The 72089-nt window shown below is 44.8% G+C and overlaps 2 protein-coding genes across 4 annotated transcripts in view; both read right to left on the bottom strand.

The window, feature by feature from the left end:
• The window catches only part of LOC139582480 (basic leucine zipper transcriptional factor ATF-like), a 10827-nt gene extending 3302 nt beyond the window's left edge, over positions 1-7525 (bottom strand). For both annotated transcript variants that reach the window (XR_011676369.1, XM_071412524.1), the window contains exons 1-2: positions 7194-7525; positions 6188-6292 (exon numbers count right to left, since the gene is read on the bottom strand). Coding sequence is in view for 1 of the 2 variants with exons in the window: in XM_071412524.1 (XP_071268625.1) it covers positions 6188-6292; positions 7194-7262 (174 nt within the window). In the remaining variant the exon portion in view is untranslated. The remainder of the gene's footprint in view (positions 1-6187; positions 6293-7193) is intronic.
• Positions 7526-21491: 13966 nt separating this feature from the next.
• On the bottom strand, positions 21492-59542 carry LOC139582479 (jun dimerization protein 2-like). 2 transcript variants are annotated; one of them, XM_071412523.1, is made up of 5 exons: positions 59373-59542; positions 56809-56861; positions 24894-25121; positions 24345-24449; positions 21492-22420 (listed from the first exon to the last, which is right to left on the bottom strand). In XM_071412523.1, exons 3-5 carry the CDS (start codon positions 25110-25112, stop codon positions 22217-22219), a joined length of 528 nt encoding a protein of 175 aa, XP_071268624.1. In that variant the 5' UTR covers positions 25113-25121; positions 56809-56861; positions 59373-59542; the 3' UTR covers positions 21492-22216. The 2 variants fall into 2 exon arrangements, with proteins under 2 accessions (XP_071268624.1, XP_071268623.1); XM_071412522.1 differs by having other exon boundaries at positions 56813-56861; positions 59373-59540.
• Between the last annotated feature and the right edge of the window lie 12547 nt (positions 59543-72089).

Here is a 72089-nt window from a genome sequence, read left to right as displayed (position 1 = left end):
AGCCCTGGGGGTTTACCCAGGCCTGTCTCTGACAGGAAGGCCACACTGCGCAACACTCTCTATCTTCCCTCCTCTAACCCTGGCCCTGTCTCGACCTTTAGAGGAACACAGTGGAACCTTTTCTGTCTAACTTGTTTTGTTTCCCACATCTCTGGGAGTAAAAGGCCATCATCGTCCCACGAACATGCAGAGCTCGTGTCTGACAGGCCTGATCATCTGGCCCTGTGCAGGCCCACACTGTAATGGAGCATTTACAAACGTACAATGTTGAATTGTTGTAGATTAACAAAATTGTCTTTCTAAACCAACTGAAAAAAAATTCTGAAGAGTTTAAGATGTTTTCTAGCAGCTCTAAATACATTGGTTTTCATTTTGACACCATAGACCTTATGAAGAAAGCATCCTCAGCAGAACTGCATGGTGTCCCATTGATAAACTCGACTCTCTTCAGAACTGCATGGTGTCCCATTGATAAACTCTACTCTCTTCAGAACTGCATGGTGTCCCATTGATAAACTCTACTCTCTTCAGAACTGCATGGTATCCCATTGATAAACTCTACTCTCTTCAGAACTGCATGGTATCCCATTGATAAACTCTACTCTCTTCAGCAACACTAACCGCTAAGACTAAATGTATTTGTAGCTTCTACAAACGGAAATAGGTGTTCTTTACTAGACTCTGCCAAGCGACAGAAGTGAAAGTCAATGACTAAAAGCTAGCCAGTCAATGAACAGAAAGAGACGTTGAAATGAAAGTGATTGTGTGCTTTTCACTTTGACTATTACCTGAAATATCTTCAGTCACGTGCTGTATTACTGCTGTATTACTGCTGTATTACTGCTGTATTACTGCTGTATAACCTGCTGTATTACTGCTGTATTACTGCTGTATAACCTGCTGTATTACTGCTGTATAACCTGCTGTATAACCTGCTGTATAACCTGCTGTATTACTGCTGTATAACCTGCTGTATAACCTGCTGTATTACTGCTGTATTACTGCTGTATAACCTGCTGTATAACCTGCTGTATAACCTGCTGTATAACCTGCTGTATAACCTGCTGTATTACTGCTGTATTACTGCTGTATAACCTGCTGTATAATCTGCTGTATTACTGCTGTATAACCTGCTGTATAACCTGCTGTATTACTGCTGTATAACCTGCTGTATTACTGCTGTATTACTGCTGTATAACCTGCTGTATAACCTGCTGTATAACCTGCTGTATAACCTGCTGTATAACCTGCTGTATAACCTGCTGTATTACTGCTGTATAACCTGCTGTATTACTGCTGTATAACCTGCTGTATAACCTGCTGTATAACCTGCTGTATTACTGCTGTATAACCTGCTGTATAACCTGCTGTATTACTGCTGTATTACTGCTGTATAACTGCTGTATAACCTGCTGTATAACCTGCTGTATAACCTGCTGTATTACTGCTGTATAACCTGCTGTATTACTGCTGTATAACTGCTGTATTACTGCTGTATAACCTGCTGTATAACCTGCTGTATAACTGCTGTATTACTGCTGTATAACCTGCTGTATAACCTGCTGTATTACTGCTGTATAACCTGCTGTATAACCTGCTGTATAACTGCTGTATAACCTGCTGTATTACTGCTGTATAACCTGCTGTATTACTGCTGTATAACCTGCTGTATAATCTGCTGTATTACTGCTGTATAACCTGCTGTATTACTGCTGTATTACTGCTGTATTACTGCTGTATAACCTGCTGTATAACCTGCTGTATTACTGCTGTATTACTGCTGTATAACCTGCTGTATAACCTGCTGTATAACCTGCTGTATTACTGCTGTATAACCTGCTGTATTACTGCTGTATTACTGCTGTATTACTGCTGCTAATGTGCATCCTAAATTACACAGTATTCCTCTATGAAGTGCACTACTTTTGACCAGTACCCTGGTCAAAAGTAGTGCACTACATAGGGAATAGGGTGCCATTTAATACCAACTGATATTAACATTCAGTGTAATAATCATTAGTGCTGGTCAGTGGGTTTCTGACGCCCACGTGTGATAATGAATACTCAGTACCAACACCGACCAACACAGACCAACACCAACCAACACAGACCAACACAGACCAACATCAACCAACACAGCTTTGCAAACACACACAGACACAGATATGGCCACGTTTGTATCCCAAATGCACCCTATTCTCTATTTAGTGCACCAGGGCTGATAGGTATCACAATCAGAAGTAGTGCACTATATAGGGAATATGGTGCCATTTGGGATGAGCCCTAAGTGATGAGCCCAACAGAAGCCATGATGACACATCACCACATGGTCCATCAGCGCTTTGTCGATACCATCTTATACAGACCAACACAGATCAACACAGATCAACACAGACCAACACAGATCAACACTGACCAACACAGACCAACACAGACCAACACAGATCAACACTGACCAACACAGATCAACACTGACCAGCACAGACCAGCACAGACCAACACTGATCAACACAGATCAACACTGACCAACACTGACCAACACAGACCAACACAGATCAACACTGACCAGCACAGATCAACACTGACCAGCACAGACCAACACAGACCAACACAGACCAACACAGACCAACACTGACCAACACTGACCAACACAGACCAACACAGACCAACACAGATCAACACAGATCAACACAGACCAACACAGACCAACACAGATCAACACTGACCAACACTGACCAACACAGACCAACACAGACCAACACAGATCAACACAGATCAACACAGACCAACACAGATCAACACAGACCAACACAGACCAACACTGACCAACACTGACCAACACTGACCAACACAGACCAACACAGACCAACACTGACCAGCACAGACCAGCACCGACCAACACCGACCAACACAGACCAACACTGACCAACACTGACCAACACAGACCAACACAGACCAACACTGACCAACACAGACCAACACAGACCAACACTGACCAACATAGACCAACACAGATCAACACAGACCAACACAGATCAACACTGACCAACACTGACCAACACTGACCAGCACTGACCAGCACTGACCAACACAGACCAACACTGACCAGCACTGACCAACACAGACCAACACAGACCAACACTGACCAGCACTGACCAGCACAGACCAACACAGACCAACACTGACCAACATAGACCAACACAGATCAACACAGACCAACACAGACCAACACAGACCAACACAGACCAACACTGACCAACACAGACCAACACTGGCCAACACAGACCAACACAGATCAACACAGACCAACACAGATCAACACAGACCAACACTGACCAACACTGACCAACACTGACCAGCACTGACCAGCACTGACCAGCACTGACCAACACAGACCAACACAGACCAACACTGACCAGCACTGACCAACACAGACCAACACAGACCAACACTGACCAGCACTGACCAGCACTGACCAGCACTGACCAGCACTGACCAACACCAACCAACACAGACCAACACTGACCAACACAGACCAACACAGACCAACACTGACCAGCACTGACCAACACAGACCAACACAGACCAACACTGACCAGCACTGACCAGCACTGACCAGCACTGACCAACACCAACCAACACCAACCAACACAGAACAACACTGACCAACACCAACCAACACAGACCAACACAGACCAACACTGACCAACACTGATCAACACCAACCAACACAGACCAACATCAACCAACACCAACCAACACCAACCAACATAGACCAACACAGACCAAAACAAACCAACACAGACCAACACAGACCAACACAGACCAACACCAACCAACACTGACCAACACAGACCAACACAGACCAACACAGACCAACACTGACCAACACCAACCAACACCAACCAACACAGACCAACACAGACCAACACAGACCAACACCAACCAACACAGACCAACACAGACCAACACAGACCAACACAGATTTCCAACAACACAGCTTTTTCTTTACAACCTTATCATAGTGGTTCACTGGAGAAATGGTCCCTGTGATTTGAAGGACTTGAACATAAAGCTTTGCTGAGTTCCCCCGGCCTAATAAATCAATAATCAGTCTGGGTGTCTGATTGGTTATGTAGTAGTCTGTTACTGACTTGTGGTAGCCTGAGTGCCAGTCTGTTTGTGCTATCATGCCCGTAGTAGCCTGAGTGCCAGTCTGTTTGTGCTATCACGCCCACTCCATGCTTGGCTTGACAATGAGCAACAGATCTGGGACCAGTCTATAGAAGGAGACAACAGATCTGGGACCAGGCTATTGAAGGAGACAACAGATCTGGGACCAGTCTATAGAAGGAGACAACAGATCTGGGACAAGGCTATAGAAGGAGACAACAGATCTGGGACCAGGCTATAGAAGGAGACAACAGATCTGGGACCAGGCTATAGAAGGAGACAACAGATCTGGGAACAGGCTATAGGAGGAGACAACAGATCTGGGACCAGGCTATAGGAGGAGACAACAGATCTGGGACCAGGCTATAGGAGGAGACAACAGATCTGGGACCAGGCTATAGGAGGAGACAACAGATCTGGGACCAGGCTATAGGAGGAGACAACAGATCTGGGACCAGTCTATAGAAGGAGACAACAGATCTGGGACCAGGCTATAGAAGGAGACAACAGATCTGGGACCAGGCTATAGAAGTAGACAACAGATCTGGGACCAGGCTATAGAAGGAGACAACAGATCTGGGACCAGGCTATAGAAGGAGACAACAGATCTGGGACCAGGCTATAGGAGGAGACAACAGATCTGGGACCAGTCTATAGAAGGAGACAACAGATCTGGGACCAGGCTATTGAAGGAGACAACAGATCTGGGACCAGTCTATAGAAGGAGACAACAGATCTAGGACCAGTCTATAGGAGACAACAGATCTGGGACCAGGCTATTGAAGGAGTCAACAGATCTAGGACCAGACTATAGAAGGAGACAACAGATCTGGGACCAGGCTATAGAAGGAGACACCAGATCTGGGACCAGGCTATAGAAGGAGACAACAGATCTGGGACCAGGCTATAGAAGGAGGAGACAACAGATCTGGGACCAGGCTATAGAAGGAGACAACAGATCTGGGACCAGGCTATAGAAGGAGACAACAGATCTGGGACCAGGCTATAGAAGGAGGAGACAACAGATCTGGGACCAGACTATAGAAGGAGACAACAGATCTGGGACCAGGCTACAGAAGGAGACAACAGATCTGGGACCAGGCTATAGAAGGAGACAACAGATCTGGGACCAGTCTATAGAAGGAGACAACAGATTTGGGACCAGACTATAGAAGGAGACAACAGATCTGGGACCAGGCTATAGAAGGAGACAACAGATCTGGGACCAGGCTATAGAAGGAGGAGACAACAGATCTGGGACCAGGCTATAGAAGGAGGAGGCAACAGATCTGGGACCAGGCTATAGGAGGAGACAACAGATCTGGGACCAGGCTATAGAAGGAGGAGACAACAGATCTGGGACAAGGCTATAGAAGGAGACAACAGATCTGGGACCAGGCTATAGAAGGAGGAGACAACAGATCTGGGACCAGGCTATAGAAGGAGACAACAGATCTGGGACCAGGCTATAGAAGGAGACTACAGATCTGGGACCAGGCTATTGAAGGAGACAACAGATCTAGGACCAGGCTATAGAAGGATACAACAGATCTAGGACCAGGCTATAGAAGGATACACCAGATCTGGGACCAGGCTATAGAAGGAGACAACAGATCTGGGACCAGGCTATAGAAGGAGACAACAGATCTAGGACCAGTCTATAGAAGGAGACAACAGATCTAGGACCAGTCTATAGAAGGAGACAACAGATCTGGGACCAGGCTACAGAAGGAGACAACTGGTCTGGGACCAGGCTAGACTTTTAGAGGTTATAAATCGGCTTTTGGGGTGACCCTGACAAAGTTTGCAACTTCACCATGCAGATTTTGGGAACACTGCATGTGTGGACTGTGTATTTATTTTATTCAGGCCACAACCGACTCACTGCTAGTTTGACAAGTCCAGTCGTACTTGGATACGGTGCCACACATTTGGCCTGGTGGATAGTCATCCTAACTCATAGCCAGACATGGTGCACGCCTCGGTGTGTTGCATTGTGGGTAGTCATCCTCACCAGGTGTAGACTGTCTGCCTTCTGGGTCTGTCTCATCCTGCTCTTCTGGGCAGCGATACGGTTCTTCTCTCTTCTCATTACCTTCTTGACGTTGTCTGAGGAGCCCTGGGGAGAGATACGAGGCAGTCATCTTCCTGTCAGGACGCTAACTGTCGCTCACCCTAACTAACTTACACTAATGGGTGGAGTATTAGGGTTCAGTCTAGTATACAGTAGATATTGTAGATTGAAAATGTATAACCATGCAGAACAATGTTTAGACAGTTATAGGATTGAGACTCTTTGGTGCATGACTTGACCCTGATGCAGCATTTCTACATAGCTGAGTTATTCTGATACCATGAGAACTGAAGTATTCAGGACATGAAACAAGGCGTGATCTGAGACCAACCCAACCCACCCCGACCCAACCCACCCCGACCCAACCCGACCCACCCCGACTCAACCCTTCCCCCGCTGGTGCAATATTGCAATGTTAAGTCTATCAGCTCATTCCTTCATCGAACGGCCTTGATGCCCAGAACACACCTGAATTTACAAACAACTGTCGTCAAGGAAACTCCTCATTGTTGTCATGTATGATTCTACATTTGTACATGATTCTAAATTTCTGCGTAATTCTACATTGCTACGTGATTCTACATTTCTGCGTAATTCTACATTGCTACGTGATTCTACATTTCTGCGTAATTCTACATTGCTACGTGATTCTACATTTCAATCTAAAGCTGATGTCCAGTCATAAAAGAACCTCCAGACCCGCCAAAGCCTGTCATTTAACAAGCCATTGAGAGACGAGAGTTGAAAGTGACCCGATTTAAAGACAAGAAGAGGGATAACCCCATACAGAGAGTATATGATAGAGTACGATTGTGATGACTACTCCCCGACAACATGTAACTGAAAACGTGATTACAATGCCCCACATCCCAACGATTGCACTTCATCACTAAATAAATGCGACAAAGAGAGAGAAGGTAATAAATAGAGAACCGGTTGTCCTTACCCGCCTGCTGCCCGTTGGCGAAGGAGACTTAGTGTAACTGGAGTCATTGCTGTCAGAGCTGTGAGCCATAGCCAACCACGTTGCGCCAAACCCTGTGCCTCTCTCCACTTCTGCTTTTTATTTGTGTTTGTGTGTGTGTGTGTGTGTGTGTGTGTCGCTGTGTGTGTGTTCGGCAGAGTGTGCTAAGCTGTCGCTGTGTGTGTGTTCAGCAGAGTGTGCTAAGCTGAACTTGGTTGGTCGCTTAATGAGAAAGAACTTCTCTCTCTACCTCTCTCTCTCTCTCTCTACCTCTCTCTCTCCCTACCTCTCTATCTCTCTACCTCTCTCTCTCCCTACCTCTCTCTCTATATACCTCTCTCTCTATATATATATATATATATATACACCTCTCTCTCTCTCTCTTCCTTCCTTCCTCTCTCTCTCTCTCTCTCTCTAACTCTCTCTTGACCTCTCTCTCTCCCGCCTGCCCTCCCTCCTTCCTTCCTTCCTTCCTCTCTCTCTATTTCACACACACAAACACACACACACACACACACACACACACACACACACACACACACACACACACACACACACACTGTGTCTGCCTAATTATCAGTCAGCGTCTGTGGTGGTTTCTGGTTAAAAAAAATAAAAAAATACAAACTGGGTTAGTGACACCAGACTGGAAGTCACATGACCCTTGGAAAGTTTGCACCTATAGGGGCATATCTACTACCAACCAAACCCCCACAGGAAGTCCATTCTTCTGTTTACAAGGGGAATACATAATATTATCAGTAAATGGACTGATAATAGCCTGTCTGGAATATTAGAAGGTAGAATGCTAGAATGAGACACTTACCAGTGGAGGCTGCTGAGGGGAGGACGGCTCATAATAATGGCTGGAACGGAGTGCATGGAATGGCATCAAACACCTGGAAACCATGGAAACCCTGTGTTTGATACCATTCCACTGATTCCACTCCAGCCATTACCACGAGCCCGTCCTCCCCCAAGTATTGGTGCCACCAACCTCCTGTGACTTTTAAACACAGTTTCATAGATAGGGATGGTGATTTATGAAATGAGAATACAGCAATTAAATGGACCAGGAATTGAAGAAATCTAATTGTAGCCATATTAGATATAAATACTTATCCTGGTCCCAGATCTGTTTTGTTGCTCTTGCACACTCCACTGTGGTCGTTGTCAAGCCAAACAAGCAGAGATCTGACAGCGGCCTAACGCATACTGGCTATAAGAAGAAGAAGGATGAGCATTCCTTCACCTACTAACAGAGCATCGACCATAGTGTAGTTTAGACTCCTCATGGATGACTGGGTCCTCACACATTTGCACATAGCTTTGGGGTTTCCGCCAGCCTACTCGACTCCTAGCTCAGCAGCCACTTCACCAGCTGTAGGGGAATAGTCACAAGGTGGTGAACATTGTGGGGTTTCCACCGGCCTACACAACTCCTATCTCAGCAGACACTCAACCAGCTGTAGGGGGATAGTCACAAGGGGGTGAGACCTAGCACGCATTCCAAACGACACCCTATTTCCATTTATAGTGCCCACTACGTTTGACCAGGGTCCTATGGACCCTATGAACCTGGGTCAAAAGTAGTGGCACTATAAAGGGAATAGGGTGCACTATAAAGGGAATAGGGTGCACTATAAAGGGAATAGGGTGCACTATAAAGGGAATAGGGTGCCAGTTTTGGAGATGAGACCCAGCCAACCATCCAGGTATGTATGAGGAGAACTAGTGGGGCTTCCCACATCCCCCCCAAAAAACTTACTGTAATTGGCGATGTGTAAGGTAACTGGAAGCCATCAATAAGAAACTCCTCTCTGCTTTACTGTAATGGGCGATGTGTAAGGTAACCAACAGGAAGCCATCAATAAGAAACTCCTCTCTGCTTTACTGTAATGGGCGATGTGTAAGGTAACCAACAGGAAGCTATGTAGATACTTAAGTGAGGAATTTTTGGGGCAAATTTCAGATATTTTTTATTTCAAAATGTACCGTTTCTATGATCAGAGTACAGACTACATTGGTAAATACTGGAATGTGTGTGTGTGTGTGTGTGTGTGTGTGTTTCATCATCTTTTTTGAGCTTGCTGTTACTGTGTATTTCATCAGAAAGCTACACCATGAAATACTGTATTTTCTACTGTCCTTTAGTCTAGTACACATGTCAACATGTAACCTGCACTTCATAATGTGTGTAACGGCTTTCCTCCTCCTCTTCATCAGAAGAGGAGGAGCAGGGATCGAACCAAAATGCAGCTGAGTTTGTAGACATGATTTATTAAAGAAAAACACGAATACACGAACTTGACTAAATAAACTAACAAAACAAATAAACGGTGTAGACAGATCTGAACGACGGACTCACATAAACCACGAGAACGCAACGAACAGGGAAAAAGCCTACACATAAAAAACAAACCGAAACCAGTCCCGTGTGGCGTAACGACATACACAAACACAGGAGACAATCACCCACAACGAACACTGTGACAACGCCTACCTAAATATGACTCTTAATTAGAGGAACGCCAAACACCTGCCTCTAATTAAGAGCCATACCAGGCAACCCTAAACCAACATAGAAACAGATAACATAGAATGCCCACCCAAACTCACGTCCTGACCAACTAACACACAAAACTAAACAGAAAACAGGTCAGGAACGTGACATAACCCCCCCCTCAAGATGCGTACTCCGAACGCATCACCAAAAAGTCCAGGGGAGGGTCTGGGTGGGCATCTGACCACGGTGGTGGCTTAGGCTCCGGGCGTGGTTCCCACCCCACCATAATCAATCCCCGCTTCCCTATCCTCCCCACAATGACCACCCTCCAAATAACCCCACCTAAATTTAGGGGCAACACCAGAATCAAGGACAGCTCTGGGACAAGGTAGCTCAGGACATAGGGATAGCTCAGGACAGAGGGATAGCTTAGGAGAGAGAGGTAGCTCAGGATAAAGAGGTAGCTCAGGATAGAGGGGCAACTCCGGACTGAAGGGCAGCTCCGGACAGAGAGACAGCTCTGGACTGAGGGGCAGTTCTGAATTACTAGCCGCTTCTGGCTGAGGGACAGCTCATGGCTGACTGACGGCTCTGGACGCTCATGGCAGGCTGACGGCTCTGGACGCTCATGGCAGGCTGACGGCTCTGGACGCTCATGGCAGGCTGACGGCTCTGGACGCTCATGGCAGGCTGACGGCTCTGGACGCTCATGGCAGGCTGACGGCTCTGGACGCTCATGGCTGGCTGACGGCTCTGGACGCTCATGGCTGGCTGACGGCTCTGGCTGCTCATGGCTCTCTGACGGCTCTGGCTGCTCATGGCTCTCTGACGGCTCTGGCTGCTCATGGCTCTCTGACGGCTCTGGCTGCTCATGGCTCGCTGACGGCTCTGGCAGATCCTGTCTGGCTGGCGGCTCTGGCAGATCCTGTCTGATTGGCGGCTCTGGCAGATCCTGTCTGATTGGCGGCTCTGGCAGATCCTGTCTGATTGGCGGCTCTGGCAGATCCTGTCTGGTTGGCGGCTCTGGCAGATCCTGTCTGACGGGCGGCTCTAGCGGCTCCTGTCTGGCGGACGGCTCTAGCGGCTCCTGTCTGGCGGACGGCTCTAGCGGCTCCTGTCTGGCGGACGGCTCTAGCGGCTCCTGTCTGGCGGACGGCTCTGTAGGCTCATGGCAGACGGGCGGCTCTGCAGGCTCATGGCAGACGGGCGGCTCTGCAGGCTCATGGCAGACGGATGGCTCAGACGGCGCTGGGGAGACGGATGGCTCAGACGGCGCTGGGGAGACGGATGGCTCAGATGGCGCTGGGGAGACGGATGGCTCAGATGGCGCTGGGGAGACGGATGGCTCAGATGGCGCTGGGGAGACGGATGGCTCAGACGGCGCTCGGGAGACGGATGGCTCAGATGGCGCTGGGGAGACGGATGGCTCAGATAGCGCTGGGGAGACGGATGGCTCTGGCCGGATAAGGCGCACTGTAGACCTGGTGCGTGGTGCCGGAACTGGAGGCACCGGGCTAAGGACACGCACCTTCATACTAGTGCGGGGAGCAGGGACAGGGCACACTGGACTCTCAAAGCCCACTCTATACCTGGTGCGAGGTACCGGCACTGGTGACACCGGGCTGAGGGCAAGCACATCAGGATTAGTAGGGGGAGAAGAAACAGTGTGTACAGGGCTCTGGAGATGCACAGGAGGCTTAGTGCGTGGTGCCGGAACTGGAGGCACCGAACTGGATACACGCACTACAGGGAGAGTGCGTGGAGGAGGAACAGGGCTCAGGAGACGCACTGGTAGCCTAGTGCGTAGTGTAGGCACTGTAGGTACTAGGCTGGGGCGGGGAGGTGGCACCGGAAATACCGGACCGTGCAGGCGTACTGGCTCTCTTGAGCATTGAGCCTGCCCAACCTTACCTGGTTGAATGCTCCCGGTCGCCCGCCCAGTGCGGGGAGGTGGAATAACCCGCACCGGGCTGTGTAGGCGAACCGGGGAAACCATGCGTAAGGCAGGTGCCATGTATGCCGGCCCGAGGAGACGCACTGGAGACCAGACGCGTTGAGCCGGCCTCATGACACCTGGCTCAATGCCCAATCTAGCCCTACCAGTGCGGGGAGGTGGAATAACCCGCACCGGGCTATGCACACGTACAGGAGACACCGTGCGCTCTACTGCGTAACACGGTGTCTGCCCGTACTCCCGCTCTCCACGGTTAGCCTGGGAAGTGGGCGCAGGTCTCCTACCTGCCCTTGGCCCACAACCCCTTAGCCCCCCCCCCAAGAAATTTTTGGGAGTTACTCACGGGCTTTTCGGGCTTCCGTGCAAGACGCGTCCCCTCATAACGCCTGTTCCCTTCTCCGGTTGCCTCTGTTCTCCTCAGTGCCTCCACCTGTTCCCATGGGAGGCGATCCCTTCCAGCCAGGATCTCCTCCCATGTGTAGCAACCTTTACCGTCCAATACATCGTCCCAAGTCCATTCCTCCTTCTTGCGCTGTCCCTTACTCCGTTTACACCGCTGCTTGGCTCTGGATTGGTGGGTGATTCTGTAACGGCTTTCCTCCTCCTCTTCATCAGAAGAGGAGGAGCAGGGATCGAACCAAAATGCAGCTGAGTTTGTAGACATGATTTATTAAAGAAAAACACGAATACACGAACTTGACTAAATAAACTAACAAAACAAATAAACGGTGTAGACAGATCTGAACGACGGACTCACATAAACCACGAGAACGCAACGAACAGGGAAAAAGCCTACACATAAAAAACACTGAACAAACAAACCGAAACCAGTCCCGTGTGGCGTAACGACATACGCAAACACAGGAGACAATCACCCACAACGAACACTGTGACAACGCCTACCTAAATATGACTCTTAATTAGAGGAACGCCAAACACCTGCCTCTAATTAAGAGCCATACCAGGCAACCCTAAACCAACATAGAAACAGATAACATAGAATGCCCACCCAAACTCACGTCCTGACCAACTAACACACAAAACTAAACAGAAAACAGGTCAGGAACGTGACAATGTGTCCACCATTTTGAAGTTATTGCATGCTGTTGTTTTGGGTTGTTGTTGTTTCACACGGTGGCATTTGATGTCATGAAAAGAGAAACATGGAAGAGTCCCAAAGAAACATGGAAGAGTCCACCCCAGAGAAACATGGAAGAGTCCAACCCAGAGAAACATGGAAGAGTCCACCCCAGAGAAACATGGAAGAGTCCACCCCAGAGAAACATGGAAGAGTCCACCCCAGAGAAACATGGAAGAGTCCACCCCAGAGAAACATGGAAGAGTCCACCCCAGAGAAACATGGAAGAGTCCACCCCAGAGAAACATGGAAGAGTCCACCCCAGAGAAACATGGAAGAGTCCACCCCAGAGAAACATGGAAGAGTCCACCCCAGAGAAACATGGAAGAGTCCACCCCAGAGAAACATGGAAGAGTCCACCACAGAGAAACATGGAAGAGTCCACCACAGAGAAACATGGAAGAGTCCACCCCAGAGAAACATGGAAGAGTCCACCCCAGAGAAACATGGAAGAGTACACCCCAGAGAAACATGGAAGAGTCCACCCCAGAGAAACATGGAAGAGTCCACCCCCAGAGAAACATGGAAGAGTCCACCCCAGAGAAACATGGAAGAGTCCACCCCAGAGAAACATGGAAGAGTCCACCCCAGAGAAACATGGAAGAGTCCACCCCCAGAGAAACATGGAAGAGTCCACCCCCAGAGAAACATGGAAGAGTCCACCCCAGAGAAACATAGAAGAGTCCACCCCAGAGAAACATGGAAGAGTCCACCCCAGAGAAACATGGAAGAGTCCACCCCAGAGAAACATGGAAGAGTCCACCCCAAAGAAACATGGAAGAGTCCACCCCAGAGAAACATGGAAGAGTCCACCCCAGAGAAACATGGAAGAGTCCCTCCCAGAGAAACATGGAAGAGTCCACCCCAGAGAAACATAGAAGAGTCCCTCCCAGAGAAACATAGAAGAGTCCACCCCAGAGAAACATGGAAGAGTCCACCCCAGAGAAACATGGAAGAGTCCACCCCAGAGAAACATGGAAGAGTCCAGAGAAACATGGAAGACCCCAGAGAAACATAGAAGACCCCAGAGAAACATGGAAGACCCCAGAGAAACATGGAAGACCCCAGAGAAACATGGAAGAGTCCACCCCAGAGAAACATGTAAGAGTCCACCCCAGAGAAACATGGAAGAGTCCACCCCAGAGAAACATGGAAGAGTCCACCCCAGAGAAACATGGAAGAGTCCACCCCAGAGAAACATGGAAGAGTCCACCCCAGAGAAACATGGAAGAGTACACCCCAGAGAAACATGGAAGAGTCCACCCCCAGAGAAACATGGAAGAGTCCACCCCAGAGAAACATGGAATAGTCCACCCCAGAGAAACACGGAAGAGTCCACCCCAGAGAAACATGGAAGAGTACACCCCAGAGAAACATGGAAGAGTCCACCCCAGAGAAACATGGAAGAGTCCACCCCCAGAGAAACATGGAAGAGTCCACCCCAGAGAAACATGGAAGAGTCCACCCCAGAGAAACATGGAAGAGTCCACCCCCAAAGAAACATGGAATGGTCCACCCCAGAGAAACATGGAAGGGTCCACCCCAGAGAAACATGGAAGAGTCCACCCCAGAGAAACATGGAAGAGTCCACCCCAGAGAAACATGGAAGAGTCCACCCCAGAGAAACATGGAAGAGTCCACCCCAGAGAAACATGGAATAGTCCACCCCAGAGAAACATGGAAGAGTCCACCCCAGAGAAACATGGAAGAGTCCACCCCAGAGAAACATGGAAGAGTCCACCCCAGAGAAACATGGAAGAGTCCACCCCAGAGAAACATGGAAGAGTCCACCCCAGAGAAACATGGAATAGTCCACCCCAGAGAAACATGGAAGAGTCCACCCCAGAGAAACATGGAAGAGTCCACCCCCAGAGAAACATGGAAGAGTCCACCCCAGAGAAACATGGAAGAGTCCACCCCCAGAGAAACATAGAAGAGTCCACCCCAGAGAAACATGGAAGAGTCCACCCCAGAGAAACATGGAAGAGTCTACCCCAGAGAAACATGGAAGAGTCCACCCCAGAGAAACATGGAAGAGTCCACCCCAGAGAAACATGGAAGAGTCCACCCCAGAGAAACATAGAAGAGTCCACCCCAGAGAAACATAGAAGAGTCCACCCCAGAGAAACATGGAAGAGTCCACCCCAGAGAAACATGGAAGAGTCCACCCCAGAGAAACATGGAAGAGTCCACCCCAGAGAAACATGGAAGACCCCAGAGAAACATGGAAGAGTCCACCCCAGAGAAACATGGAAGAGTCCACCCCAGAGAAACATGGAAGAGTCCACCCCAGAGAAACATGTTCTGGAATTCAGAAGAGCTTAATGGACAAGACCAGAATCTATCCCAGAAGGCAGGCGTTTTTAATGCCCTACTGACCAGGGCCCGTGTTGATTTGTATGGAAACTGAAGCCCCCTCTCCCCCCTTCAGGGAAAAGTCCCTGTGCTGTGGTCACTCCATTCCTAGGAAAATCCTGTAGGAGGCGTCCAAATTTTTCAAGTAACCACAACCAGAATATTCACTATAGAGAATTTAATCATTGACCGGTAGATTTTTTTAAAGAAAGGTCTGGTTTTATCTTCATTTAATAAATTTAGGACTAATAATTGACCCTTCGCTAAGCCCCACCCCAGAATGTTGGGTAACCAATCACAGTTTTCCAATTAATTGCAACTGTCGTGAAGTCCAATACCTCGGACATGGTCATGTTTTTAAAGGGGAATGGAAACCCGGGCAGTGCTATCCGGGTTCCTTGGGACATCCGTATCCTAAACCCTACCCTTACCCTAACCATAACTTAACCCTAAACATAACCTTTTTACCTTAACCATTTTCAATTTCAACTTTAGAGGGGTAGGGACGTCCCAAGGATACCGGATAGCATGGACCATGGAAACACTAGGCTTTAGAACACCAACTAACTGTAAATCGCCATATTGCCATTGTTTCACCTCTGACACCTTTTTTTTTTATAACCAAACAACTGTCATTTACACAACTTCCGAATAAAGATAAGAGTATAACACATTTTTATTTTGGAAAGATTGAAAATCTGTAATCAGATTTTACTGTGAATGAGTTATAGTCGTTTTAGTGAACGGTGGTATTTTTCTATAATCCTATCAGCATGTTCTATTATCAGACATTTTCTTATCTGGATTGTATTTTAAACAAATACACTGAGTATCCAAAACATTAAGAACACCTTCCTAATATTGGAGTTGCACCGCCCTCCTCTTTGCCCTCAGAACAGCCTCAATTCGTCGGGGGCATGGGACTCTACAAGGTGTCGATAGCGTTCCACATGGATGCTGGCCCATGTTGACTTCAATGCTTCCCACAGTTGTGTCAAGTTGGACCCAGCAACGTTGCAGTTCTTGACACACTCAAACCGGTGAGCCTGGCACCTACTAACATACCCCGTTCAAAAGGCACTTAAATATTTTGTCTTGCCCGTTCACCTTCTGAATAGCACACATAGACAATCCATGTGTCAATTGTCTCAAGGCCTGAAAATCCTTCTTTAACCCGTCTCCTCCCTTTTCATCTACACTGATTTGAAGTGGATTTAACAAGTGACATCAATAAGGGATCTTAGCTTTCACCTGGTTGTAATATTTGTGTTGTGGAGAAATGACCAGGCAGGAGACGGGAGTACAGTTAGATTTCGTTTAGTCAAAACCTCTCGTGCTCTACAGTTCCCGGGCACACTAGTGTGCATGTGCATTTCCTATTAGGTGTAGTAACGTAACACTGTCGTAATACATCACCGCTTAGTAACAGCATAGTAACTAATATAAACAGATGGAGATCCCAGATACTACACTGGTCAGTCTATGTCATGGAATGTTCAGGTGTTCCTAATGTTTTATACACTCAGTGTAGTTGCATCAAAACATTACACATGACATTTATAAGGAAAGACATACACAACTGATATCATATTAATAAATCAACAACTGTGAGGGGAATACATTGTCTAATTCAAAATCGGGAATGACAAAATATGAAAAAAATAAGGTATATATATATATGTACAATAATTGGCTTTTACAACTTTCTTCTGTACATACATTCCACTAGGCCTGAAGACTAATGCAGGAAGAGTCAGAATGGGAACAAAGTAAAAGCATGCAGGGGAGGCTAAATGACCAGTGACAATCTGAGCTACTGGGTGAAGACTAGGAGTCTCTTTACTTGTGCCTATGTCTGCAGTGAGCAGTGAGTCACACTCACTGCAGTACCACAACCCTGGCACAACTTCAGTCCCCTATGATGCATAACTGCTTTCCCTTGTATTCCAGGGCAAAAACAAAACAAACCACGTCATAGCCTCCTGTCTTTCCTGTGACAAAGCCAACCATTTCTAGAGCAGTACTTCCAGCACATTGAAGTTCACCTGGGAGAGTGACGGTGTGAATGTTCCACAGGTGGCATGTCTACAGTGTCGTCCCCCTTACAAAGGTCTGAGAGCTGACAGAGAGAGCTGACAGAGAGAGCTGACAGAGAGAGCTGACAGAGAGAGAGAGCTGACAGAGAGAGAGAGAGAGAGAGAGAGAGAGAGAGAGAGAGAGAGAGAGAGAGAGAGAGAGAGAGAGAGAGAGAGAGAGAGAGAGAGAGAGAGAGAGAGAGAGAGACCTAATATTTAGGCCTTACGGTACACAACAATAATACATCATTGGCAGTTACCAGCTAGACCAACTAGCTATCTAGCTATCATCATAAGGGTTAACTGAAGCATGCTGATGCCTTGAGGGTTAGGCTACCTTGCCTCGTTTTTGGCTGACTGTAATTTACGGTGTCTCAGTTTATCAGAAGTTTTCGCGGATTTATCGGTGGTGACAGTGTTTCCTTGCCTCAGTGCAGTGGGCAGGAGGAGGTGCTCTTATTCTCCATGGACTTTACAGTGTCCCAGCACTTTTTGGAGTTTGTGCTACAGGATGCAAATTTCTGTTTGAAAAAGCTAGACTTTGCTTTCCTAACTGCCTGTGTATATTTGTTCCTAACTTCCCTGAAAGGTTGCATATCGCGGGGCTATTCGATGCTAATGCAGTACCCCACAGGATGTTTTTGTGCTGGTCAAGGCAGTCAGGTCTGGAGTGAACCAAGGGCTATATATCTGTTCCTGGTTCTACATTTTTTGATTGGGGCATGCATATTTAAGATGGTGAGAAAAGATTAACACAGGAGGAGTAGGATAAGGGTACGGCTAAAGGCTATAAGAACTGGTCATCTAGTACGTTCGGAACAGAGAGTAAAAGGAGCAGGTTTCTGGGCACGGTAGAATAGATTCAAGGCATAATGTACAGACAAAGGTATGGTAGGATGTGAATACAGCGGAGGTAAACCTGTGCATTGAGTGACGATAAGAGAGATATTGTCTCTAGACTCATCATTTAAACCAGGTGAGGTCACCGCATGTGTGGGAAGTGGAACTAAAGGGTTAACTAAGGCATATTGAGCCTTTCTTGGCCTATGGGTTTTACTCTAGCTTCAACATAAGTGAAAACAGTAATTGGTGTTTGTTGAGGTGAGTTTATCCTCCATACAATGTTAGTTATAATAATGCTGTGATATATTTATTCGATACAAATACATGATTTTTTAATTCATTTAACCTTTATTTAACTAGGCAAGTCATTAAATGGAACTCGGGCCATTGAGCTATAAGCCCAACTCTTATGGAAGTTATGACAATTCGAATAGTAGACTATGATGATGTTGAATGTATTTGTACAGAGTACACAAATGTGGAAAGATTAATCAAGGAGATAATTGTTTAATTAATTGCACCCACCTGGTGTCCCAGGTCCAGAGTTGAGCTTGAGGGAGATAGACGATCATCCACCAAACCCACAAATAGAAGTCTTTACCAGGTCGACGGTCAAATAGCGGCCCCTTTTGGACATTTAAAGTAATTCTAAGTAATTCTGATTATTAAACCTTAATTCCAGTAGGAGGCAATATAGATGCAGTAGTCTTTCCATAAAAAAACGTCATTTCAGTAGTTTAAGAACGTTAATTTCAATAGTTTAATGAGCTGAAAAACAGAAAACAATGACAGTATACTACGTCTAAGGAGGGGTGCACCAGGTCTGAAACGAAAAGGAGCGTTTCACACACGTTTTATGGACAGCTCCATTTCCTTGACACACGTTCAAACTCGAAGAAATAATAAATATTTTTTCCCCCCCGTTTAACAGCTCAAAAAGACTGGGTCCCGCTGTATTGCTCAGGCTGCACTACAGCGCCTATTCACAGGCGCGATCCCACTACTGAGCGGCACGGGGGCTTTGGCCTGCTCCGTTTCCGACCTGGGCCGGTGCACCCCTCCTTAGACGACCTGGTGGTCCCGGGCTCCCCCAGGAGCACCATATCGATACCGAACTTAGTGCGGACACCCGATCGGCATAGTCCACTGGAGCTCAGAACTCCTGAGCTCAAACGATCCGCCAGCCTAAGCCTCCCAGCAACTTGGATTACAGGCGCACGCCACTGCACCCGGCGAGAGAAGAGACCATTTTTAGGGCATTTCAAGTTAAATTCGTGACGTCACACAATTCGTCACATGACTCCCAGTGTGGCGTGTAGCGCCGTCCTGTGATTATAAAATTGTTTGCAACAATTTCGAATACGGCACTTATGATTTATTTCATGAATATTTGAATTGTATTCCTACTTTAAAAGTCAATAAATATGTCGTGGATATGTAAATATACTACAGAGATCTATAACCCTAGCCAGACAGACTTTTAATAGCTACCATGTTGGATTTCTGACCAAACCTGCCCACAGGTTCACACTAAATCCAGGAGTTTAGTTTACTTTTACATGATAAACACGTTTTCAGTGTAAATGTTTTCAACTGTAGTGTCCTTGCTCAACTCATGTTATGTTTGCACTTCAGGCAATATTCAGATAAATTGGAAATAATTACCTACTCAGCAGAGAATCATCCATATGGGATCAAGCATATAAGGACAGGACATACACTCAGTTGAACCAAATATGTACACGTTCTCTTACTACAGAGCGCTACTAGCTGAGAATCTAATTGCAGAGAGTTCCATGTTTTATCTGAACATGTCCCCTTCTTCCTGTAAACATTACGTAATGTTCCACATAGGGTTGGGAAAATTACGTTAACTTTGCCAAAAATTCCCAGGTTTTCAAGAAATCCTGTTTGGAGAAGTCTATAACGGGCTGAATATATGAAACCGAGCCATTCTTCAGTAAAAATGGCTTCTAACATCTGCCTGAACAGGCCTAGTTGTATCAAATCCACCAACTTGAAGGACTTTATCATTCTGTTTTAATGTAACATTGTACATTTTGTCATAATAAAGTGATAGTGTTTCTTTAAGTAGAGCTTTTCATTATGTCTCAAAATGCTTTACATCCTACATGGTCACACACCCCTTCAGCACCGTAGAGGTAGAGACTGTAGTCCCAAACGGCACCCTATTCCCTATATATAGTGCACTACTTTTGACCAGTGACCTATGAGCTCGCTGTATTTCTCAGGCTGCACTACAGCGTCTATTCACGGGCGCGATCCCACTACTGAGCGGCACGGGGGCTTTGGCCTGCTCCGTTTCCGACCTGGGCCGGTGCACCCCTCCTTAGACGACCTGGTGGTCCCCGGGCTCCCCCAGGTCAGACACCAAGTGGTGCTCCGTTTCCGACCTGGGCCGGTGCACCCCTCCTCAGACAACCTGGGGGTTCCCCCAGGTCAGACACCATGTGGTGAATAAGATGCCATTTGGGACACAACCTGTGCCAGTTATGATTAGAACTGCCTGTTATCTCACATGGGAAACTTTATCTCCGTCTCTGGAGGTGGTTGCTCTTGGAGGCAGGCTGAGTGCCAGTGAGGCCCAGGAGGAAGAGCTAGGAGTCAGGCTGATGACTAAGGCTGAGAGCCAGGCTGATGACTAAGGCAGAGAGCCAGGCTGATGACTAAGGCTGAGAGCCAGGCTGATGGCTAAGGCTGAGAGCCAGGCTGATGACTAAGGCTGAGGTCCAGGCTGATGACTAAGGCAAAGAGCCCAGCATCACTGTGCCTTCTTCAGGGTGATGTCATGAATGCTTGAATCAAACTACGCAACTAGCGCAACCAATGACAATAGAGAGGGGCGTGTCATCGTAAATGGTCTGACACAACCAAGCTGCAGACATTGCGATAGTAGTAGCCGTCATGCAAATAGATCAAGAAATGAAAGTCGTAGCGTAGTTTGACAAATATAATTTATATATGGGGGGTAAGAAAGTCATACATAAGTCATTGAGAGATATTGCTCAGCTGTTAACTGAACAATTCTTCTTTTCACAGCTGCTAAACAGCGCAATATTCATATAGAAAAATAGAACTGGACAGACTGACAGATGTCAAAAATGCTAAATCACATCAAGTGATTAGAATACAGAACATTTCACAATAATACATGTCATTTATATATATATATATATATAAAGCGGTATAAAATAAGCACATTGCAAGACAGACATTGACGTAACAATGCCTTTTTTTTTTATAAACAGGAGTGTAAACATTATTTCATATAGTTTTATATGTGCTTTTATTTATGACGCCAGCGTCACCACAAATCGGATCAACCGGATACTGCCATCGTCAAGGCAGAGGATATAATTTTTTTTTTTTAAAAGGTTAAAAAAAAAAAAAAATTAAAAAGAAAATCTGCATTGTAATATAAAATACAAAACAACTATGTTCCAACTTTAGTATACACTGAATGCAGTAATACCCTAGAATATTACTACGGCTGTATATTTAAACGTGGTATACAGTACACTGGCGAACCGCAGCACGCTGGCTGGCTACACCTGTGTGTCTCTACCGTTATACAGGTTTAGAATATCAAAAGAAAACAGCCCCTTTGTTTGTCTCAGTGCTGATAAGTGCCAGTAACAGAAGCATTAGAATGATTGCCCTTAGTCTTTCCTCTTCAACATTATAGTTTCCACTTCATACCTTCTTCTATTTTGTCCTTTATTGTAAGTGATGGTTGTGATGCAGTAAGTTAAACTTGAGGCACTGACTGGGTTTCAGAACAAACAGCACTTATGATGATGCAGAGAGAACTGGGTTCTGGGCGTAAAGGCAGTACGTCCCTCAGAGCCCACTCAGGTAACATTACCACGGTGTTACCGAGGCAACGGAACCTTAAAAAAAAACAGGTCTTCGGGCAAAGACAGACAAGAGTCTCAACAAGTCTCCAGCTTTGAGGTCAAGACAGTACATATTGTATGTGCTTCAACAACAAAAACGGCAGTTGATTTTTGAATTTTTTTCCAAAATGGCCACCATTCACGATGATGACGACAGTTGTTTTTTTTGGCGGATCTATCTTTGTCGACCTTCGGTTTCTTGTTTCCCCTTGTGGTTTCATTTGGAGGCGGTCAGCTTTTCGGCAGCCAGGTGTTCTAGCAGGGGGTTGGCCTCGCTCTCGGGGGTCTTGACGCTGTCGGTGCGGACGATGCAGGTGGGGCGGTGGAGGTTGAGCATCACCATTAGCTGCTGTCTCTCCATCCTCAACTCCTCAATCTGGGACTTCAGGTCAGTGTTCACCACCTCCAGACGCTCCGACTCCTACAGGGAGGACAGATAGGGGAGGGGGTATACTGTTAGGTCAGAGTTCACCACCTCCAAACGCTCCGACTCCTACAGGGAGGACAGATAGGGGAGGGGGTATACTGTTAGGTCAGAGTTCACCACCTCCAGACGCTCCGACTCCTACAGGGAGGACAGATAGGGGAGGGGGTATACTGTTAGGTCAGAGTTCACCACCTCCAGACGCTCCGACTCCTACAGGGAGGACAGATAGGGGAGGGGGTATACTGTTAGGTCAGAGTTCACCACCTCCAGACGCTCCGACTCCTACAGGGAGGACAGATAGGGGAGGGGGTATACTGTTAGGTCAGAGTTCACCACCTCCAAACGCTCCGACTCCTACAGGGAGGACAGATAGGGGAGGGGGTATACTGTTAGGTCAGAGTTCACCACCTCCAAACGCTCCGACTCCTACAGGGAGGACAGATAGGGGAGGGGGTATACTGTTAGGTCAGAGTTCACCACCTCCAAACGCTCCGACTCCTACAGGGAGGACAGATAGGGGAGGGGGTATACTGTTAGGTCAGAGTTCACCACCTCCAAACGCTCCGACTCCTACAGGGAGGACAGATAGGGGAGGGGGTATACTGTTAGGTCAGAGTTCACCACCTCCAAACGCTCCGACTCCTACAGGGAGGACAGATAGGGGAGGGGGTATACTGTTAGGTCAGAGTTCACCACCTCCAGACGCTCCGACTCCTACAGGGAGGACAGATAGGGGAGGGGGTATACTGTTAGGTCAGAGTTCACCACCTCCAAACGCTCCGACTCCTACAGGGAGGACAGATAGGGGAGGGGGTATACTGTTAGGTCAGAGTTCACCACCTCCAAACGCTCCGACTCCTACAGGGAGGACAGATAGGGGAGGGGGTATACTGTTAGGTCAGAGTTCACCACCTCCAAACGCTCCGACTCCTACAGGGAGGACAGATAGGGGAGGGGGTATACTGTTAGGTCAGAGTTCACCACCTCCAAACGCTTTGACTCCTACAGGGAGGACAGATAGGGGAGGGGGTATACTGTTAGGTCAGAGTTCACCACCTCCAAACGCTCCGACTCCTACAGGGAGGACAGATAGGGGAGGGGGTATACTGTTAGGTCAGAGTTCACCACCTCCAAACGCTCCGACTCCTACAGGGAGGACAGATAGGGGAGGGGGTATACTGTTAGGTCAGAGTTCACCACTAACAGACGCTCCGACTCCTACAGGGAGGACAGATAGGGGAGGGGGTATACTGTTGTCATTTATTTAACCTTTATTTAGCCAGGCAAGTCAAGAAGACTTTTTCTTTTTACAATAACCACTTGAGGTCCCACTTTAAACAAACTAGAACATAAATGCTTTACAGAGCAGTCATAATGTCTTCATAAACACTATATAGCTGCTTTACAGGGCATTCATAATGTCTTCATAAACACTATATAGCTGCTTTACAGGGCATTCATAATGTCTTCATAAACACTATATAGCTGCTTTACAGAGCATTCATAATGTCTTCATAAACACTATATAGCTGCTTTACAGGGCATTCATAATGTCTTCATAAACACTATATAGCTGCTTTACAGAGCATTCATAATGTCTTCATAAACACTATATAGCTGCTTTACAGAGCAGTCATAATGTCTTCATAAACACTATATAGCTGCTTTACAGGGCATTCATAATGTCTTCATAAACACTATATAGCTGCTTTACAGGGCATTCATAATGTCTTCATAAACACTATATAGCTGCTTTACAGGGCATTCATAATGTCTTCATAAACACTATATAAATGATTTACAGAACATTCATGTCTTCATACTATCTAGTCCATCTTCTACAGCCAATTCGCAAAGAACATCCCAGGTGTAAATAAAGAACTCTGCTGCCGTTGTGAAAAGGAAAAACGCGACTGACCCTTTGGAGGAAGTCCGTTCTCTCCTTCTTCCTGTTCCGACAGCGTGCTGCTGCCACTTTGTTCTTATCCCTCCTCCGTCTCCTCCGCTCGTCGTCCTCGTCCATCTGCAGGGAGAAGAAGAAGTGCTGTGATTAGCTAAAAATGGGGACCTTTTCCAAGGCCTGTATATTATTCAAAACATCGTGATGACAACCCTGGGCTCTATCTTTCCTGTATGTTTTACTCCTGCTTTTTTCATACTTTCTGTTTTATTGTGAACTTCAGATAACTGTGTCTCAGTTTGATACATGTGCTTGCCATCTTGGAGGCAAAAGTGAAGAGTTGAAGAGAACCCAGATTGAAAATGGTTACGTTGTGTAACATCTAAACTACTTCTGAAATTGCCCACTTGGTGGAGCTAAAACTTAGTAGGCTGGTTCAGTTTTCAACAGATCACCATACATAAAAAAACAGAACATGGCCTCAAAATGACTAATATCCACCTCCATTCCTCCTCACGCTCTTCCTCCTCCATCTCCCTCCCCACCAATCTACCCCTCCCTCCTCACCTCTCCCTTGATAGCAGTGAGCGGCCTCTTCCCCAGCCGTCCCAGGAAATGCAGCGGTGACAACATGGCGCCCAGGTTCCTGAAGTCCTGTGCAAGTTTGAGCTGATCGGTGAGTGTAGTGGCAGAGATGCCCGCCAGTGGGCCCAGGCTGGGCAAGGAGCCGGCCGTCAGGGAGGGGTCAAGGATCTGGCCGGGCATCATGTCAGACCCAGCCACCATACACCACAGCTATGGAGGGAGAGAGGAAGAGGGGGAGAGAGGAAGAGATGGAAGGTCATTGATTGTCAGGTCCAGCTACTTTATTGTCCATTGCTATAGGGTCTTCTTACGTGCCTTATTCATGTCCCTGTGTCCGTCTCCTTTCCCCTCACAGTTTTAAAGCTATTTCCTCATATCCTCGACAGGCAGCTTTAACAGAATTGACAGACTGGATTTTGCTGAATTCTACTCTGGAATGTTCATCTACATTTGTAAGTTGGCTCCATGTTCAGGCTGTGGCTATGATTCATCATACATTGCATACACACCGTATATTTCTTTTTCTTTTAATGATTGCGGGCAATTTTCAAGAGTTTGCACTGAGAAGTCCTGTGGTCAATCAAAGAAAAATGAAAGGAAGAGAGAGAGAGAGAGAAACAGAGCCTGTACAGACCAGGCCTAGAGGAAGTGACAGCAGAATGAATATATTTCTGTAATGACTGTTAGAACCAAGACTGTGCTGTGGAAAACTCCTGATGACCAAAGAGAAAACAGAAATGTTGCTCATGGAACAGTGCAACAGATTGGATTGGAGGTTGAGGAGGAGAGGGACGGTACAGGACAACAACTTTATCTGGTGATGAAGTGCGTTCTTTCAGCCATGACGTGCATTATGAGCAGAGTATGTGTCAGAGTATATGATGAAGAGGACCAAGAGCAAGAGAGGGAGTGCTGTGATGTAGTGTCCACAACTAAAGAATCATTGTGGAATCGGAAACAGACACATCCTGAAAGCAGCACGATGCTGTACTTACTGCATGCACATGCTAACAGAAAGGTGGCTAGCTAACTAGTTAATTTTCATTGTATTATCATATACAATAGGCCATCATTGATTCTGGCCCAATAGGTCTGATATATTACCTCTGTCCTGGAGCTTTCTGTTATGATAGGGTTATTTTACCTACAATCCATTAGGCCTACCTACAAAAAGTTTTTAATATGCTGAGAGGGTTTTCTCCACTGCTGGCCTGCTCTCCAGATGCCGTCGCCTGAAGCCACAGGCCAAACTCATGTTTCTAAAATTGAATTCAAAAGGCACTGTACATGGAGCCTAATAAGGCATTTTTTGTTTAATTTTGTATTTAATTCTAAGTAAATCACAGTCTACATGTACAATTTATAGACTATAATGACTTAATACAACAAAATGTTGTTTAAATGCTGAGCACTTTATGTCCCTACCAACCTAGTGTGTCACACTCCCAAATGCATTTCTTTGTTATAGCCATGAAATAATAAATTCCTTCTGTCTATCTGACCTATTTAGAGTGTTTATATGCTGTTTAATATGACATGTAGCCTATTTGAAATGATGAGTGCTCCCTTAGTCACCTTTTCCTGTTGTTTGTAAAAAATAAAAATAAATAATTAAAATCATATGGTTTGGTTTCAATACTTGGAGCGGCATTTTTTCTTCCTGTGAGCGCTGAACGGTTTTTAGCAGAGCGGTTGGAAAGGAAGTGGAGCCCCGGAGCTGCACACCGCTTCATGAGAGGATGAGCGGGATTTCCCCGACCTCTCAACTCAACCACTGATTGTCAGGTGAGCAGGACAGGACAGCTGCCGGTGGGGCTGACCAACTGACTGCCTGCTGCCGGTGGGGCTGACAAACTGACTGCCTGCTGCCGGTGGGGCTGACCAGCTGACTGCCTGCTGCCGGTGGGGCTGACCAACTGACTGCCTGCTGCCGGTGGGGCTGACCAGCTGACTGCCTGCTGCCGGTGGGGCTGACCAACTGACTGCCTGCTGCCGGTGGGGCTGACAAACTGACTGCCTGCTGCCGGTGGGGCTGACCAGCTGACTGCCTGCTGCCGGTGGGGCTGACCAACTGACTGCCTGCTGCCGGTGGGGCTGACCAGCTGACTGCCTGCTGCCGGTGGGGCTGACCAGCTGACTGCCTGCTGCCGGTGGGGCTGACCAGCTGACTGCCTGCTGCCGGTGGGGCTGACCAGCTGGCTGCGTGTATGTGTCCCAAATGGCACCCTGTTCCATATATAGTGCACTACTTTTGACCAGGGACAGTAGTCAAGAGTAGTGGACTATAGAGAATAGGGTGTCAGTTGGGATACACCCCATTTTCCTGACTGACTACACTGCTAGGCTCCTTTCTTAGGAAAATAATCGGCACCGTTTATTACAAAAGCCAGAAAGAAAGAAAGAAAGAAAGGCAGCGGGAGAAGAGGTTACAAAAAAAAAACAGTCATGTAAGCCCAATTCTAGGTGACTCCACCCAGCCAAGAGCTGGTCTCACAGCGTTTTGTGTTTGGACTGAGTGAGGGAGTTACTGTCGGAAAAATGGTCCGAGACCAAGTTGGCACAGTTTACCGATTACCCGTTCTCTGATTCCTCCTCTCAGGAGATTATGAATGAATAAATATTTTATAAATGTATAGATGTTAGTTTCCTTTCCTTATCTCATACCATCCATTATCACTGATTGCTGAAACGACTGTGCAAGCCTAAACACCTAGCCAGCCCTATAACAGGGCTAGATACCTAGCTAGGCGTATAGCAGGGCTAAACACCTAGCCAGGCCTAAAGACATCTCCCTCCTGTTTTTAGCTGTTGTTCATATTAGCATTGCTAGAAATATTGTATATTAGGGATGCAAGATATAATCGGTGAACATATCAGAATCGGCAGATATTAGCCAAAATTGGCAACATCGGTATCGGTCGATGTCTAGTTTAACACCGATGTTAAAGCTACCATGCACTCCTATCTAACGTAGGTACATGACGTAATAACGCCACGTACAATGTTGCACTACACGTGCAACACAGCATTCCTAGCCTAGCCCACAATGTCTGCTGTGTGGATCGAGCAGTCAACAAGTCGAGCAGTCATTTGAAAGAGTAAGTACATTTCAGAGAGATAACTCAAAGGCGACATCCATTAAAGCCAAGATAATGGAATTCATTGCCCTTAACAATCAACCGTTCTCTGTCGTGGGTGAAGTTGGCTTTCGCCGACTGGTCGAGCACCGGTACACACTACCAAGTGCGCTATTTTTTCAGATGTTGCCCTACCGGAGTTACACAGTAATAGCGTCACTGCTATTAGCTTCACAACATACTATGGAACGCTGTTTGGGGATTTGCGTGTCAAAAAAGATACAGTAGCACTGTCAAAGCTGTACAAAAAAGTCTGCAAACAAGCAAACACCGGCCACGGACGATGTGTTTACAATACCGCGTTGGTAATAAAGCATGATTTATAAGAAATCCCGCTATGCCCTCAGACAAACCATCAAACAAGCAAAGCGTCAATACAGAATTAAGATTGAATCCTACTAACCGGCTCTGACGCTCGTCGGATAGGGAAGGGCTTGAAAACCATTACGAACTACAAAGGGAATTACAGATACAAGCTGCCCAGTGACGCTTATGCTCGCTTTGAGGCAAGCAACACTGAAGCATGCACGAGAGCACCAGCTGTTCTTGATGACTGTGTGATCACGCTCTCGGTAGCCGATGTGAACAAAACCTTTAAACAGGTCAACATTCACAAAGCCGCAGGGCCAGACAGATTACCAGGACGTGTACTCAAAGCATGCGTGGACCAACTGTCAAGTGTCTTCACTGACATTTTCAACCTCTCTCTGACCGAGTCTGTAATACCTACATGTTTCAAGCAAACCACAATAGTCCCTGTGCCCAAGAACACTACGGTAACCTCCCTAAATGATTACCGCCCCGTGGCACTCACGTCGGTAGCCATGAAGTGCTTTGCAAGGCTGGTCATGGCTCACATCAACAGCCAGTGTTAATGTTATATCCCTCACTTCAAAGGCAGTCATAGTCAATGAACTAATCACTGATCATAATTTTGACGTGATTGGCCTGACTGAAACATGGCTTAAGCCTGATGAATTTACTGTGTTAAATGAGGCCTCACCTCCTGGTTACACTAGTGACCATATCCCCCGTGCATCCCGCAAAGGCGGAGGTGTTGCTAACATTTACGATAGCAAATTTCAATTTACCAAAAAAGAAATGGCGTTTTCGTCTTTTGAGCTTCTAGTCATGAAATCTATGCAGCCTACTCATTCACTTTTTATAGCTACTGTTTACAGGCCTCCTGGGCCATATACAGCGTTCCTCTCTGAGTTTCCTGAATTCCTATCAGACCTTGTAGTCATAGCAGATCATATTCTAATTTTTGGTGATTTTAATATTCACATGGAGAAGTCCACAGACCCACTCCAAAAGTCTTTCGGAGCCATCATCGACTCAGTGGGTTTTGTCCAACATGTCTCTGGACCTACTCACTGCCACAGTCATACTCTGGACCTAGTTTTGTCCCATGGAATAAATGTTGTAGATCTTAATGTTTTTCCACATAATCCTGGACTATCGGACCACCATTTTATTACGTTTGCAATCGCAACAAATAATCTGCTCAGACCCCAACCAAGGAGCATCAAAAGTCGTGCTATAAATTCTCAGACAACACAAAAATTCCTTGATGCCCTTCCAGACTCCTTCTGCCTACCCAAGGACGTCAGAGGACAAAAATCAGTTAACCACCTAACTGAGGAACTCAATTTAACCTTGCGCAATACCCTAGATGCAGTTGCACCCCTAAAAACGAAAAACATTTGTCATAAGAAACTAGCTCCCTGGTATACAGAAAATACCCGAGCTTTGAAGCAAGCTTCCAGGAAATTGGAACGGAAATGGCGCCACACCAAACTGGAAGTCTTCCGACTAGCTTGGAAAGACAGTACCGTGCAGTACCGAAGAGCCCTCACTGCTGCTCGATCATCCTACTTTTCCAACTTAATCGAGGAAAATAAGAACAATCCAAAATTTCTTTTTGATACTGTTGCGAAACTAACTAAAAAGCAGCATTCCCCAAGAGAGGATGGCTTTCACTTCAGCAGTAATAAATTCATGAACTTCTTTGAGGAAAAGATCATGACCATTAGAAAGCAAATTACGGACTCCTCTTTGAATCTGCGTATTCCTCCAGGGCTTAGCTGTCCTGGATCTGCACAGCTCTGCGAGGGCCTGGGATCGGGAGAGACACTTAAGTGTTTTAGTACTATATCTCTTGACACAATGATGAAAATAATCATGGCCTCTAAACCTTCAAGCTGCATACTGGATCCTATTCCTACTAAACTGCTGAAGGAGCTGCTTCCTGTGCTTGGCCCTCCTATGTTGAACATAATAAACAGCTCTCTATCCACCGGATGTGTACCAAACTCACTAAAAGTGGCAGTGATAAAGCCTCTCTTGAAAAAGACAAACCTTGACCCGGAAAATATAAAAAACTAATCGGCCTATATCGAATCTTCCATTCCTCTCAAAATTTTTTGAAAAAGCTGTTGCGCAGCAACTCACTGCCTTTCTGAAGACAAACAATGTATACGAAATGCTTCAGTCTGGTTTTAGACCCCATCATAGCACTGAGACTGCACTTGTGAAGGTGGTAAATGACCTTTTAATGGCGTCAGACCGAGGCTCTGCATCTGTCCTCGTGCTACTAGACCTTAGTGCTGCCTTTGACACCATCGATCACCACATTCTTTTGGAGAGACTGGAAACCCAAATTGGTCTACACGGACAAGTTCTGGCCTGGTTTAGATCTTACCTGTCGGAAAGATATCAGTTTGTCTCTGTGAATGGTCTGTCCTCTGACAAATCAACTGTACATTTCGGTGTTCCTCAAGGTTCCGTTTTAGGACCACTATTGTTTTCACTATATATTTTACCTCTTGGGGATGTTATTCGAAAACATAATGTTAACTTTCACTGCTATGCGGATGACACACAGCTGTACATTTCAATGAAACATGGTGAAGCCCCAAAATTGCCCTCGCTAGAAGCCTGTGTTTCAGACATAAGGAAGTGGATGGCTGAAAACTTTCTACTTTTAAACTCGGACAAAACAGAGATGCTTGTTCTAGGTCCCAAGAAACAAAGAGATCTTCTGTTAAATCTGACAATTCATCTTGATGGTTGTAAAGTCGTCTCAAATAAAACTGTGAAGGACCTCGGCGTTACTCTTGACCCTGATCTCTCTTTTGACGAACATATCAAGACTGTTTCAAGGACAGCTTTTTTCCATCTACGTAACATTGCAAAAATCAGAAATTTTCTGTCCAAAAATGATGCAGAAAAATTAATCCATGCATTTGTTACTTCTAGGTTAGACTACTGCAATGCTCTACTTTCCGGCTACCCGGATAAAACACTAAATAAACTTCAGTTAGTGCTAAATACGGCTGCTAGAATCCTGACTAGAACCAAGAAATTTGATCATATTACTCCAGTGCTAGCTTCCCTACACTGGCTTCCTGTTAAGGCAAGGGCTGATTTCAAGGTTTTACTGTTAACCTATAAAGCGTTACATGGGCTTGCTCCTACCTATCTTTCCGAGTTGGTCCTGCCGTACATACCAATACGTACGCTACGGTCACAAGACGCAGGCCTCCTAATTGTCCCTAGAATTTCTAAGCAAACAGCGGGAGGCAGGGCTTTCTCCTATAGATCTCCATTTTTATGGAACAGTCTGCCTACCCATGTGAGAGACGCAGATTCGGTCTCAACCTTTAAGTCTTTACTGAAGACTTATCTCTTCAGTAGGTCATATGATTGAGTGTAGTATGGCCCAGGAGTGTGAAGGTGAACGGAAAGGCTCTGGAGCAACGAACCGCACTTGCTGTCTCTGCCAGGCCGGTTCCCCTCTCTCCACTGGGATTCTCTGCCTCTAACCCTGTTACAGGGGCTGAGTCACTGGCTTGCTGGTGCTCTTTCATGCCGTCCCTAGGAGGGGTGCGTCACTTGAGTGGGTTGAGTTACTGACGTGATCTTCCTGTCTGGGTTGGCGCCCCCCCTTGGTTTGTGCTGTGGTGGAGACCTTTGTGGGCTATACTCGGCCTTGTCTCAGGATTGTAAGTTGGTGGTTGAGGATTTCCCTCTAGTGGTGCGGGGGCTGTGCTTTGGCAAAGTGGGTGGGGTTATATCCTTCCTGTTTGGCCCTGTCCGGGGGTTTCTTCGGATGGGGCCACAGTGTCTCCTGACCGCTCCTGTCTCAGCCTCCAGTATTTATGCTGCAGTAGTTTATGTGTCGGGGGGCTAGGGTCAGTTGGTTACCTGGAGTACTTCTCCTGTCTTATCCAGTGTCCTGTGTGAATTTAAGTATGCTCTCTCTAATTCTCTCGTTCTCTCTTTCTCTCTGAGAACCTGAGCCCTAGGACCATACGTCAGGACTACCGGGCATGATGACACCTTGCTGTCCCCAGTCCGCCTGGCCTTGCTGCTATTCCAGTTTCAACTGTTCTGCCTGCGGTTACGGAACCCCTACCTGTCCCAGACCTGCTGTTTTCAACTCTTAATGATCGGCTATGAAAAGCCAACTGAGATTTATTCCTGATTATTATTTGACCATGCTTGTCATTTATGAACATTTTGAAAATCTTGGCTCTCTCTAATTTTCTCCTTCTCTCTTTCTTTCTCTCGGAGGACCTGGGCCCTAGGACCATGCGTCGGGACTGCCGCCCGTGGTGACTCCTTGCTGTCCCCAGTCCGCCTGGCCTTGCTGCTATTCCAGTTTCAGCTGTTCTGCCTGCGGTTATGGAACCGCCACCTGTCCCAGACCTGTTGTTTTTCAACTCTTGATGATCGGCTATGAAAAGCCAACTGAAAATTATTCATGATTATTATTTGACCATGCTTGTCACTTATGAACATCTTGGCATAGTTCTGTTATAATCTCCACCCGGCACAGCCAGAAGAGGACTGGCCACCCCTCATAGCCTGGTTCCTCTCTAGGTTTCTTCCTAGGTTTTGGCCTTTCTAGGGAGTTTTTCCTAGCCACCGTGCTTCTACACCTGCATTACTAGCTGTTTGGGGTTTTAGGCTGGGTGTCTGTACAGCACTTCGAGATATTAGCTGATGTACGAAGGGCTATATAAAATAAAATTGATTGATTGATTGAACAGCATCCTCCCGGACGCCCTAGACCCACTCCAATTCGCATACCGCCCTAACAGATCCACAGATGACGCAATCTCAATCGCACTCCACACTTGGACAAAAGGAACACCTATGTGAGAATGCTGTTCATTGAATACAGCTCAGTGTTCAACACCATAGTGCCCACAAAGCTCATCACTAAGCTAAGGACTGTGGGACTAAACACCTCCCTCTGCAACTGGATCCTGGACTTCCTGACAGGCTGCCCCCAGGTGGTAAGAGTAGGCAACAACACATCTGCCACGCTGATCCTCAACACTGGGGCCCCTCAGGGGTGTGTACTTAGTCTCCTCCTGTATTCCCTGTTCACTCACGACTGCGTGGCCAAACACGACTCCAACACCATCATTAAGTTTGCTGGCGACACAACAGTGGTAGGCCTGATCACCGACAACGATGTGACAGCCTATAGGGAGGTCAGAGAACTGGCAGTGTGGTGCCAGGGCAACAACTTCTCCCTCAATGTGGTCAAGACAAAGGAGCTGGTCGTGGACTACAGGAAAAGGCAGGCCGAACAGGCCCCCATTAACATCGACGGAGCTGTAGTGGAGCGGGTCGAGAGTTAAATTCCTTGGTGTCCACATCACCAACGAACTATCAAGGTCCAAACATACCAAGATCCTCAAAAGCTTCTACAGCTGCACCATCGAGAGCATTCTGACCGGTTGCATCACTGCCTGGTATGGCCACTGCTTGGCATCTGACCGTAAGGCGCTACAGAGGGTAGTGCGAACGGCCCAGTACATCACTGGGGCCAAGCTTCCTGCCACCCAGGACATATATAATAGGCGGTGTCAGAGGAAAGACCATAAAATTGTCAGACACTCCAGCCACCCTAGTCATAGACTGTTCTCTCTGCTACCGCACGGCAAGCGGTACCGGAGCGCCAAGTCTAGGACCAAAAGGCTCCTCAACAGCTTCTACCCCCAAGCCATGAAACTGCTGAAGAATTAATAAAATCGCCTCTGGACAATTTAGATTGACACCCCCCCCCCCCCTTCCCTCTTTTGTACACTGCTGCTACTCACTGTTATCTATGCCTAGTCACTTAACCCCCACCCACATGTACAAATTACCTCAACTAACCTGTACCCCTGCACACTGACTCAGTACCGAACCCCTGTATATAACCTCATTAGTTATTCTTATTGTGTTACTTTTTATTACTTTTTAATTTAGTCTAGTTGGTAAATATTTTTTTTCTTGAACTGCACTGTTGTTTAAGAGCTTGTAAGTAAGCATTTCACGGTAAAGTCTACACTTGTTGTATTCAGCGCATGTGACAAATAAAGTTTGATTTGATTATTTGTTTGACCGCAACTTCTGGGGTAGCTAGCTTTAGCTTAGTACCTAGCTAGCACCAATACAACCAGCCTGAAATCAATGACCAGTAGAAACTGCAGTCATTTTCAATATTCTTAGCAATGATTTAGGAAACCTTGAGTAAGTATTAGCTAGGTTGCCACTTGTTGTTCGCCTATTGAAATTGAACTTCAGTTCATGAAAATAAATAGCTTGCCAACTACTTAACCCTGTTGCCCAAAGCCAACGTTAAAAACAGCCAGCTAGCTTCATCTGGCTTTTGAGGCTCGACTGGATCGGGTTGTTGTGAAGCTAGCCACAATAAGAATTAGGCACAATAGTGGAATTTGCGGTTTGACTTCAAAATAAAAGTATGTCATTGACAGTGATGCAAATGAATACAAATAGTATAATTATGTCATACTTTTATTTTGAAGATTAACCGCAAAGTCCACTATTGTGGCTAATCCTTATTGTGGCTAGCTTCACATAGATGGTTCCGACAACCATTAATCAAATAAGAACTGTCTTGTAAATTAGGGTTATTTTAGATAATGACACCTAGCTATATAGTTAGCTAGCTATACAGTTAGCTAACTATAGCTACTGAAACAGATTATGTCGTGTTATTTGACATGTCAAATAGTGTTTTGACGTGTATCTTTTTCGACATGCAAAGACAAACAGCGTTCCATAGAAATCCTGGTTGAGAATGAAACTGAACAACGAAACAGCACAGCAAGTAAGAGAAAGAAATAGGTTTTGATCATGTTTCTGGTAATGGGGACATACGTAAATGCCAACAAAATAACTTTTTGGTCAGTATGGTGTGTAATCTTTATTTAACTAGGCAAGCCAGTTAAAGAACAAATTCTTATTTACAATGACAGCGCAGAAGACGACGGGCCAAATGTGCGCCGCCCTATGGGACTCCCAATCACGGCCGGATGTGATACAGCCTGGATTCGAACCAGGGACTGTAGTGACGCCTCTTGCACTGAGATGCTGTGTCCATGTGTGTTAACTATTTAACTGTACTAGAATTGGTTATCGGTATCGGGGTTTTTTGGCAGGGAAAATATCAGATATCGGTAAAAATGTAATATTGGTGCATCGCTATTTCTATTTCTGTATATAATAGTAATATTAGTACTATTAGCATAAGTAGTGTTGTCTGTTCCATTAATTGGCTAGCTAGTTAGTGTCTTCAAATTCTCCCGTCTGTCATTCTACTCTTTCCCTGCCGATGATGAGCTACGAAAGAAGTTGGGTGAACAACATCCGACGAGACAACTTCACCGTCAGCAAAAGCTCCAAGGTCTGTGGCAGGCCTTTTCTTCCTGAAGGCGTATTGGAGCCTACTCCGGAAGAGGGCTACGTCGTCTGAGGAAGGGAGCTGAGCCACTTCTGTTCCAATGGAACAATTAGGTTATTCAGCCACGGGGAATCCCATCCCTACGCTAAACAGGCTATGGGCTGATTCATATAGGAGACGTGAGATAAGATTATACAACCTCTACAACCTGAGTCTACACAGGAGCTGCATTGGCCGGAGGGTGTCAGAGTACAGACTGAACTAGTATATAGCAGAACTACTCCTTCCAACTATTAAAAACTACACAAGAAACTCCTTCCATCTATAAAAACTACACAAGAAACAAATTCCAACTGTAAAAACGACACAAACTAATTCCGACTATAAAAACTACACAAGAAACAAATTCCAACTATTAAAAACGACACAAGAAACGAATTCCAACTATTAAAAACGACACAAGAAACGAATTCCAACTATTAAAAACGACACAATAAACTAATTCCAACTATAAAAACATTCAAACTAGATCCAGATGTTTATCAAACTGATCAACAAGACTGATGTTTAACTCTGTCTGCAGAGTTTGGAGGTTTGAGGCAAAGGACCAAAAAATATCCACTGGGTAGATCAACAACCTTTCCAACAACGAACACACAGTTAAGACCAGAAACCCCCCCCCTCAGAGACATTTCTTGCTGTGAACACCCTCGATTGTTTTACACATGAAACAGTTAAGACAAGAAACCCCCCCCCCCCGGAAGACATGAAAGCTAAACTGTACATTTTCTGCAGCAAGTAGTGGTTCCTAAAAGCAAGAGGGTCAAAAGGGGCTTTTACCACTCCCTTTTCAAAAGGGGGGGGTCTCGTATTTTCTCAGTTTGTGTCGCCGGGCTGGCGGGCGGACGTTTGCCAGGATTAGTGGTCAGTGTTTGATGATGCAACACACTCTGTATTCTCGCAGTCAAGCAGAAAAGCCAGTCGGTGCCATTACACAGCCAATATACTGTACCCCCAGACAGACAAAGACAGTCACACAGAGCAGGGCACGGCAGGACAGGGTAGAGCATGGCAGGGTAGGACAGGGCAGAGCACAGCACGGTAGGACAGGGCAGGATAGAGCAAGGCAGGGCAAAGCAGGGCAGGACAGGGCAAAGCAGGGCAGGACAGGGCAAACCAGGGCAGGACAGGCATTTCTGCTTTACAGAACCGCCTAGTCGACTGAAGGGCCTCAGGAGAAGCCAAACACACAGCACAGTCAGGGTGGGAGAGGAAATGTCATGTATTAGAACTGCACTCAATGCAGGTCCTGGCTAGCTGGCACATGGCCAAGACCAATGGCATATGAGCCGTGGCTGTGTGTAGGTCTAATGTGCCTGCGTGTGTGTTCATAAGTCTGCGTGCACTCAGACAAATGTGCCAGTGTGTGTGTGTGTATGTATATATATATATATATGTCTGGAAACCCTGGTTTTCTCCACTCACATACTTCATCCGTCTTCAGGTCGACAAAATGGGTCCATTTCCTGCACCATTCCTGAGGCCAATTATCTGCTCCAATCCAAGGCTGAGGAATTCAACCTCTATGTCCCAAATGGCACTCTATTCCCTACATAGTGCCCTACCTTTGACCAGTACCCATAGGGCTCTGGTCTAAAGTAGTGCACTATAAAGGGAATAGGGCTCTGGTCTAAAGTAGTGCACTATAAAGGGAATAGAGTGCCATTTGGGATGCAGATCCACTCTCCTATCATCAATACCCTAGCAGCCCCACTCTCCTATCATCAATACCCTAGCCTAGTAGCTCCACTCTCCTACCATCAATACCCTAGCAGCTCCACTCTCCTACCATCAATACCCTAGCCTAGCAGCTCCACTCTCCTATCATCAATACCCTAGCAGCTCCACTCTCCTATCATCAATACCCTAGCAGCTCCACTCTCCTATCATCAATACCCTAGCAGCTCCACTCTCCTATCATCAATACCCTAGCCTAGCAGCTCCACTCTCCTACCATCAATACCCTAGCAGCTCCACTCTCCTACCATCAATACCCTAGCAGCTCCACTCTCCTACCATCAATACCCTAGCAGCTCCACTCTCCTACCATCAATACCCTAGCCTAGCAGCTCCAGACTCTCCTACCATCAATACCCTAGCAGCTCCACTCTCCTACCATCAATACCCTAGCAGCTCCACTCTCCTACCATCAATACCCTAGCAGCTCCACTCTCCTACCATCAATACCCTAGCAGCTCCACTCTCCTACCATAAATACCCTAGCCTAGCAGCTCCAGACTCTCCTACCATCACAGGGGACTCCTCTCCTACCACCACAGGGGGAAAAGAGGCGTTCCCCGCCACAGGGGGAAAAGAGGCGTTCCCCGCCACAGGGGGAAAAGAGGCGTTCCCCGCCACAGGGGGAAAAGAGGCGTTCCCCGCCACAGGGGGAAAAGAGGCGTTCTCCGCCACAGGGGGAAAAGAGGCGTTCTCCGCCACAGGGGGAAAAGAGGCGTTCCCCGCCACAGGGGGAAAAGAGGCGTTCCCCGCCACAGGGGGAAAAGAGGCGTTCCCCGCCACAGGGGGAAAAGAGGCGTTCCCCGCCACAGGGGGAAAAGAGGCGTTCCCCGCCACAGGGGGAAAAGAGGCGTTCCCCGCCACAGGGTGGAACTTGAAGCAGCCATGCTTCTCATCCAGAACATTCTTTAACATATCTTGTTGTAGAACAACACTGCCCGCCTCACATATCATCTTGCACAACTCTTAGTGACATGCAAACAGCCCAACCTATCTCTGGGCTGGAGAAAGAATAACATGGTGAAATTGAACAATGATAGTGATGCTCCTCTCCTCAAGACCTGAGCCATGGCTCCATTACTGCCTGGATGAGTCCCAAATTACATTCCTTCTATAGTGCACTACTTGAAAACATAAAGCTCTGGTCAATAGTATTGCACTATAAAGGGCATAGGGTAGTATTTGGAACACAGCCTCTGCACTCAGTCAGTCATACTATGCTACAGTATGTGCTGTTGAGTTTCTGACCCAGGCTTTCTTAACTCTCTGGGGAGAAGAAGAATTTGATCAACGGAATTACACTGAGACGCCAATTTCTCACTTTAAAATGAATGCCAAACAAAAACCATTGATTTCTAAGTTTAACAAACCATACTCTATGCACAATGATTACTTTGAACAATTTACACACACAAAAAAAGTTAAACTTGTAATTAAAATACTGGATATGCAGATGCAAAGTTTGGTGACAGAGTTAGTATTAGTTAGTTATTAGTTAGTTATTAGTATTAGTTATTAGAGTTAGTATTAGTTAGTTATTAGTATTAGTTAATTATTAGTTAGTAATTAGTATTAGTTAGTTATTAGCATTAGTTGGTTATTAGCATTAGTTCGTTATTAGCATTAGTTCGTTATTAGCATTAGTTCGTTATTAGCATTAGTTAGTAGAGTTAGTAAAATCTTCCTCAGTTTTATTCTGTCACCAAACTTTGTATCTGCAACAGTTCTTCCTGTAAATGTGGTTTTTGTAAAAAATATTCTGTGGAAATTGATAAAGTAGTTCTGGTGCATAGAGTTCTACAGTTTGTTAAACTTTTGAAATCAAATGGTTTTGTTTAGTATACAGCGTAACTCCGTTACCGTGGAATTGTCCTTCATTCTACACAAGGACAGTTAGGCCAACCTTACACAAACCCTCATTCTTTTGACTTTGGAGGGATCGGACAGTTAGGATAGACGGCACAAAAGTGGACTCCTAAAGGCCAGGGCCCAGAGGTACTGTACAGTACTGTGCTGTCCAGGGCCCAGAGGTACTGTACGGTACTGTGCTGTCCAGGGCCCAGAGGTACTGTACGGTACTGTGCTGTCCAGGGCCCAGAGGTACTGTACGGTACTGTGCTGTCCAGGGCCCAGAGGTACTGTACGGTACTGTGCTGTCCAGGGCCCAGAGGTACTGTACGGTACTGTGCTGTCCAGGGCTGTGGTACGTTATGGTGCTGTGATGTGGTACGTTATGGTGATGTGGTATGTTATGGTGATGTGATGTGGTATGTTATGGTGCTGTGGTATGTTATGGTGCTGTGGTATGTTATGGTGCTGTGGTATGTTATGGTGCAGTGGTATGTTATGGTGCAGTGGTATGTTATGGTGCAGTGGTATGTTATGGTGCTGTGGTATGTTATGGTGCTGTGGTATGTTATGGTGATGTGGTATGTTATGGTGCTGTGGTATGTTATGGTGCTGTGGTATGTTATGGTGATGTGGTATGTTATGGTGATGTGGTATGTTATGGTGCTGTGGTATGTTATGGTGCTGTGGTATGTTATGGTGGTGTGGTATGTTATGGTGATGTGGTATGTTATGGTGATGTGGTATGTTATGGTGCTGTGGTATGTTATGGTGCTGTGGTGTGTTATGGTGATGTGGTATGTTATGGTGCTGTGGTATGTTACGGTGATGTGGTATGTTATGGTGCTGTGGTGTGTTATGGTGATGTGGTGTGTTATGGTGACGTGGTATGTTATGGTGCTGTGGTATATGTTATGGTGATGTGCTGTGTTATGGTGATGTGGTATGTTATGGTGCTGTGGTATGTTATGGTGCTGTGGTATGTTATGGTGCTGTGGTGTGTTATGGTGCTGTGGTGTGTTATGGTGATGTGCTGTGTTATGGTGATGTGGTATGTTATGGTGCTGTGGTATGTTATGGTGCTGTGGTATGTTATGGTGCTGTGATATGTTATGGTGCTGTGGTATGTTATGGTGATGTGGTGTGGTATGTTATGGTGCTGTGGTGTGTTATGGTGCTGTGGTATGTTATGGTGCTGTGGTATGTTATGGTGCTGTGGTGTGTTATGGTGATGTGCTGTGTTATGGTGCTGTGGTATGTTATGGTGCTGTGGTGTGTTATGGTGCTGTGGTATGTTATGGTGCTGTGGTATGTTATGGTGCTGTGGTATGTTATGGTGCTGTGGTGTGTTATGGTGCTGTGGTGTGTTATGGTGCTGTGGTGTGTTATGGTGCTGTGGTGTGTTATGGTGCTGTGGTATGTTATGGTGCTGTGGTATGTTATGGTGCTGTGGTATGTTATGGTGCTGTGGTATGTTATGGTGCTGTGGTATGTTATGGTGCTGTGGTGTGTTATGGTGCTGTGGTATGTTATGGTGCTGTGGTATGTTATGGTGCTGTGGTGTGGTATGTTATGGTGCTGTGGTATGTTATGGTGCTGTGGTATGTTATGGTGCTGTGGTATGTTATGGTGATGTGGTATGTTATGGTGCTGTGGTATGTTATGGTGCTGTGGTATGTTATGGTGCTGTGGTATGTTATGGTGATGTGGTATGTTATGGTGCTGTGGTATGTTATGGTGCTGTGGTATGTTATGGTGCTGTGGTATGTTATGGTGCTGTGGTGTGTTATGGTGATGTGGTATGTTATGGTGCTGTGGTATGTTATGGTGCTGTGGTATGTTATGGTGCTGTGGTATGTTATGGTGCTGTGGTATGTTATGGTGCTGTGGTATGTTATGGTGATGTGGTATGTTATGGTGATGTGGTATGTTATGGTGCTGTGGTATGTTATGGTGATGTGGTATGTTATGGTGCTGTGGTATGTTATGGTGCTGTGGTATGTTATGGTGCTGTGGTATGTTATGGTGATGTGGTGTGTTATGGTGCTGTGGTGTGTTATGGTGCTGTGGTGTGGTATGTTATGGTGATGTGGTATGTTATGGTGCTGTGGTGTGTTATGGTGCTGTGGTATGTTATGGTGCTGTGGTATGTTATGGTGCTGTGGTGTGTTATGGTGATGTGGTGTGTTATGGTGCTGTGGTATGTTATGGTGATGTGGTATGTTATGGTGATGTGGTATGTTATGGTGATGTGGTGTGTTATGGTGCTGTGGTGTGTTATGGTGATGTGGTATGTTATGGTGATGTGGTATGTTATGGTGCTGTGGTATGTTATGGTGCTGTGGTATGTTATGGTGCTGTGGTGTGTTATGGTGATGTGGTATGTTATGGTGCTGTGGTATGTTATGGTGCTGTGGTATGTTATGGTGATGTGGTATGTTATGGTGCTGTGGTATGTTATGGTGCTGTGGTATGTTATGGTGCTGTGGTGTGTTATGGTGATGTGGTATGTTATGGTGATGTGGTATGTTATGGTGCTGTGGTGTGTTATGGTGCTGTGGTATGTTATGGTGCTGTGGTATGTTATGGTGATGTGGTATGTTATGGTGCTGTGGTATGTTATGGTGCTGTGGTATGTTATGGTGATGTGGTATGTTATGGTGCTGTGGTATGTTATGGTGCTGTGGTATGTTATGGTGCTGTGGTGTGTTATGGTGATGTGGTGTGTTATGGTGCTGTGATGTGTTATGGTGCTGTGGTGTGGTATGTTATGGTGATGTGGTGTGTTATGGTGCTGTGGTGTGTTATGGTGCTGTGGTATGTTATGGTGCTGTGGTATGTTATGGTGCTGTGGTGTGTTATGGTGATGTGGTATGTTATGGTGCTGTGGTATGTTATGGTGATGTGGTATGTTATGGTGATGTGGTATGTTATGGTGATGTGGTGTGTTATGGTGATGTGGTGTGTTATGGTGCTGTGGTATGTTATGGTGATGTGGTATGTTATGGTGCTGTGGTATGTTATCGTGCTGTGGTGTGTTATGGTGATGTGGTATGTTATGGTGCTGTGGTATGTTATGGTGCTGTGGTATGTTATGGTGATGTGGTGTGTTATGGTGATGTGGTGTGTTATGGTGCTGTGGTGTGTTATGGTGATGTGGTGTGTTATGGTGCTGTGGTGTGTTATGGTGATGTGGTATGTTATGGTGATGTGGTATGTTATGGTGCTGTGGTATGTTATGGTGCTGTGGTATGTTATGGTGCTGTGGTGTGTTATGGTGATGTGGTATGTTATGGTGCTGTGGTATGTTATGGTGCTGTGGTATGTTATGGTGATGTGGTATGTTATGGTGCTTTGGTATGTTATGGTGCTGTGGTATGTTATGGTGCTGTGGTGTGTTATGGTGATGTGGTATGTTATGGTGATGTGGTATGTTATGGTGCTGTGGTGTGTTATGGTGCTGTGGTATGTTATGGTGCTGTGGTATGTTATGGTGCTGTGGTATGTTATGGTGCTGTGGTATGTTATGGTGATGTGGTATGTTATGGTGCTGTGGTATGTTATGGTGCTGTGGTATGTTATGGTGCTGTGGTGTGTTATGGTGATGTGGTGTGTTATGGTGCTGTGGTGTGTTATGGTGCTGTGGTGTGGTATGTTATGGTGATGTGGTGTGTTATGGTGCTGTGGTGTGTTATGGTGCTGTGGTATGTTATGGTGCTGTGGTATGTTATGGTGCTGTGGTGTGTTATGGTGATGTGGTATGTTATGGTGCTGTGGTATGTTATGGTGCTGTGGTATGTTATGGTGATGTGGTATGTTATGGTGATGTGGTATGTTATGGTGCTGTGGTGTGTTATGGTGATGTGGTGTGTTATGGTGATGTGGTGTGTTATGGTGCTGTGGTATGTTATGGTGATGTGGTATGTTATGGTGCTGTGGTATGTTATCGTGCTGTGGTGTGTTATGGTGATGTGGTATGTTATGGTGCTGTGGTATGTTATGGTGCTGTGGTATGTTATGGTGATGTGGTATGTTATGGTGATGTGGTGTGTTATGGTGCTGTGGTGTGTTATGGTGCTGTGGTGTGTTATGGTGCTGTGGTATGTTATGGTGCTGTGGTATGTTATGGTGATGTGGTATGTTATGGTGCTGTGGTATGTTATGGTGCTGTGGTGTGTTATGGTGCTGTGGTATGTTATGGTGCTGTGGTATGTTATGGTGCTGTGGTGTGTTATGGTGCTGTGGTGTGTTATGGTGCTGTGGTATGTTATGGTGATGTGGTATGTTATGGTGCTGTGGTATGTTATGGTGCTGTGGTGTGTTATGGTGCTGTGGTGTGTTATGGTGCTGTGGTATGTTATGGTGCTGTGGTATGTTATGGTGCTGTGGTATGTTATGGTGCTGTGGTATGTTATGGTGCTGTGGTATGTTATGGTGCTGTGGTATGTTATGGTGCTGTGGTGTGTTATGGTGATGTGGTGTGTTATGGTGCTGTGGTGTGTTATGGTGCTGTGGTGTGGTATGTTATGGTGATGTGGTGTGTTATGGTGCTGTGGTGTGTTATGGTGCTGTGGTATGTTATGGTGCTGTGGTATGTTATGGTGCTGTGGTGTGTTATGGTGATGTGGTATGTTATGGTGCTGTGGTATGTTATGGTGATGTGGTATGTTATGGTGATGTGGTATGTTATGGTGCTGTGGTGTGTTATGGTGATGTGGTGTGTTATGGTGCTGTGGTATGTTATGGTGATGTGGTATGTTATGGTGCTGTGGTGTGTTATGGTGATGTGGTATGTTATGGTGCTGTGGTATGTTATGGTGCTGTGGTATGTTATGGTGATGTGGTATGTTATGGTGATGTGGTGTGTTATGGTGCTGTGGTGTGTTATGGTGCTGTGGTGTGTTATGGTGCTGTGGTATGTTATGGTGCTGTGGTATGTTATGGTGCTGTGGTATGTTATGGTGCTGTGGTATGTTATGGTGCTGTGGTATGTTATGGTGCTGTGGTGTGTTATGGTGCTGTGGTATGTTATGGTGCTGTGGTATGTTATGGTGCTGTGGTGTGTTATGGTGCTGTGGTGTGTTATGGTGCTGTGGTATGTTATGGTGATGTGGTATGTTATGGTGCTGTGGTATGTTATGGTGCTGTGGTATGTTATGGTGCTGTGGTGTGTTATGGTGCTGTGGTGTGTTATGGTGCTGTGGTGTGGTATGTTATGGTGATGTGGTATGTTATGGTGCTGTGGTGTGTTATGGTGCTGTGGTGTGTTATGGTGCTGTGGTATGTTATGGTGCTGTGGTGTGTTATGGTGCTGTGGTGTGTTATGGTGCTGTGGTATGTTATGGTGATGTGGTATGTTATGGTGATGTGGTATGTTATGGTGCTGTGGTGTGTTATGGTGATGTGGTATGTTATGGTGCGTTATGGTGCTGTGGTATGTTATGGTGCTGTGGTATGTTATGGTGCTGTGGTATGTTATGGTGCTGTGGTATGTTATGGTGCTGTGGTGTGTTATGGTGCTGTGGTATGTTATGGTTATGTGGTATGTTATGGTGCTGTGGTATGTTATGGTGCTGTGGTATGTTATGGTGCTGTGGTATGTTATGGTGCTGTGGTATGTTATGGTGCTGTGGTATGTTATGGTGCTGTGGTATGTTATGGTGATGTCCAGGGCCGTGTTGTACTCTGCTCTGTTGTGGTTCATCTTGGGTCGTTCAACTCAGAGGAAAAAGATGTGAGAAGAGCAAGTTGTGAACAGAAAACAGGAACTCAGCCCACAGCTTTCATTTCTCCTTATTTTCTGCTCACGGTTTGATCAGGCTTTATGAGCATGTTGCATGCAACCTGTCTTTGGCAGGCCCGATGTTGAGAAACCAGCGTCTCAAAACCACATTGAAGACGTGGTGACTAAACATTCCCATCCCCACCAGTCATTACCAATGGTAGTCTGGTCCCAGATCTGTTTGTTCTCTCTTTCAAACTCCTATGGTAATTGACATGCATGAGTTGGCAGGACGGCACAAACAGATCTGGGACCAGGCTATATCGATGAAGAGAGGACAGTACCTCAACAACATGGTCAGTGAGTGTGGGTATATGCATACAATAATGTGATTATTGTGGATAGTCAGATTAATATAATAGTTTGATTAAAACATTTAAATGCTTCGCAGGAAGAACAATTTCCCTAATAATCCTGTTTCCATGGACACATCTGAAATCAGGCTACCTGATCCTGTTTCCATGGACACATCTGAAATCAGGCTACCTGATCCTGTTTCCATGGACACATCTGAAATCAGGCTACCTGATCCTGTTTCCATGGACACATCTGAAATCAGGCTACCTGATCCTGTTTCCATGGACACATCTGAAATCAGGCTACCTGATCCTGTTTCCATGGACACATCTGAAATCAGGCTACCTGATCCTGTTTCCATGGACACATCTGAAATCAGGCTACCTGATCCTGTTTCCATGGACACATCTGAAATCAGGCTACCTGATCCTGTTTCCATGGACACATCTGAAATCAGGCTACCTGATCCTGTTTCCATGGACACATCTGAAATCAGGCTACCTGATCCTGTTTCCATGGACACATCTGAAATCAGGCTACCTGATCCTGTTTCCATGGACACATCTGAAATCAGGCTACCTGATCCTGTTTCCATGGACACATCTGAAATCAGGCTACCTGATCCTGTTTCCATGGACACATCTGAAATCAGGCTACTTGATCCTGTTTCCATGGACACATCTGAAATCAGGCTACCTGATCCTGTTTCCATGGACACATCTGAAATCAGGCTACCTGATCCTGTTTCCATGGACACATCTGAAATCAGGCTACCTGATCCTGTTTCCATGGACACATCTGAAATCAGGCTACCTGATCCTGTTTCCATGGACACTACCTGATGGCACTCTGATAAATATAGAAAATAAATGTTCTACCACAGCGAACATGTTATTTTTGGGAAGAATATTTGATTCTGAATTATGTGAAAACGACTTCTACTACGCTCCATTCGTTCCAAACTCAGTTCACTGGCGCTAAAGAGGGAGGCTCCTCGACTAACCGGTGCCTCCGCACATCGACTCTGTACCGGTGCACCCGCACATCGACTCTGTACCGGTGCACCCGCACATCGACTCTGTACCGGTGCACCCGCACATCGACTCTGTGCCGGTACCCCCTGTATATAGCCTCCACATTGACTCTGTAACGGTACCCCCTGTATATAGCCTCACTACTGTTATTTTACTGCTGCTCTTTAATTATTTGTTACTTTTATTTCTTATTCTTATTTAATTTTTTGTATTGTATTTTTTATTTATCTGCATTGTAGTTTAAGGGTTTGTAAGTAAGCATTTCACTGTATTCGACGCATGTGAAATAACATTTGATTTGATGGCACATGCTGCAGATCAAATACACCGATTAAGGTTTTTACATATCCTAAAAATTTGAAAAATTAAAGCAGCTGGTTTTCTAAGCAATCTGCGTATGCTTCCCTGGATTATGTCCTGGATTATGCCCTGGATTATGTCTTTACGCCGATTAAGATAAGCAGAGTAAGGTGTTTACATGACTAATGCCATACTCAGCCTACTGCCTTCAATTAGTTTAATATCAAATTATTACTGTGCATGTAAATCTACTCAATGAGTCCTTTAGGTTACGATCATGAGCTAGCTATCATTAGCCAAATGTCAGCCTGGCTCTGTGGCAGGGAGGTAGAGGTGTTTGGTATTCGTTAGCCTGGCTCTGTGGCAGGGAGGTAGAGGTGTTTGGTATTCGTTAGCCTGGCTCTGTGGCAGGGAGGTAGAGGTGTTTGGTATTCGTTAGCCTGGCTCTGTGGCAGGGAGGTAGAGGGTTTGGTATTCGTTAGCCTGGCTCTGTGGCAGGGAGGGTTTGGTATTCGTTAGCCTGGCTCTGTGGCAGGGAGGTAGAGGGTTTGGTATTCGTTAGCCTGGCTCTGTGGCAGGGAGGTAGAGGGTTTGGTATTCGTTAGCCTGGCTCTGTGGCAGGGAGGTAGAGGGTTTGGTATTCGTTAGCCTGGCTCTGTGGCAGGGAGGTAGAGGGTTTGGTATTCGTTAGCCTGGCTCTGTGGCAGGGAGGTAGAGGGTTTGGTATTCATATGAGTGAAAATGCAGATGATCACATGATGTAAGAGAGACTACAGAATGTGGTTAATATCCAAGAGAGGAACTTCATCAAGTCTTCACCCCAAATACAATCCTATTACCTAAGTAGTGCACTACGTTTGACCAGAGTCCTATAAGTAGTGCACTACGTTTGACCAGAGTCCTATGGGTCCTATAAGTAGTGCACTACGTTTGACCAGAGTCCTATAAGTAGTGCACTACGTTTGACCAGAGTCCTATAAGTAGTGCACTACGTTTGACCAGAGTCCTATAAGTAGTGCACTACGTTTGACCAGAGTCCTATGGGTCCTATAAGTAGTGCACTACATTTGACCAGGGTCCTATGGGTCCTATAAGTAGTGCACTACGTTTGACCAGGGTCCTATGGGTCCTATAAGTAGTGCACTACGTTTGACCAGAGTCCTATAAGTAGTGCACTACGTTTGACCAGGGTCCTATGGGTCCTATAAGTACTACACCATGTAGAGAATAATGTGACATTTGGAACGCAGTCCAAGCATCATTGCAATTCATTTTCCAGTCAAGTCCTGACTACGGCAAAGCACTGGGCCATATGATTATCAGTGGCTGAGTCTTTTCCCAATTGTCCCCATGTCCCTCTCTACAGACACTGGCATAATATCTGTGGGATGGTCTAGGAGTGGAGAAGACTGACAAAAACCAGTGGTTTACACTCATCTCAATTGGCTTGGTCAGATACACTCATAACCAGAATTGTGTGAATAGCTACATTCAAGTATGGAGTAATGAGATCGCAGCCGCTACAGTACAAGATAAACAGCCATCTGACTGTATGAAGTTCCCTGTAGGTCTATACAACATAACCTAAGACAATTTGAGCAATGCTTGAAATGAACACATTGGCCAACAACTCCAGCCAGATTTAATGCCGTCTCTCTCTCGCTCTGTTTAAGCAATCAGTCGATTATGTAACTCTGGCCAAGGAGGATTCCATGATGTTTTCTAATTAGTCTCTAATATTTCCTAATCTAGACTGTCCTCCCCACATCTCACACACACATATCTCTCTCACACACCCACGCACACACATCTCTCACACACACACACACAACTAAACCACAGAGGACTGAGACTGCATGTCCCCGCATTCTCTCTCGTTGTCCCCCTCTCCCTTTAACCATAATGGTGTGGTCAGATGCAAAAACCAGAACTCATAGGGTGTGTCCCGAAATGGCACCCTATACCCTATGGGCCCTAATCAAAAGTAGTGCACTATATAGGGATCAGGGTGCCATAGAGCCCTGGTCAAAAGTAGTGCACTATATAGGGAATAGGATGCCATTTGGACCAGGTTATAGCACTACGAAACAGAAGCAGGTACTGTATTGTTGACACAAAGGAATTGTGAAATCTGGATATAGTTCTAGAAGTGTTGTTGCTGTCTCAGGGCGTTTCATGACCGCTCAATGGCTTTCTGTCTCTTGCCGTCTCGGTTGTCTCTCTCTTTCATTTCTTTTTTCTATTAAAGATCCTGTTCCAGTGACTACATATTGTCTATTTTTTTGTTGTTCAGTTTACACCCTCTCACTTCTGAGTGTTCACTTCCATACTGTCTTAGGCTAGGTTAGGCCTTCTCAGCCTAACTAGAGGTTCCAAATGGCACCCTGATCCCTATATAGTGCACTACTTTAGACCAGGGATCTATGGCACCCTATTCCCTATATAGTGCACTACTTTTGTCCAGGGTCCTATGGCACCCTAATCCCTATATAGTGCACTACTTTAGACCAGGGCCCTATGGCACCCTGATCCCTATATAGTGCACTACTTTTGACCAGGGCCCATAGGGAATAGGATGCCATTTGGGAAGCACCCTATGATACAATGTTTATACATACCATGTGGATTGACTTAGAAAACACTAGTCAGGGGTGGAGTAGAGCTCCAACTCACTCCTAGAGCATGCATCCCAAACGGAACCCTATGGTCAAAAGTAGTGCACTATAAAGGGAATTGGGTGCCATTTGGGACAGTTCTATACTACTCCTACAGTATTCATGCCAGTAAGTGAGTCGCCTCCTGCCTGCTAGCTAGGTCTAGTCGTGACATGGCTAGCTGTCAGCTAGGTCTAGTTGTGGCATGGCTAGCTGTCAGCTAGGTCTAGTTGTGGCATGGCTAGCTGTCAGCTAGGTCTAGTTGTGGCATGGCTAGCTGTCAGCTAGGTCTAGTTGTGGCATGGCTAGCTGTCAGCTAGGTCTAGTTGTGGCATGGCTAGCTGTCAGCTAGGTCTAGTTGTGGCATGGCTAGCTGTCAGCTAGGTCTAGTTGTGGCATGGCTAGCTGTCAGCTAGGTCTAGTTGTGGCATGGCTAGCTGTCAGCTAGGTCTAGTTGTGGCATGGCTAGCTGTCAGCTAGGTCTAGTTGTGGCATGGCTAGCTGTTAGCTAGGTATAGTTGTGGCATGGCTAGCTGTTAGCTAGGTCTAGTTGTGGCATGGCTAGCTGTTAGCTAGGTCTAGTTGTGGCATGGCTAGCTGTCAGCTAGGTCTAGTTGTGGCATGGCTAGCTGTCAGCTAGGTCTAGTTGTGGCATGGCTAGCTGTCAGCTAGGTCTAGTTGTGGCATGGCTAGCTGTTAGCTAGGTCTAGTTGTGGCATGGCTAGCTGTCAGCTAGGTCTAGTTGTGGCATGGCTAGCTGTCAGCTAGGTCTAGTTGTGGCATGGCTAGCTGTCAGCTAGGTCTAGTTGTGGCATGGCTAGCTGTCAGCTAGGTCTAGTTGTGGCATGGCTAGCTGTTAGCTAGGTCTAGTTGTGGCATGGCTAGCTATCAGCTAGGTCTAGTTGTGGCATGGCTAGCTGTCAGCTAGGTCTAGTTGTGGCATGGCTAGCTGTCAGCTAGGTCTAGTTGTGGCATGGCTAGCTGTCAGCTAGGTCTAGTTGTGGCATGGCTAGCTGTTAGCTAGGTCTAGTTGTGGTACTGTAAGTAGAAAGGCAGGTAGGTACTGTAAGTAGGCAGGCAGGCAGGTAGGTACTGTAAGTAGGCAGGCAGGCAGGTACTGTAAATAGGCAGGCAGGCAGGCAGGTAGGCACTAAGTAGGCAGGCAGGCAGGTAGGTACTGTAAGTAGGCAGGTAGGTACTGTAAGTAGGCAGGCAGGCAGGTACTGTAAGTAGGCAGGTAGGCAGGTAGGCACTAAGTAGGCAGGTAGGTAGGCAGGTAGGTACTGTAAGTAGGCAGGCAGGCAGGTACTGTAAGTAGGCAGGCAGGCAGGTAGGTACTGTAAGTAGGAAGGCAGGCAGGTAGGTACTGTAAGTAGACAGGCAGGCAGGCAGGTAGGTACTGTAAGTAGGAAGGCAGGCAGGTAGGTACTGTAAGTAGGAAGGCAGGCAGGTAGGTACTGTAAGTAGGCAGGCAGGCAGGTACTGTAAGTAGGCAAGCAGGTAGATGCTGGGGCATTTTAAGCCCATAACACTCATAGACACACACTTACAGGAAGAAATGCATACACATATGAGGTGAAGGCAAACACACAAACACACTCGTACAAAGCCATACACATATATAGGAAGGGGCACACACACAGGTCACTTTAGCATGTCCACAGCAGCATGTTCCCCATGCAGGTGTCATACTACTACCACCTCTACAAAGTAGAGACAACCAGTCACCTCTGGCCTATATAGGCACAATGACACAATCATATAGAGATCTACCGATATTAGTTACTCCATAGACAGGAGTGGGTTGTAGGAACCTATTACAGTCAATTAAGTTACTTTAAAAAACTAAGAGGAGCATGAGCCTGTCTATTACTGTGATGGGTTCTGATTTCTTAACCTTTGAAATATACTTCTTCATGTCACTGAGGGGGAGAGGATAATGTATAACGTTTACATTATGTCAGGATGTGTTATTGTTAACCATCAGGGATCCTATGGGAGGAGAAGAGACACAGTCTGGTACCAGTCACCATGACAGCCGTGAGTTGTGGGAGGAGTGAGGAATTTGGGCAGAGGTCAGGTTAGATGAAGTGAGGAAGAATGTATATCACTAATCTTCTGGATAGCAACAGAGGTATATTATTGGCTGTTCAGATGTGTAAGGAGGGGCTCAGCATTGGAGAAAGTGTTAAATATCAGCGCTTGTGTGAATATGTTCCTTGTCTTATGCAGCTGTATGACCCAGTGGGTGAATACACTTGGTTGGAGCTTGATTAAGCGTCCGTGAGGTTTTTTTTTTTTTTACTCTGTTTATTTAGAACCTACTGTAACAACTGTTTTTCCACTTGGTCCCTCTGGGTCTTTTGGGGCACACAATAAGCTCGGCTTGGCCCACATGCTGAACGTGTGCCGGTCCAAAGAGAATGTCCCCCTCCCTGTGTGTCTCCACTGCATTCAGACCAGGCCATATAAGTGTCAGGTCCACTGATATGAAATGTTATCAGATATAATGACAAATCTAACCAGACTAAAGGCGTTCGGGTTTGCTCCTAGCAGAACTCGGCTAGGTGAATCGAACATCTGTGCACGCATACTCCCTAAAGACCTTCGCTTGAATTTTTTTTTAAATGCCAAAACTTTACTGTTGTTTGTCCCTCTTGAGCCACCATAGCCAGTACATTTCCTCAAAATAGCCCAAATTAATCTAAAATAAATCAAGAAATCTGTCATCAGTTTCAATGTTTTTGCCAGAGAAATCTTAGTCAAGCAAATTTACATCTAACTGAAATGTTTGTTTCAAATTTGTTCACTTGAAAAATTATGCATGAAAACTAGTCATCTCTTGTTGAATAAATACTTAATTGAAAAATCCCGTCCACAGTTCCCACCCTATATAGTTCACTACATTTGGCAAATCTGACCTTAACTCTATCCTCCTGATTCTTGCTTACAAGCAAAAAGTCAAACAGGAAGGACCAGTGACACGCTCAATACCAAAGTGCGGTCAGATGAAGCGGTTGCTAAGCTACAGGACTGTTTTGCTAGCACAGACTGGAATATGTTCTGGGATTCATCCAATAACATTGAGGTTAGCACATCAGTCGCTGGCTTCATTAACAAGAGCAATGACCTCGTCGTCCCCACAGTGACCGTACGTACATATCCCAACCAGAAGCCATGGATTACAAGCAACAGCTGCAGTGAGCTAAAGCTTTCAAGGAGCTTGACACTAATCTGGAACACTTATAAGAAATCCTGCTACGCCCTCCGACGAACCAATCAAACAGGCAAAGTGGACGACTGTAATCACGTTCTCCATAGCAGATTTGGGTAAGACCTTTTAAACAGGTCAACATTCACAAGGCCACACGGATTACCAGGACACGTAGTCAGAGCATGCGCTGACCAGCTAGTAAGTGTCTTTAATAAAATTTTCTACCTCTCCCTGACCCAATCTGTAATACCTACAGGTTTAAAGCAGACCAACATAGTCCCTGTGCCCAAGAACTCCAAGGTAACCTGCCTAAATGACTACCGCCCTGAAGCACTCCCATCTGTAGCCATGAAATGCTTTGAAAGGCTGGTCATGGCTCACATCAACACCATCCCAGAAGCCCCAGACCTACTCCAATTTGCATACCTCCCCAACAGATCCACAGAAGAAGCAATCTCTATTGCACTCCACACTGCCCTTTCACACCTGGACAAAAGGAACACCTTCGTGAGAATGTTGTTCACTGACTACAGCTCAGCGTTCAACAACATAGTGCCCTCCAAGGACCCTGGGACTGAACATCTCCCTCTGCAACTGGATTCTGGATTTCCTGACGGGCCGCCCCCAGGTGGTGAGGGTAGGCAACAACACATCCGCCACGCTGACCCTCAACGCGGGGGCCCCTCAAGGGTGCGTGCTTAGTCCCCTCCTGTACTCCCTGTTCGCCCACGGCTGCATCGCCACGCATGGCTCCAAAACCATCATTAAGTTTGTCGATGACACAACGGTGGTAGGACGAGACAGCCTATAGGGACGAGGTCATAGACCTGGCAGTGTGGTGCCATGACAACAACCTCTCCCTAAATGTGAGCAAAACAAAGGAGCTGATTGTGGACTACAGGAAACGGAAGGGCAGGCACGCCCTCATTCACATCGACGGGGCTGTAGTGAAGCGGGTCAAGACCTTCAAGTTCCTCAGTGTCCACATCACAAAGGCCCTATCGTGGTCTACACACACCAACAGTCATGAAGAGGGCACGACAACACCTATACCCCATACACCAAAAGGTTTGGCATTGGACCTCAGATCCTCAAAAAGTTCTACAGCTGCACCATCAAGAGCATCCTGACTGGTTTCATCACCGCCTGGTATGGCAACTGCTCGGCCTCCGGCCGCAATGCGCTACAGAAGGTAGTGCGTACGGCCCAGTACATCACTGGAGCTGAGCCTCCTGCCATCCAGGCCACCCAAGTCATAGACTGTTCTCTCTGCTACAGCACGGCGAGCGGTACCGGAGCGCCAAGTTTGGTACCAAAAGGCTCCTTAACAGCTTCTACCCCTAACCCATTAGACTGCTTAACAGTTAATCAAAATGGCTACCCAGGCTATTTACATTGACACGCTTATTTTATTCATATTATTGTCACTGACTCTCTTGCACAGACTCGACGTACACTCACTGGACTCTAACCACACACTCACACATATAACCCTGACACTGCAACACACACAGACACCCTTTCACACTCTGCTGTTACTCTGTTTATTACTTCTACTGATTGCCTAGTCACTTTACCCCTACCTATATGTACAGTACCAGTCAAAAGTTTGGACACACCTACTCATTCAAAGGTTTTTATTTTTTTTTACTATTTTCTACATTGTAGAATAATAGTGAAGACATCAACACTATGAAATAACACATATGGAATCATGTAGTAACCAAAAAAAGTGTCAAATAAATCAAGATATATTTTATTTATATAGCTTCTTCAATCTAGCCACCCTGTTATTTGATGTTTTTTTTTTATTTATAATCCTCTGTATGGAACACCCTATGGGCCCTGGTCAAAAGTAGTGAACTATATAGGGTATAGGGTACCATTTCAGACACAGTCAGTGACGGAGACCATTTCCAAGATGTACTACTGCACCAGGCAGTTTGTTTCCCCGATGGAACCCTAACAGCCCTATAAAACACTGTATAACCAGGCCCTATAAAACACTGTATAACCAGGCCCTATAAAACACTGTACAACCAGGCCCTATAAAACACTGTATAACCAGGCCCTATAAAACACTGTATAACCAGGCCCTATAAAACACTGTATAACCAGGCCCTATAAAACACTGTACAACCAGGCCCTATAAAACACTGTATAACCAGGCCCTATAAAACACTGTATAACCAGGCCCTATAAAACACTGTATAACCAGGCCCTATAAAACACTGTACAACCAGGCCCTATAAAACACTGTACAACCAGGCCCTATAAAACACTGTACAACCAGGCCCTATAAAACACTGTACAACCAGGCCCTATAAAACACTGTACAACCAGGCCCTATAAAACACTGTACAACCAGGCCCTATAAAACACTGTATAACCAGGCCCTATAAAACACTGTATAACCAGGCCCTATAAAACACTGTATAACCAGGCCCTATAAAACACTGTACAACCAGGCCCTATAAAACACTGTATAACCAGGCCCTATAAAACACTGTATAACCAGGCCCTATAAAACACTGTACAACCAGGCCCTATAAAACACTGTACAACCAGGCCCTATAAAACACTGTACATCCAGGCCCTATAAAACACTGTACAACCAGGCCCTATAAAACACTGTACAACCAGGCCCTATAAAACACTGTATAACCAGGCCCTATAAAACACTGTACAACCAGGCCCTATAAAACACTGTATAACCAGGCCCTATAAAACACTGTATAACCAGGCCCTATAAAACACTGTATAACCAGGCCCTATAAAACACTGTATAACCAGGCCCTATAAAACACTGTATAACCAGGCCCTATAAAACACTGTATAACCAGGCCCTATAAAACACTGTACAACCAGGCCCTATAAAACACTGTACAACCAGGCCCTATAAAACACTGTACAACCAGGCCCTATAAAACACTGTACAACCAGGCCCTATAAAACACTGTACAACCAGGCCCTATAAAACACTGTACAACCAGGCCCTATAAAACACTGTATAACCAGGCCCTATAAAACACTGTATAACCAGGCCCTATAAAACTCTGTATAACCAGGCCCTATAAAACACTGTACAACCAGGCCCTATAAAACACTGTACAACCAGGCCCTATAAAACACTGTACAACCAGGCCCTATAAAACACTGTATAACCAGGCCCTATAAAACACTGTATAACCAGGCCCTATAAAACACTGTATAACCAGGCCCTATAAAACACTGTATAACCAGGCCCTATAAAACACTGTACAACCAGGCCCTATAAAACCCTGTACAACCAGGCCCTATAAAACACTGTACAACCAGGCCCTATAAAACACTGTACAACCAGGCCCTATAAAGCACTGTACATCCAGGCCCTATAAAACACTGTATAACCAGGCCCTATAAAACACTGTATAACCAGGCCCTATAAAACACTGTATAACCAGGCCCTATAAAACACTGTATAACCAGGCCCTATAAAACACTGTAAAACCAGGCCCTATAAAACACTGTATAACCAGGCCCTATAAAACACTGTATAACCAGGCCCTATAAAACACTGTATAACCAGGCCCTATAAAACACTGTATAACCAGGCACTATAAAACACTGTATAACCAGGCCCTATAAAACACTGTACAACCAGGCCCTATAAAACACTGTATAACCAGGCCCTATAAAACACTGTACAACCAGGCCCTATAAAACACTGTATAACCAGGCCCTATAAAACACTGTATAACCAGGCCCTATAAAACACTGTATAACCAGGCCCTATAAAACACTGTACAACCAGGCCCTATAAAACACTGTATAACCAGGCCCTATAAAACACTGTATAACCAGGCCCTATAAAACACTGTATAACCAGGCCCTATAAAACACTGTATAACCAGGCCCTATAAAACACTGTATAACCAGGCCCTATAAAACACTGTACAACCAGGCCCTATAAAACACTGTACAACCAGGCCCTATAAAACACTATATAACCAGGCCCTATAAAACACTGTAATATGGTTATGTCAGGAAGAGAGCGAGAGAGAGAGAGAGAGCAAACACAGCTTGTCTGCAGACTTTTTATAAGGTCATTTTGATAAAGACGATGAGACTTGAATAGGCTACTTACTCACAAGTTGGACTGCAATCCTCTTCTACCAATGGTGGAGCAGTGTTTGGCCACTGCAAAGACATATGAATAATAGTTATTTTAACTCGTATAACCTCCGTTTCAAAATAGGACAAACATGCTTCAGATAGATAGATACAGTTGAAGTCAGAAGTTTACATACACTTAGGTTGGAGTCATGAAAACTCGTTTGAAAACCACTCCACAAATTCCTTGTTAACAAACTATAGTTTTGGCAAGTCGGTTAGGACATCTACTTTGTGCATGACACAAGCAATTTTTCCAACAATTGTTTACAGACAGATTATTTCACTTATAATTCACTGTATCACAATTCCAGTGGGTCAGAAGTTTACATACACTTAGTTGACTGTGCCTTTAAACAGCTTGGAAAATTCCAGAAAATGATGTCATGGCTTTAGAAGCTTCTAATAGGCTAATTGACATCATTTGAGTCAAGTGGAGGTGTACCTGTGGATGTATTTCAAGGCCTACCTTCAAACTCAGTGCCTCTTTGCTTGACATCATGGGAAAATCAAAAGAAATCAGCCAAGACCTCAGAAAAAAATTGTAGACCTCCACAAGTCTGGTTCATCCTTGGGAGCAACTTCCAAACGCCTGAAGGTACCACGTTCATCTGTACAAACAATAGTACGCGAGTATAAACACCATGGGACCACGCAGCCGTCATACCGCTCAGGAAGAGACGCGTTCTGTCTCCTAGAGATGAACGTACTTTGGTGCGAAAAGTGCAACTCAATCCCAGAACAGCAAAGGACCTTGTGAAGTTGCTGGAGGAAACGGGTACAAAAGTATCTATATCCACAGTAAAATGAGTCATATATCGACATAACCTGAAAGGCCGCTCAGCAAGGAAGAAGCCACTGCTCCAAAACCGCCATAAAAAAGCCAGACTACGGTTTGCAACTGCACATGGGGACAAAGATCGTACTTTTTGGAGAAATGTCCTCTGGTCTGATGAAACAAAAATATAACTGTTTGGCCATAATGACCATCATTATGTTTGGAGGAAAAGGGGGATGCTTGCAAGCCGAAGAACACCATCCCAACCGTGAAGCACGGGGGTGGCAACATCATGGTGTGGGGAAGCTTTGTTGCAGGAGTGACTCGTGCACTTCACAAAATAGATGGCACCATGAGGAAGGAAAATTATGTGGATATATTAAAGCAACATCAAGACATAAGTCAGGAAGTTAAATCTTGGTCACAAATGGGTCTTCCAAATGGACAATGACCCCAAGCATACTTCCAAAGTTGTGGCAAAATGGCTTAAAGACAACAAAGTCGAGGTATTGGAGTGGCCATGACAAAGCCCTGACCTCAACCCTATATACAAAGCGTGTGCGAGCAAGGAGGCCTACAAACCTGACTCAGTTACACCAGCTCTGTCAGGAGCAATGGGCCAAAATTCAGCTTGCGGAAGGCTACCTGAAACGTTTGACCCAAGTTTAACAATTTAAAGGCAATGCTACGAAATACTAGTTGAGTGCATGTAAACCTCTGACCCACTGTGAATGTAATGAAATAAATAAAAGCTGAAATAAATTATTCTCTCTACTATTATTCTGACATTTCACATTCTTAAAATAAAGTGGTGATCTTAATTGACCTAAGACTAGGATTAAATGTCTGGAATTGTGAAACACCTTAGCCAAATACATTTAAACTCAGTTTATGTAAACTTCTGACTTCAACTGTATAGATAATATGAACGTGCTAAATGGTGAGGAGGGATGAGGCTGATAATGATTCATAAATCATAATAAACATAACATAAACGCAATCGAATGAATTCCCATGAACATGGAAATGAGTTTACAAATTAGCCCTTGTAACATCAAGTCAAACAAATATCCGACTGTCTGTGTGAAACACTTGAGTGTGTTTCTACTCTGCTACGGTAGCCTAACAAAGCAAAGTGAAACAAGTGCGAATTGCAATTTTGCTGATTTCTTTTCCCACACAAATAAAATAATCAAGAAAACTAAAGCAAAAAGTTTCTCCCCATCCTACGAAAGAATGTATTTCGGTCTATTCTAGACGTTGTGTTCTAAATAGGCTACTGTCGATAGCCCACAGTAACGTCTCGTCCATAACAGACTTACGTAACGTTGAACTTGGCAGCGTGGACAATATTCAGACTTCCACCGCTTCGTTAATGTAACAGCGAAAAATCTATTTTCGCAAATTTCTACAATAGTGTTCAAAACTGCACGGGGTATTCATTCGATACTTTGTATCCGTTTGATGGAGATTTAAAACGCAGTTGTAACAATCTAACGTTACCTAACAAAGAGATATTGTACACATGAAATAAATAAAAAAATCCACGACAAAAAAAAGTACAATAGTAGAAGTGCTATAAATCTCGGGATTGCAAGCTAAAACTGGTCAAATATCCTCGTTGTAAAATAATACAATTATGAAAACGATAAAAAACAAAACTTTTTCAGAAATGTTTTTATTATGTATAACAAAAATGAACTGTTAATCGACTTAGTCGAAGGTTCATAAACCAAGCCAGAAGTAATTGGTTAATTTACCTTTATTAGGTCCAATATCCGAGGTGATATAATATGTGTCTGTAATTTGTGAATCGGACGTAGCTACGTTTTGAGACTAAAAATCGAAAAATCGTTGCGTCAGTCCGTTTAAATACTGATCAGTATCTGGGAGGGTACGGGAATGCGGAACTTGCTGTCCCAGACGTAAGCGTGGATAGAAATAGACCGCAGGGCTAAATGGAAGGTGGGGGAAAAGAAATAAGCATTGTTCGCTCCACCCCTAGCAACCAAAAAACACACAACATTCTGATGTGAGGAAACCTTCAGCTTCCTCTGTTGGAGTGTGTCGTCACTAGTTACCATTGCCACAAAGTCATAGACCCCGCCCATTTCTACAATTTCTCTTCTTATTCATATGTGATTTTAAAACATACATTTTACCTTAACCCTAACCTTAACCACACTGCTAACATTATGCCTAACACAAACATTAAATGAAGACCAAAAAGCGCATTTTTGTTTTCATGTTCATTGTTTTAACGCCAAATTGTTTTTATAAACATACATGTATTACTTATTTATACATTTGACATGCATATGTACTAGCAAAGAAAGTGATTTTGGAAACATGATGGACTATAATTAGTGCTTTGTTGTTGTTGTTGTTGACACAGTTTTCATGTCTGTGTTGTGCGCGCGCACGCACGCAAGAGACCGCAACCGGAGAGCGAGAGCGAGAGATCAGTTTCATATAGATTTCCCTTCAGCATGTCCCACTATGGTCGCACCTGCTCTTATTTGGTGTTCTTGGGTCCTATTTAAAGGGTTCAGGAATTCTATTGGTGCCCTCTTTCGACTCCAGGGGGTAGATTTCAACTGTTACTAATAAGATATTTAGGATGTCGATGTTTTGCAACAGATGTTTTGACCCGCTAACCTTTGCTTTATTACTACAAGAGGCTACTTTAACTTAACCTTAGCTCACGCATACTTCATGATATATACATGTCACAGACTAGACCTGATATAGTGTATTCTATTCTAATGTAAGACCCTAAAGGGCTGGGTATCTGCAAGGGAAATGTGCAAGGCAATTTAATAAGCAAATAAATCAATAAATGATTTGGTTGGTTGTGACAACACTGGTTGTTTATTTGAAGAGCCACTCAGAATATATTCCTTGCAGTATTAGCGTCCTCTAGTGGGACAATATATATCTTTTTTTTGTGACATGAGACTGGTCATTAGGCTAATAACCCTATATATACCAACTCTGATCAATGATAATACTTTAAGTGGATGCTAAACATCTACAATGCCAATGCAATATAACGTATACAATATCAACGGATTAACTAAAAATATAAAAATAGGTTTGTTTGGCATCGGTAACTGAAGTATTTCTCCTTAATCACTTCCGTCAAGAGCAACTGTACTTCTACACAAGACAGGAATCTGTCTGGGTCTTGATTCAGATATCAGATATTAGATATTAGATATTAGATATTAGATATCAGATATTAGATATTAGATATTAGATATTAGATATTAGTAGGGCACTTGAAGTCAACGGCAGTCCTGTGTGATCATGATGTCCTCAGCCGTGGGTCACTGTGCTTCTATCTGGACTTCCACCACAAATGTCCCTTCCTCTGTTTATTTTTATAGACTCTAATTTGGTTTCACCATCTGTGATTTAATGTCCAGTTCCTGAGAGAGAGAGAGAGAGAGAGAGAGAGAGAGAGAGAGAGAGAGAGAGAGAGAGAGAGAGAGAGAGAGAGAGAGAGAGAGAGAGAGAGAGAGAGAGAGAGAGAGAGAGAGAGAGAGAGAGAGAGAGAGAGAGAGAGAGAGAGAGAGATGGTCAATACGGTCAATACATTTAATTAAATGTATCATCCCGAAGATTCCCCAATACTACAGCAGTAGGGTTGTACCTGTATCCATGATTATATGTACTATTATTATTACTACTGAAATTAACTGGATTTCAAGAGAGAGTCAATGCCCAGGTCTACTCAATCCCTATCTCACTGGCTCTAGTCTACTCCCTATCTCACTGGCTCTAGTCTACCTCCCTATCAGACTGGCTCTAGTCTACCTCCCTATCAGACTGGCTCTAGTCTACTCCCTATCTGACTGGCTCTAGTCAGCTCCCTATCTGACTGGCTCTAGTCTACTCCCTATCTGACTGGCTCTAGTCTACTCCCTATCAGACTGGCTCTAGTCTACCTCCCTATCTGACTGGCTCTAGTCTACCTCCCTATCTGACTGGCTCTAGTCTACCTCCCTATCTGACTGGCTCTAGTCTACCTCCCTATCTGACTGGCTCTAGTCTACCTCCCTATCTGACTGGCTCTAGTCTACCTCCCTATCTCACTGGCTCTAGTCTACTCCCTATCTCACTGGCTCTAGTCTACTCCCTATCAGACTGGCTCTAGTCTACCTCCCTATCTCAATGGCTCTAGTCTACCTCCCTATCTCACTGGCTCTAGTCTACCTCCCTATCTGACTGGCTCTAGTCTACCTCCCTATCTGACTGGCTCTAGTCTACTCCCTATCTGACTGGCTCTAGTCTACCTCCCTATCTGACTGGCTCTAGTCTACCTCCCTATCTGACTGGCTCTAGTCTACCTCCCTATCTGACTGGCTCTAGTCTACTCCCTATCAGACTGGCTCTAGTCTACCTCCCTATCTCACTGGCTCTAGTCTACTCCCTATCAGACTGGCTCTAGTCTACCTCCCTATCTCACTGGCTCTAGTCTACTCCCTATCAGACTGGCTCTAGTCTACCTCCCTATCTGACTGGCTCTAGTCTACTCCCTATCTGACTGGCTCTAGTCTACCTCCCTATCTGACTGGCTCTAGTCTACTCCCTATCTGACTGGCTCTAGTCTACCTCCCTATCTGACTGGCTCTAGTCTACCTCCCTATCTGACTGGCTCTAGTCTACTCCCTATCTGACTGGCTCTAGTCTACCTCCCTATCTGACTGGCTCTAGTCTACCTCCCTATCTGACTGGCTCTAGTCTACCTCCCTATCTGACTGGCTCTAGTCTACCTCCCTATCTGACTGGCTCTAGTCTACTCCCTATCTGACTAGCTCTAGTCTACCTCCCTATCTGACTGGCTCTAGTCTACTCTCTATCTGACTGGCTCTAGTCTACCTCCCTATCTGACTGGCTCTAGTCTACCTCCCTATCTGACTAGCTCTAGTCTACCTCCCTATCTGACTGGCTCTAGTCTACTCTCTATCTGACTGGCTCTAGTCTACCTCCCTATCTGACTGGCTCTAGTCTACTCCCTATCTGACTGGCTCTAGTCTACCTCCCTATCTGACTGGCTCTAGTCTACCTCCCTATCTGACTGGCTCTAGTCTACTCCCTATCTGACTGGCTCTAGTCTACTCCCTATCTGACTGGCTCTAGTCTACCTCCCTATCTGACTGGCTCTAGTCTACCTCCCTATCTGACTGGCTCTAGTCTACCTCCCTATCTGACTGGCTCTAGTCTACTCTCTATCTGACTGGCTCTAGTCTACCTCCCTATCTGACTGGCTCTAGTCTACCTCCCTATCTGACTAGCTCTAGTCTACCTCCCTATCTGACTGGCTCTAGTCTACTCTCTATCTGACTGGCTCTAGTCTACCTCCCTATCTGACTGGCTCTAGTCTACTCCCTATCTGACTGGCTCTAGTCTACCTCCCTATCTGACTGGCTCTAGTCTACCTCCCTATCTGACTGGCTCTAGTCTACTCCCTATCTGACTGGCTCTAGTCTACTCCCTATCTGACTGGCTCTAGTCTACCTCCCTATCTGACTGGCTCTAGTCTACCTCCCTATCTGACTGGCTCTAGTCTACTCCCTATCTGACTGGCTCTAGTCTACCTCCCTATCTGACTGGCTCTAGTCTACCTCCCTATCTGACTGGCTCTAGTCTACCTCCCTATCTGACTGGCTCTAGTCTACCTCCCTATCTGACTGGCTCTAGTCTACCTCCCTCTCTGACTGGCTCTAGTCTACTCCCTATCTGACTGGCTCTAGTCTACCTCCCTATCTCACTGGCTCTAGTCTACTCCCTATCTGACTGGCTCTAGTCTACCTCCCTATCTGACTGGCTCTAGTCTACCTCCCTATCTGACTGGCTCTAGTCTACCTCCCTATCTGACTGGCTCTAGTCTACCTCCCTATCTGACTGGCTCTAGTCAGCTCCCTATCTGATTGGCTCTAGTCTACTCCCTATCTGACTGGCTCTAGTCTACTCCCTATCTCACTGGCTCTAGTCTACCTCCCTATCTCACTGGCTCTAGTCTACCTCCCTATCTGACTGGCTCTAGTCTACTCCCTATCTGCATCCCAAATGGCAACCCTATTCCCTATATAGTGCCCTGGGCTATGGTGAAAAGCAATGCATTCGATAGGGGATAGGGCGTCATTTTGTAGGCAACCAGAGAGTCAAGACTCTGTATTCCCTCTCTGTCTGTCTGGGTCTTTAAACAGATGAGGAGGGAGGCAGCCCAGCCAGAGATATCAATCAGTAGAGGAAGACACATGGTCCGTGTGCCGAGTCAGCATTGTAGAGTCTCACTGGGGAGAAACCCTACAGTATACCACTATGCTGCCAAAAAACAGTAAGCTTTGAAGAATGACATTTCTGTGAAAATATACCACTCTCTTTGAGCGTGATGAAGTTCATATATGCCACCAGTTCACTAATATACATTTGTTGATTCTGAAATAGAGATCAATTAAAGTAATATGAACCGGTGTTAATTTATCAGACTTCCATTGATTATATTACAGTGTAGAGAGATTCTCACATCTCTTGCAAAAGCCAGAAAAAATGAATTGAACCATTTTCATTCAATTAGAGAAGAAAAAAATCAGTCTAGGAATCAGAAATGAAAAAATGACAGTTTAAAGATTGCATTTCCTTTGCCCACTTTAAAAGCATCTGCTCTCGACGTCTTTCTGCACTACGATCAAGGCTGTGGTGTGAGATTGCCTTATGTCCCAAATGGAACCCTATTCCCTATATAGTGCACTACTTTAGACCAGAGCCCTATGGCACCCTACTCCCTATATAGTGCACTACTTTAGACCAGAGCCCTATGGCACCCTACTCCCTATATAGTGCACTACTTTAGACCAGAGCCCTATGGCACCCTACTCCCTAAATAGTGCACTGCTTTTGACCAGAGTCCTATGGGTCCCGGTTTAAAAAATAGTGCATTAAATAGGCTGGCGTTTGGGATTCAACCTCAGGTTGAAAATACCTCTATCTATGAGGTTGGCTGCTCTCGCCGGCATCTGCCCAAAAGGTGGATGATGGATGAGAATCTCAACCTGTGGTTCTATAGGAAGGCGTAAAACCACATTCGGTTTGCGTTTCGTTCTGTGTGGGGGTGAGAGAGTAGATAGAACCAAGGTAGAAACTGTAAGTGAAATGTTGTTTTAAACTTCAGGAAATGTACCTTTATTATTCATTATTATTAATTGAAATTATGATGCGTTCATTCACAAAATGCTCTAAAAAAAAACTGACGTTATTGCTCATAAATGTAATAGTTCCAGGTTTATGTTCAAGTTATGTGCCTTACTGCCCAGCACACTCAATGAACCCATGAGTCGTGATATGATATGGTACTTCTGCATTAATGCATTCTGCATGCTGACGTTGATTGGCTGCAGCTGTATCTGTGTATGTCTCTGGGGAGTACCCCATATAACACAAACCTCCAGCCCAGACACTTCTCTGACTCACTCTCTTGTCTATCTATCATCACACCAGCTGCAGCCACAACAGACGGACGGACCTCTTTATTTATGTCACTCTTCCATAATTCACTCCTTCCTTCCCTTTTCTTCCATTAAAATACATCCCAGACAGCTGTCTGTCTGTCAGTCAGGTCAACACATCTGTCTGTCTGTCAGTCAGGTCAACACAGCTGTCTGTCTGTCAGTCACATCAACACACCTGTCTGTCTGTCAGTCACATCAACACATCTGTCTGTCTGTCGGTCAGGTCAACACAGCTGTCTGTCTGTCAGTCACATCAACACACCTGTCTGTCTGTCAGTCACATCAACACATCTGTCTGTCTGTCAGTCAGGTCAACACATCTGTCTGTCTGTCAGTCACATCAACACATCTGTCTGTCTGTCAATCACGTCAACACACCTGTCTGTCTGTCAGTCACATCAACACATCTGTCTGTCTGTCAGTCACATCAACACAGCTGTCTGTCTGTCAGTCACATCAACACATCTGTCTGTCCCTCAGTCACATCAACACATCTGTCTGTCTGTCCGTCAGTCACATCAAGACATCTGTCTGTCTGTCAGTCAGGTCAACACATCTGTCTGTCTGTCAGTCAGGTCAACACATCTGTCTGTCTGTCAGTCAGGTCAACACACCTGTCTGTCCGTCACGTCAACACATCTGTCTGTCCGTCACGTCAACACATCTGTCTGTCCGTCAGTCACATCAACACATCTGTCTGTCTGTCAGTCACATCAACACACCTGTCTGTCTGTCAGTCACATCAACACATCTGTCTGTCTGTCAGTCACATCAACACATCTGTCTGTCCGTCAGTCACATCAACACACCTGTCTGTCTGTCAGTCACATCAACACATCTGTCTGTCTGTCAGTCAGGTCAACACATCTGTCTGTCTGTCAGTCACATCAACACATCTGTCTGTCTGTCAATCACGTCAACACACCTGTCTGTCTGTCAGTCACATCAACACATCTGTCTGTCTGTCAGTCACATCAACACAGCTGTCTGTCTGTCAGTCACATCAACACATCTGTCTGTCCCTCAGTCACATCAACACATCTGTCTGTCTGTCCGTCAGTCACATCAACACATCTGTCTGTCTGTCAGTCAGGTCAACACATCTGTCTGTCTGTCAGTCAGGTCAACACATCTGTCTGTCTGTCAGTCAGGTCAACACACCTGTCTGTCCGTCACGTCAACACATCTGTCTGTCCGTCACGTCAACACATCTGTCTGTCCGTCAGTCACATCAACACATCTGTCTGTCTGTCAGTCACATCAACACACCTGTCTGTCTGTCAGTCACATCAACACATCTGTCTGTCTGTCAGTCACATCAACACATCTGTCTGTCCGTCAGTCACATCAACACACCTGTCTGTCTGTCAGTCACATCAACACACCTGTCTGTCCGTCAGTCACATCAACACATCTGTCTGTCTGTCAGTCACATCAACACATCTGTCTGTCTGTCAGTCACATCAACACATCTGTCTGTAAGGATGAGTCTTCTCAGACATTTTTATTTCAGTCTCTGTCTGCACTATTAACAGCAGTTCTATATTTGACCATTCTTAGCTGGGCATGATGACAAACGTCAAACTCTAATATCATATTAAGGAACTGAGAATAAGTAGTGGATAACAGTAGGCCTTAAGTTAATAAGATGTTAAAACCTGTCAAGGATTCAAGTGCACGGACGGACCTTTCAATTTCATCGATTTTAAGATAGAAAAATACAAGATATGAACATAATAAATGCAAAGATATATTGGAATTTGTCCATCCGTCCTCCCTCAAACATGTTTGGTGCATGGCGCCCCAGCTCAGCATCTATTCTTCAGGTTAGAGACCTCCGTGAGGTACATGAGCCCTTCCGCTCATTGCTCTAGCATATTCTATCTAGCTTCAGTTATCAAGCAAAAAGCTGAAGTAGTTGGGGAAAACAGATGGTAAACGTTTCTTTCGCCACCCACCTGTGCCTATTAATCTCCTAATACAGTTGTCTAACTGATGTTGCTTTAAGGGTGACCATAAAGATTTCAATCAAAGTTAAATTAGGGTCTGGAAAAACAGTTTTACATGTAGCTTACGACAACAGAGACGTTGCAGTATTTTGCTTTGCCTATCCCTCTCCGCTTACTATATCATCTGATTCCATTATACCGTCTCATTCCACACACAACTTTTCACTTCTCCATGTTCTCAGAGCTGTGGCGTCACCCGTCTCTAGTGATGATGCCTTGCAAACTCAAATGACATTGATTTATACCTGTAAATATAGCATATGGTTTAGGAATATCACAATAAGAGACCGATCATGAGGAATGGGAAGGTGAAATCATACATTATTCCAGTATGATAGGACTGTATGTAATGGGAACACTATTCCAGTATGATAGGACTGTAAGTAATGGGAACACTATTCCAGTATGATAGGACTATGTAATGGGAACACTATTCCAGTATGATAGGACTGTATGTAATGGGAACACTATTCCAGTATGATAGGACTGTGTGTAATGGGAACACTATTCCAGTATGATAGGACTGTGCAAGTAATGGGAACACTATTCCAGTATGATAGGACTGTGTAATGGGAACACTTTTCCAGTATGATAGGACTGTGTAATGGGAACACTATTCCAGTATGATAGGACTGTATGTAATGGGAACACTATTCCAGTATGATAGGACTGTGTAAGTAATGGGAACACTATTCCAGTATGATAGGACTGTGTAATGGGAACACTTTTCCAGTATGATAGGACTGTGTAATGGGAACACTATTCCAGTATGATAGGACTGTGTAATGGGAACACTATTCCAGTATGATAGGACTGTGTAATGGGAACACTATTCCAGTATGATAGGACTGTGTAATGGGAACACTTTTCCAGTATGATAGGACTATGTAATGGGAACACTATTCCAGTTTGATAGGACTATGTAATGGGAACACTATTCCAGTATGATAGGACTGTGTAATGGGAACACTATTCCATTATGACAGGACTATGTAATGGGAACACTATTCCAGTATGATAGGACTGTATGTAATGGGAACACTATTCCGGTATGATAGGACTGTGTAATGGGAACACTATTCCAGTATGATAGGACTATGTAATGGGAACACTATTCCAGTATGATAGGACTGTGTAATGGGAACACTATTCCAGTGTGATAGGACTATGTAATGGGAACACTATTCCAGTATGATAGGACTGTATGTAATGGGAACACTATTCCAGTATGATAGGACTGTGTAATGGGAACACTATTCCAGTATGATAGGACTATGTAATGGGAACACTATTCCAGTATGATAGGACTATGTAATGGGAACACTATTCCAGTATGATAGGACTGTATGTAATGGGAACACTATTCCAGTATGATAGGACTGTGTAATGGGAACACTATTCCAGTGTGATAGGACTGTATGTAATGGGAACACGATTCCAGTATGATAGGACTGTGTAATGGGAACACTATTCCAGTATGATAGGACTGTGTAATGGGAACACTATTCCAGTATGATAGGACTGTATGTAATGGGAACACGATTCCAGTATGATAGGACTGTGTAATGGGAACACTATTCCAGTATGATAGGACTGTGTAATGGGAACACTATTCCAGTATGATAGGACTGTATGTAATGGGAACACTATTCCAGTATGATAGGACTGTATGTAATGGGAACACTATTCCAGTTTGATAGGACTGTGTAATGGGAACACTATTCCAGTATCATAGGACTGTGTAATGGGAACACTATTCCAGTATGATAGGACTATGTAATGGGAACACTATTCCAGTTTGATAGGACTGTATGTAATGGGAACACTATTCCAGTGTGATAGGACTATGTATTGGGAATACTATTCCAGTATGATAGGACTATGTAATGGGAACACTATTCCAGTATGATAGGACTGTGTAATGGGAACATTATTCCAGTATGATAGGACTATGTAATGGGAACACTATTCCAGTATGATAGGACTGTGTAATGGGAACACTATTCCAGTATGATAGGACTGTATGTAACAAGAGTTTGACACTATTGAGGCACCTGTCTAGATTTCAAAGTGGAATTTAAGGTGGCAGGTAGGCTAGCGGTTCGAGCGTTGGACCAGTAACCAAGAAGTTGTTAAATTGAATCCCCGAGCCGACAGGGTGGAAAATATGTCCTTACGCCCTTGAGCAAATCTCTTAAGGATCCGCCCCTTTTTTTCAATTTTCGCCAAAAATGACATAGCTGTAGCTCAGGACCTGAAGCAAAGATATGCATATTCTTGATACCATTTTAAAGGAAACACTTTGAAGTTTGTGGAAATGTTAACTTAATGTAAGAGAATATAACACATTAGATCCGGTAAAAGATAATACAAAGAAAAAAACATGCGTAGTTTTGTATTTTTGTTGTTGTATCATCATCTTTGAAATGCAAGAGAAAGGCCATAATGTATTATTCCAGCCCAGTCAAAATGTAGATTTTGGCCACTAGATGGCAGCAGTGTATGTGCCAAGTTTTCGACTGATCCAATGAACCATTGCATTTCTATTCAAAATGTTGTATCAAGACTGCCCAAATGTGGCTAATCGGATTATTAATTAATTTTCAAGTTCATAACTGTGCACTCTCCTCAAACAATAGCATGGTTTTCTTTCACGGTATTAGCTACTGTAAATTGGACAGTGCAGTTAGATTATGTCTATGTCCTGGGAAGTGTTCTTGTTACTTACAACCTCATGCTAATCACATTAGTCTACGTTAGCTCAACCGTCCCGCAGTGGACCCACCGATCCTGTAGAGGTTTTAAACCCCCACAATAACAGCTCTCTGGGTGCCCAATGTGGCAGGCCCCCACATCTCTCCAATTCAGAGGGGTTGGGTTAAAAGCTGAAGTCAGGTTTCGGTTGGACCTTGTCATACTCTTGTTACATACAGACGTATCATACTGGAATAGACGATAAAAAGTAATTGCTTTTTAAAACTTTAATTAGGTCATATTTCCACCTATCCCCTAACGTCTATGATGTACAGTATTTGAAAATGTAGAATACTGAAGAGTATATAGAATACTGAATAGGATATTGAATAGTGAATTTTATATAGAATACTGAATAGGATATAGAATGTTGAGTAGGATATAGAATACTGAATAGGATATAGAATACTGAATAGGATATAGAATACTGAATAGGATATAGAATACTGAATAGGATATAGAATGTTGAGTAGGATATAGAATACTGAATAGGATATAGAATGTTGAGTAGGATATAGAATACTGAATAGTATATAGAATACTGAATAGGATATAGAATACTGAGTAGGATATAGAATACTGAATAGTATATAGAATACTGAATAGGATATTGAATAGTGAATTTTATATAGAGTACTGAATATGATATAGAATACTGAATAGGATATAGAATACTGAATAGGAAATAGAATGTTGAGTAGGATATAGAATACTGAATAGTATATAGAATACTGAATAGTATATAGAATACTGAATAGGATATAGAATACTGAATAGGATATAGAATACTGAATAGGATATAGAATGTTGAGTAGGATATAGAATACTGAATAGTATAGAGAATACTGAATAGGATATAGAATACTGAGTAGGATATAGAATACTGAATAGTATATAGAATACTGAATAGTGAATTTTATATAGAATACTGAATATGATATAGAATACTGAATAGTATATAGAATACTGAGTAGGATATAGAATACTGAATAGTATATAGAATACTGAATAGGATATAGAATACTGAATAGGATATAGAATGTTGAGTAGGATATAGAATACTGAATAGGATATAGAATACTGAATAGTATATAGAATACTGAATAGGATATAGAATGTTGAGTAGGATATAGAATACTGAATAGGATATAGAATACTGAATAGTATATAGAATACTGAATAGGATATAGAATACTGAGTAGGATATAGAATACTGAATAGTATATAGAATACTGAATAGGATATTGAATAGTGAATTTGATATAGAATACTGAATAGGATATAGAATACTGAATAGGATATAGAATACTGAATAGGATATAGAATGTTGAGTAGGATATAGAATACTGAATAGGATATAGAATACTGAATATTATATAGAATACTGAATAGGATATAGAATGTTGAGTAGGATATAGAATACTGAATAGGATATAGAATACTGAATAGTATAGAGAATACTGAATAGTATATAGAATACTGAATAGGATATAGAATACTGAGTAGGATATAGAATACTGAATAGGATATAGAATACTGAATAGGATATAGAATACTGAATAGGATATAGAATGTTGAGTAGGATATAGAATACTGAATAGGATATAGAATACTGAATAGTATATAGAATACTGAATAGTATATAGAATACTGAATAGGATATAGAATACTGAGTAGGATATAGAATACTGAATAGTATATAGAATACTGAATAGGATATAGAATACGGAATAGGATATAGAATACTGAATAGTATATAGAATACTGAATAGTATATAGAATACTGAATAGTATATAGAATACTGAGTAGGATATAGAATCCTGAATAGTATATAGAATACTGAATAGGATATAGAATACTGAGTAGGATATAGAATACTGAATAGTATATAGAATACTGAATAGGATATAGAATACGGAATAGGATATAGAATACTGAATAGTATATAGAATACTGAATAGTATATAGAATACTGAATAGTATATAGAATACTGAGTAGGATATAGAATCCTGAATAGTATATAGAATACTGAATAGGATATAGAATATTGAATAGTATATAGAATCCTGAATTAGTGTATAGAATCTGATGACTTTCCACCATTCTTTCACCTGTACTAAAATACCCTTACATTACATCCATCCAAGTGCAACCGTTTCATGACCCGCCAAATATAAACACATTTGACTGGCTGT

Source organism: Salvelinus alpinus, chromosome 8, assembly GCF_045679555.1.
Source record: "Salvelinus alpinus chromosome 8, SLU_Salpinus.1, whole genome shotgun sequence".
Classification (NCBI taxonomy): Eukaryota; Metazoa; Chordata; class Actinopteri; order Salmoniformes; family Salmonidae; genus Salvelinus; species Salvelinus alpinus.
This window is presented reverse-complemented; position numbering and strand designations above follow the sequence as displayed.

Bases quoted from the DNA above. Each gene is read 5' to 3' on its own strand.
- LOC139582479 (XM_071412523.1), bottom strand. From the start codon at position 25,112: ATGGTGGCTGGGTCTGACATGATGCCCGGCCAGATCCTTGACCCCTCC. The intron at 24,450-24,893 runs GTGAGGAGGGAG...TTCTCCCTGCAG, and splicing joins TCACTGCTATCAAGGGAGAG to ATGGACGAGGACGACGAGCG. The intron at 22,421-24,344 runs GTCAGTCGCGTT...TCCTCCCTGTAG, and splicing joins GAACGGACTTCCTCCAAAGG to GAGTCGGAGCGTCTGGAGGT.